Source organism: Symphodus melops, assembly GCF_947650265.1.
Source record: "Symphodus melops genome assembly, chromosome: 23".
Taxonomy (NCBI): Eukaryota; Metazoa; Chordata; class Actinopteri; order Labriformes; family Labridae; genus Symphodus; species Symphodus melops.
The window spans coordinates 3,244,711-3,316,799 of NC_136713.1; the positions used below are offsets into that span (position 1 = coordinate 3,244,711).

Here is a 72,089-nt window from a genome sequence, read left to right on the forward strand (position 1 = left end):
TCCTTCTTCCCCTCTTCCTCTCCCTCTTCCATCCTTGTCTTTCCCTACTGCAATGACTTCCTGTACCACCCCCCCCCCCCCCCCCCCCCCCCCCCTCCCCCCCCCCCCCCCCCCCCTTTGACCAAAATATACACAGGGAAAGGGACCGACATCATTTTTGGAAACAAATCCCCCCATTTCTCCTCAGAAATGAGCGACGGAGCGCAGCGGTGGGATTTGGAAGGATTATTTTATGCATTCGGACATGAAATGGGATCTACCTGAAGCTGGAGGACAAGGCGGCCAATACGGAGGACCAGGAAGAGCGTGAGGTCAAAGGGGAATGAATGGGAATGGGAGCGCTTAAATGGTCCACCAGACCAGAGCGACAGGTAAAAGCACACCCAGCACACGTCTCCAAAGCCCGTCTTACCACAAAAGTAATATAGACATTAGGTAAGGACATGCTCCGTGATCGATTCAATCTCTTTTAAAAGGAGGGAACCAAGTACTCTACATTAGGAAAAAAATAAGAATTCATTTTATTGATTGATCAATGAAAGACAGAGATCTAATAGGCTACTTATATTACGTGGTTGAAGTTGTTGCGTTTTAATTGTACAGTCACTTTGTCCAAGTAAACAATTATTTTTAACACGAAAATTAAACAAACACATTTTTTTAAATCAGTAACAATCAATTAAAACGAAGTACTTTCAACAGAAATTACAAACATTGATCAATAAGAAAAAAAAATACATTCTTCCCCATACACCTCTTCTTCCTCCAGCTGCCCCTCTTCATCCTCCCCCTCTTCCATCCTTGTCTTTCTCCAATGGAATCACTTCCTGTACCACCCCCCCCCCCCCCTTTGAGCGAAATAAAAACAGGGAAAGGGACCGACGTAATTTTTGGAAACAATAGCCCCCATTTCTCCTCAGAAATTAGAGGCATTTCCCCACTCTCCAAAAGCAGGTGAAGCCACCCCGGCTGCCCTGGCACGGTGTCCGCCCCCAGGCATTTGGCCTCCTGGCTGGTGCTGGCCTCCTGATGGCAAGAAATAAACATTAGTTAAACAGCTAATTATACTTAATTGGCTGAGACTTAATAAAAACCTACCAGAATTTCCGTAAATTGAGTAGAGTGAGATTTAGTCCCAAACCCTGACTCTCGGGACTTAAGGTGGGTGACCTCCACCCAGGCTCCAGCCACCACAGGGCATAGGGCGACCTCCCTCCACAGAGTGACGCCAACCCTGTGATTGTCCTTAAATAAATAGAAAAATAGTATTGTGTTTTATGGGGCTTTGATCCAGTATGCATACATTTTAAATAACAACCCATTTTAGATGTAAATCCTTCCACAATGATAGGATAAATGAGTTACCTAAACAGGCTACACATTCCCATTGCAAAATAATTAAAGCATTTTTATCAAAAGTGCTGCTATGTATAGTTGTCTGCTGCATTCCCCTCCCTAATTTCCCTTTTATTCAAATCTTTGCACATGTTCTCTCAACCTCTGAAATGATGACTCTGACTTCCATCAGTACATTACAGGTGCTTTTATTCTCTCTATTTCACTCCAAGGCTGAAGCTGTCCTGCTGCTAACAATAAATAAGAGGCTGAGAGTGACAGAGAGACACAGGGTCAATGAGAGACAGATTCAGAGCAGTTACTTCATATAATATATCTAACTTACTTGTTCCAGGACAATATCTCTGACGGGGACCTTGTCCCTACCCATGCTGACTGCTCGTATGGTGAACACCTGTATGGAAGAAATATTTTGTTGGTATTAAACATTTAACACGCAAGTATTAAAAAAATCGTGTGTGTGTGTGTCCTCCACCACCATCCCCTTCAGGGTGAACAGCCCCGGCATCCCCCTGGCCTCTGCCCAAGTCTTCTCTGGACTCAGAGGGTTGAGTAGGAGCTGCCCCTGCTCCCTGAGGTCAGCGCTCACCTCAAAAGTAAGGCTCCTAAAAAGCCTTGCCTGTGCTGTGATATTTAAACTGTATGGTGGGGCTGTCCCATGAAGGGAATATCCCCGGAGGGCATAACCCACACCAAGTTGTAATTTCAATTTTGAGGACTCAAAAAGAGTCACCTTTTTGATGGTCTCACCATCACTCAAGATGAGCACCCTATTTTCTCTCTTTACCAAGGGGAAACCCGCCCCCCCCTCAAACACCCATGAAAGTGTTTTCAATTTTTTTTTCAAAAAGAAAAATGATATGCAGGGGTGGGGGAGTGAAATCGGGGCCATGGTGTTGGCCGCAGACGGCGTTTATCTTCATCTGTATGAGAGTAAAGAAAAAAGACATTTTGTTAAAAAAAACAACTTGAGAAAACGTTCACTTTCAACATAAAAGTGATCAGGATCGTTATCAGACTTCTGCAGAGCTTGATGACGAGATAGTCATTTGAATCAGGTGTGTTGAAGAGGGAGACATCTAAAACATGCAGGATTGTGGCTCTTGAGGACAAGGGTTGGCCACCCCTGTAAAAATGCATAATACAATCCTCTCCGTTACATAAAATGTGGCAATTAAGATAAATAGTTAATATATTGAGCCGTTTGGAAGATTACATTGGACTATTGTAAAATCAAACCAGTGTTTGAGAAGAGTGGCAACTTGCTTAATTTCAACTTTAAATTCTAGCTTTCTCAACATATAAATTTTACATGTCCTAATCTGTATTATATTCTTCGCAATGAATACACAATAATATATACACATAAGACAATAAGCTAACATTTCTAGCATAAAGGCTATAATTAGAAAATGTTGTCCTTACCATTGTTCCTGCTTTGAAGGATGCCCAAAGACTGACCGAAGCACTTTTAAGAGCTCAGTTAAGAGCAGGAACGTGTGTGTAGGTGCAATCAAGAGTAACCGCAGTCAGCTGGCAGTAGTAAAATTAGTACAACAAGTAAAAGTGTCCCACCACATACACACACATTGAAAAACGTGGAAGACAGCAAAAAACATCAGCAAACATTTGGAGGTATAGTTTAAAAAATATACAAGATAGCAAAACAATGTAAACGTAGTAAAAGTAGCAGGTGAGAGTAGCACAAACGGTTGAAGAGTAGTGTTGATCGCAGGAGCTGGGGATCGAACACTCAACCTTCTGAGTGAAACGTTTCCCATTCATTTCAATGGGGCAGAATTTGGTGGAAAAAGTGAAATAACTTAAAGTAAAAGTAGTACAAACGTGAAAAGTCATAGCCATAATTAGCAGAAAAAGCTGAACAGTATGATAGTTGAACAGTGAAAGTAGCACAAACGGTTGAAAAGTAGTGTTGATCGCAGGAGCTGGGGATCAAACACTCAACCTTCTGAGTGAAACATTTCCCATTCATTTCAATGGGGCAGAATTTTGTGGAATAACTTAAAAAGTAAAAGTAGTACAAACGTGAAAAGTCATAGCACACTTGAGCAGAAAAAGCTGAACAGAACTAGAAAATTTGCATTTCCCAGCGGAAAATGCGTGTGAATGCTTCACATGCATTCATACGCAAAGACAGTAGCAAAACTAAAACAAGAAGAAGTAAAAGTATCTGAAGAAGAAGATGTAGCAAAAGCAGAAATACAAGAAGCAGAAGAAGAGGAAACAGCAGAAAAAACAGTAGTAAAATTAGTAAAAAGTCATAGCCATAATGAGCAGAAAAAGCTGAACAGAATGATAGTTGAACGGTGAAAGTAGCACAAACGGTTGAAAGAGTAGTGTTGCTCGGAGGAACAGGGGATCGAACCCTCATCCTTCTGAGTGAAAGGCGAAGAGTCACAAACTGAGCCACAGCCGAAGCAGAGGAAATAGCAGGAAAAATACCATAAGCATAAGAAGAGGTGGAAAAGTTGAAACGTTTCCCATTCATTTGAATGGGGCAGAATTTGGTGGAAAAAGTGAAATAACTTAAAAAGTAAAATTAGTACAAACGTGAAAAGTCATAGCACACTTGAGCAGAAAAAGCTGAACAGTATGATAGTTTTCAAACCAAAGTGTCAGGTTTGGAGACACGAATGCGCAGAGCGCAAGCACCCAAACGACGGAGGTAAAGGGCAAAGCAGCAGAGGCAACGTGCCAGTGCCACTGCAGACCACTGACGACACCTAAAGAAACATACATTTGGATTACTAACTAAACTAAACCTGAGGAGCTACAAAAAAATGGGGAAAACATACCGCTGAAAGTGCTTCAAAGCTGCACGGTCCAGGGCTTGGATGGCCGATGGAGGGGGTGCGTTGAGCAACAGGTTACTCGCTAATGTGAGCCAGGAGTGCACAATGCAAAGCAATCTGCCTGGCCTGCAGCGTGGCTGCAACCCAAACGCTGGTTAGACAGTCACTTTTAGAAATGTATCAGGCACAGCGCTTAAATGGTCCACCAGACCAGAGCGACAGGTAAAAGTACACCCAACACAGGCCTCCAAAGCCCGTCTTACCACAAAAGTAATATAGACATTAGGTAAGGACATGCTCCGTGATTGAGTCAATCTCTTTTAAAAGGAGGGAACCAAGTACTCTACATTAGGAAAGAAAATAAGACAATTCATTTTATTGATTGATCAATGAAAGAGAGATCTAATAGGCTACTTATATTACGTGGTTGAAGTTGTTGTGTTTTAATTGTACAGTCACTTTGTCCAAGAAACAATATTTATTTTGAACATGAAAATTAAAACACATTTTTTTAAATCAAGAACAATAATTAAAACAAATGAACTGCTTTCAAAATAAAAATTACAAACATCAATAAAAAAAAAAATCCCTTTTTCCACATCCTCCCCCCTACAACTCTTCTTCCTCCACCTGCCCCCCCTCTTCATATTCCTCCCCTCTTCCTCCTCTCCCTCCTTCCCCTCTTCCTCTCCTTCTTTCCCTCCAACAAGAACTTGTTGCACCACCCCCCCTTTAACCAAAATAGACACCGGGAAAGGCACAATGTTCATTTGGGGTAGTAAATTGCTCCATCTCCTCTGAGATAAGGGGCATTTCCCCACTCTCCAAGAGAAGATTCAGCCACCCCGGCTTCCCTGGCACATCGTCGGCCCCCAGGCATTTCACCTCCCGGCTGGTGCTGGCCTCCTGGTGGCAAGAAATAAACACAAGTTAAAACTGAAGGTGAAGAAAATGTGCAATTTTTATCAAAAGGTGAAATGAGACATGAGCAAAAATCAGAGGAGTGGAGTCTGTTAGCTCCATTTCCTCCTCGTAAAATCAAGAACAACTACATAAGAAACTTAATAAAAACCTACCACTATGGTCGTGTAGTGGGTGGAATGTGATTTCACCCCAAATGCACTGTCCCGACATTTCAGGTGGGTGACATTCACCCAGGCACCCACCACCACAGTAAAAAGGGCTGCCTCCCGCCACAGATTGATTTCAACTGTGTTTGTCCTTAATAAATAAATGGAACAACAGGATTGTGATTTATGGGTTTTTTTTCCAGTATGCGTACATTTTAAATGAGAAACATTTTTGGATGTTAATCATTCCACAATGGTAGGATAAATGAGTTATGTAAACAGGCCAAACATTCATTTCACCAAATAATACAATTTTTATCAAAAGTGATGCTAAGTATCTGTCTACTGCATTCTCCTTCCTAATGTCCCTTTTCCTTGAAGACATCTTTGCACATTTTCTCTCCATCTCTGAAATGATGACTCTGACTTCCATCAGTACATTACAGGTGCTTTTATTCTCTCTATTTCACTCCAATGCTGAAGCTGTTCTGCTGCTAACAATAAACAATAAGAGGCTGAGAGTGACAGAGAGACACAGGGTCAATGAGAGACAGATTGAAAGCCCTTTTCTTACTGTACACTATTTATTACTCTAACTTACTTGTTCAAGGACAATCTCCCTCATGGGGACCCTGTCCCGACCAACGGTGACTGGTCTGAGGCTGGACACCTGAATGGAAGAAATGTTTTGTTGGTATTAAACAATTACCACACAAATATCAACAAAATCCTATCTATCAGTGTGTGCAAGTGTGTGTGTCTGTTTCTGTGTGTTTGTTAAACTGACCTCCACCACCGTCCCCTTCAGGGAGAAGAGCCCTTGCAGCCCCCTGATCTCGGCCCACGTCTTCTAAGGGCTCAGTGGGCTCATTATTTGCCGACCCTCCTCCATCAGTTGTCTTCCAACAGGTATAGGGCACGTTTTAAATAGTCTCGTGTTCGCGGTCACGTTGATCCCATACGGAGGGACGGTCCCATAAAGGCAATACCCCCGCATTACATATCCCACCCCAAGAATATATTTTAGACTAGAGGTCTGAAAAAGTGATTTTCTTGATGACCTCCCCGTCGCTTATAATGGCCACCCTGTTTGTTTTAATGACAGAGGGGACAACGACCCCTCCGTCAAAAACCCATGACAAGGTTTTATGTACCTTGGTGTCCAATAAAAAAACGATGTGCAGGGGTGGGGGTTTAAAATTTGGAGGCTGTCTTTGATCGCAAACGGCACTTATCTTCATCTACATGAGAAAAGAGAAAATTTTTGTTTAAAAAGAAAACTTTCGTTTTCAACATACATACTGTAATAATAACAATAGAAGTTGTAATCATTTATGTCATTTTAATCTATTCAATTCAAAAAAACTTTATTTGTCCTAGGGGGGCAATGTAAAGGCACACAGAGCAGTAAAAGAAGACAGTGCAGCTATACTAAAATTAGACAGAAAAAAAAATACAATTCAGAAATAATTAATACAATTAATTATAATTAATAATATCTTAATTTAATGTTAACAAAGTCCAAAGAAAAAAATCTTCACACCTCCACCATTTTGTGAATTCTTCACGACTAATTCACAGCAGCCAGCCTGGCTGTTTTTGTTTTTTTTTTGGGTGGGGGGGGGGGGGGGGGGGGGGTGATTGGCCAAAGCTACTGTTACTATGCAACATCATTATTTGCCAGAACCCAGAGCCTTGTCCTACTGTACTTTGTGAGACAGTCTTTTGCTGAGACCGTGTAATTAGCCAATGGCTGTGAAGATGACCTTCACATAAATGGATATGACCTTGAATCAACTCTTTGTTAATATGCTAGCTTGTCTATGTATTTCCACACTTACTCATTCATAATACAATCCTCTCTGTTACATAAAATGTGGCAATTAATATAAATAGTTAATATATTGAGCTGTTAGGAAGATTACATTGGACTATTGTAAAATCAAACCAGTGTTTGAGTGAAGTCAAAAGAGTGACAACTTGCTTCATTTCAACTTTAAGTTCTAACTTTGTTTTCTTGGATTTCTCGACATAAATATTACATGTCTTAATCTGTATTATATTCCTCACAATGAATATACAATAATATATACACAAGACAATAAACTAACATTTCTAGCATAAAGGCTATAATTAGAAAATCTTCTCCTTACCATTGTTTCTCTCTCGATGGATGATCAAAGACTGACAGGTGCCTTTCAGCAGTTGAGAGCAGGACAGACCGTTTGTACACGATTGGTCAAAGTTTATGTTGCTATGTGAAAATTGTTTGTCCAGACAATGAAAGTAGCCAATCAAAACACTATCTGAAAACCCATTATACATCAAAGCACATTTTAGTGTTTGATGTTACCCACTCTACCAAAACATTCCACCGGACACACACCCATTCAAAAAGAGTTCAAACTGTTAAAGAGTTATGGCCCTGTTTGAAAACTAAAAAAGTTAAGGTTCAAGGAAATTGGTGAATTGGTATAAATAGTGGAAACATTGATTAATGTTTTAAAGCAAAATGAAGTCTCTAAGTAGAACACAGCCAAAGTTATGAGGTTTTGAAGGAGGTTGAAAGGTTTAATATTTCTCATTTCATTTGAATTGGGACTTAATCCCCTCTCTGTAAGGTGAGTGTGTATGACCGTGTGAGTACGTGTGTGTGTGTGAGTGAGACATTAACATTTGAAGCAATATTATATTTTAAGTCGAGACACGGCAGGCAAAAACAGCCATTTTTTATGCACTGATCATTTTTGAGATTGTGGGCTTATTCAGTCCCTGAACATGTAATCTTTTAAACTACCATAAAGAAATTATCCAAATAATACATTTGTGTATATTTTAATACATTTTGTCTGGTCGCGGCGTTAAGTTTCGTGTAAATTTGTCCCAAAGTTAGCATTCTAACGGGACGTGCTGTGTGACGGCTGCTCTCTGATGCCCGTCATGACTGATATCTCTGTAAAGCTCTCTCTCTCCTGCACAACACTATGTAATCCAAATAAGGACACTTCCTTTCTACCAGCAACCAGTCGTGAAAGTTTAACGGGAGGTTTAATGCTAAGAACGTAATCTCATTGGTCTGTGTTGTGTTTCTGATAACGTGATTCGTTCAGACGCATCACATGGTATACTTTGACTCTTCCTTGTTTAGCCTCCGCGGGACCTTTTGAGAATGAGTCAAAATATCTTCCTGTAAATTAGTGAAAAGAAAACAAAAGTTGTCACTTGCAAGGGGATGTAAGAGGACAAGTTGTGATGCATGACCCCGTGAAATGCCCCCCCCCGGGAATCGCTTCTGAACGTAAGCTGTCGGTGGGAAACCGGGGGCGGTGGGGGTGTTTAGATGTAAAAGTGACGCGCACGCCACACTCGTTGATGTTTGCACAATTGAATGAGCTGCTTTGTTTATTTGATTATTTGTCTGAATTGTGTGAGATCAGGGTCAAAACATGCTCCAGAGTTTATATTTAATACTCTCAGGGGACTGTGTCACACACAGCCTGATAGTCTCTCTTTCCCCCTCTCTCTTCGTTTCACACAAACACACACCCTAACTCACTCTGCATTGTGCGCATTAGAGCATCATTTTAAACGACTTACAAACATATATTCAACATTTTCATAAAACAAATGAAATAAAGTCAAAAATATGGTAAGAATGACTTTGATTGCAATAAATGCACTGTCCAGCTGCGAGCTGCGCTCGTCCACCCCAAGCGCGTCCTCCACACGTCATTCTGTTGGAAACTCTGTGTAACATATTATAGCATTGTAATAACAGTAGCCTGTTTTTTTAAATTATTTTTTATGGATAGAATAGAAATAGAATAAAGTGCCATCTCAATTATTGTTGGTCAGTTTTACTTTTACAGGTTTTCTATTTGGTAGCAAAAACCAAGGACATGAACCTGATCATGAGTCTGTTTCCAGGACATTGAAGTGAGGATACATACAGCCTACATGGAGTAGGAATGTACAACTATAGCCTGTAAACACTCATAGGTGAACTTTGAGTTCTGTGTGGACATTTAGTCTTCTGATGGACATAAAGCTGATGCTCATTAGTGTGTCTGTATTTGGGGTTTTCTGTGGTTGTATACAGTTGAAGGTCTTACATGGCAGTGCTGTTTTAGCCATTTGTTATTGTCCATGTGCTAGACATGGTCTACATTGCTATAACCAATGTACTGACTAGTTGTTTTCCTTTAGAAATGTGTGAAATTTTACAATGTAAATCTTTAAACGCTGTTTTCTCAAAATGGGTTTTCTCTCATACTCCGTCACATAAATCTCCACTTCAGTAGCACTTACATGCACCAAACTTTCCAGTTTTATTCCTAGGTATACTCTGCAGGGATTTACAGAGGGGTTTGTTGATATATCATTCATAGCCTGATTTATGTAACAGTTTATTCCTAAAAACAGGGCGATAATCGATTTTTTTGGTCTGTTGATAGTATTTTCTGATTTATGAAGTGATAAAAAGACATATCTTAAATCCCTTTGTATGTAATATGTTAACTAAATGAAAAAATAATTTTGAACCTGGCCATTTCCAATGTTCAGATTTATATCCCCCCAATGTATGCAAATTAGCGCTTTTTTCATTAAATAATGCCTTATTTGCATATTTCAACATAACATTTCAGAAAACTTGTAATATTAAAAATATTTTTCTTAACATAAGTAATGAACTGTAGAAGTTTCATGTTGATATCTGTGAGTTAATTTTTTACCCTATTCACCTGTAGTGTCTCGCCTTAATGTTTGTGCATGTTATTGACTTCATCTGTTTTTTAATCTGCACCCCTAATGTCTGCATTGACTGTTTAATGTCTGTTGTCACACCTCTGGCACTACCCCCACCTCAAACACAACTGTACATGCATAAACAACATGTACTAATAGAAGCTCAGCACCTTCCTCGGGATCAATAATGTCTGTCTGTCTGTCTGAACTTAATTTCAGACATGCTTTTGACATGCTGTTGTGCAAATGGATTAGACAACAGATGGAAATTAGTAACAGATTGTTGACAGAAAACAGCAACCAGGCTAGCTGTCCGTTTCCATAGAAACGTAAAACGACTTGTTTTCAATTAATTTACATCTGTTCACAGTTTAAAGTCATTTTCATTTGCTAACGCGGTTTTGTGGCAGCTTGGATTTCAGCTTTTTCTTTTTCTTTCATCGTTTTGCAAAGACGATGTCGGACTCCGTAGTTTTCTCTGGTCCTCTCCCTAATTTGACCAGTGATGACATGTATAGCCGCATGTCTTCATTCAACCGCTGGCTATCGAGGTGGTGTCCAGCAAACGATGTGGGCTTCATAGATAACTGGCAGTCCTTTTGGGTCTGCTAGCTAGAGATGGCATCCATCCTACTCTGGTTGGTGCAGCTCTATTATCTAGAAACATAGCAGAGTTTATTAGTCCCAAACCCTGACAACTCATCAGAGTTCAGACCAGGAGGCAGAGCTGCAGTCTTACACACTTCTCTGCGCTTCCTTTAGATCTGTTTACCTGCCACTATAGCTGTCCTTGTGACTGTAAATCTAACTGTAACTCAGTTAGATCTTCTTATAGCTGTAGCCCTACTTATACTATAGATACTGTGTCTGTTCTCCGCCCCAGACCTGTCTTAGGCAATTCCAGCCTCAATAAAAGAGGCGTAAATCATAACAATTTAGTCAAAATCAAAACTACAAATACGATTTGGCAAAAAAAATCTAACAATTAAATGCAGCTTGCTAAACATTAGATCCCTAGCATCTAAATCTCTCCTGGTAAATGCTCTAATATCAGAGAATCATATTGATCTACTTTGCTGAACTGAAACCTGGCTTTCTCAGGATGAATATGTTAGTTTAAATGAATCCACCCCTCCCAGTCATTTGAATGCTCATATAGCTCGAGACACTGGTCGAGGTGGTGGAGTAGCAGCTATTTTTAATTCTGGTCTTATAATCAATCCTCGACCAAAGCTGAATTATACCTCTTTTGAAAGTCTTGCACTCAGTCTTTCACATCCAGTCTCTAGAACTTTTCAGCCAATTCTAATTGTTATAGTTTACCGCCCTCCTGGCCCATGTTCAGAATTTCTATCTGAATTTGCAGAATTTCTATCACACATAGTTCTTAGCAGTGATAGAATAATTGTTGTAGGTGATTTCAATATCCATGTGGATGTTGTTAATGACAGTCTTAGCACGGCTTTCATGTCTCTATTGGACTCTATTGGCTTCACCCAGGGTGTAAACAAACCTACTCATCGATTTAACCACACCCTGGATCTTGTTTTAGCTTATGGTATTGAAATTAATAGTCTGTCGGTTTTTCTGGAAAATTCTCTGATATCAGACCATTTCCTAGTAACTTTTGATCTCTTTTTACCAACCTTAACTCCTCTTAATAAAAAAGTGCTCTCTAGAAGTTTAAATGATAACGCTGTAGCTAAATTTAAGGAAGCTATTTCAGCTGCCTTTGTTTCAGTTCCATCCCCTAACCTAGTTGAAAACTCCTATAATCACTTTAGTCCCTCTCAGTTAGATCAGTTTGTAGATAGTGTGGTGGATTCACTTAGAGTTACTCTGGATTCAATCGCCCCCCTAAAACAGAAGCCAATCAAACGACAGAGATCAGCTCCATGGTACAATTTAGAAACCCGTACTCTAAAACTAACGTCACGTAAATGTGAAAGAATTTGGCGCTCCACCAAAACGATAGAATCTCGTTTAATTTGGCAAGATAGTCATAATAGATATATGAAAGCTCTACGGCAGGCCCGCACTGCCTATTACTCGTCTCTTATTGAAGAAAATAAAAACAACCCTAGATACCTCTTCAGCACTGTAGCCAGGCTGACAGAGAGTCATAGTTCATTTGAGCCATCAATTCCTTTAGCCCTTAGCAGGAATGATTTCATGAGCTTTTTTAATGATAAAATTAATTAAATTAGAGACAAAATTAGCAACTTACTACCTTTACTTAGTGAAGATTCCTCCTATATTTTCGATTCGGCAGAAACGGTTCCAAATTCTGATACTAACCTCGACTGTTTTTTTCCAATTAACCTCGCAGAACTAAATTCGATTATTTCTGCGTCTAAACCATCAATTGCTCCCCCACATTATGGCCAAGCACAGCAGATGTTGAAAAGGGCCTTTTCTGCACACCATTGTGGCTTATGGCCATACCACCTTGAACACACCCGATCTCGGGTCGGGCCTGGTTAGTACTTGGATGGGAGACCGCCTGGGAATACCAGGTGCTGTAAGCTTTTTCTTTTTCTCTTCACCTGGACTATAGAACATTCGTGACTACATGTTTGACAGTCTGCAAAGAGTGATGGACACAATCAATTGCACTGTAGGAGAGCATTGTTTTTATCATGTGGTGACAGTGACATAAATTCAGATGTCCGAAAGTTTAGCCAGATTCAAGAATGTGGGGGAGCATTTGCAATAAAGTATCTATCTATCTATCTATCTATCTATCTATCTATCTATCTATCTATCTATCTATCTATCTATCTATCTATCTATCTATCTATCTATCTATCTATCTATCTATCTATCTATCTATCTATCTATCTATCTATCTATCTATCTATCTATCTATCTATCTATCTATCTATCTATCTATCTATCTATCTATCTATCTATCTATCTATCTATCTATCTATCTATCTATCTATCTATCTCTTTCCAAGCCATGCCACTGAAGGAAGAACAAGACCTAACCTACGGAGTGCTGAGAGGACGCCGTGGGACGATTATGGCTGTGATCCACATCGCTGCTTTGCTCACCACAATGACTGTTGCCAATCCTAGTTTACAGCAGAGAAAAAATGGACTCCAAACGTCCTCATATATTCATAATTTCATCACCAACTGATTCACTTGCACTCAAACTGATGTCAAGTATACTGATACTTAGACACCCCATCTCTTACAGAAGGGTAAACATGGACTGTCTGCAACAGCAGAAGAAGACACGAGAACCAACACAGGATCAAAACATCCAACAAGGGCATGAACTAAAACTTGCCACAGAGAACTGCTTCAACTACATAAGTTTCTCATTTGTTTTTTATATTTATTTGTTTCATTCATTCTCACTGTAACAAACAGTCAGTTGTAATGATCTTGTATGGTAATTTCTACAAATGTTGTGTTGACACTTTGTGTCAAAAGGGAGGAATGTGGGAAATTACAGGAGCCACCAAATGGTCTGAAAGCACAGAGGTGCCAAAGACAAACAGTAAGGTCCTTTTCCTGCTTTTGTAAAGTGTCTCGAGATAACGCCTGTTATGAATTGACGCTATATAAATAAAGATTGATTGAAAGAGCCACAAGGAGCTGAAGAGACTCCGTCCCAGGAAGGCAGCAGGCCCGGACAAGGTGTGTCCCAGGATGCTAAAGGCCTGCTCTGCTGAGCTGGGGGAGCCACTTCAGAACGTCTTCAACATGAGCCTGCGGCTTGGGAAGGTTCCTGTGCTCTGGAAGACCTCGTGCCTCACCCCGGTCCCCAAGAAGAAAAACCCCAGTGGGCCAGGTGACTTCAGACCAATTGCCCTGACATCCCACGTTATGAAGACCTTTGAACGGCTGCTGCTCCAACACCTCAGCCCCCAGGTCCAACACGCACAGGATCCCCAGCAGTTTGCATACCAGGCAAAGGTGGGCGTGGACGATGCCATCCTCTATCTTCTACACAGGGCTTACTCTCATCTGGACAAAGGGAGCAGCGTGATGAGAATCATGTTCTTTGATTTCTCAAGCGCTTTCGACACCATCCATCCCCTCCTACTGAGAGACAAGCTGACCGAGATGAGGGTGGACTCGCACCTGGTGAGGTGGATCACTGACTACCTCACAGAGAGACCACAGTACGTCAGACTGAAGGACTGCACATCTGACACTGTGGTCAGCAGCACCGGAGCACCACAGGGGACTGTGCTCTCCCCTGTCCTGTTCACCTGTCCTGGGTCATTAGCACCTGTATGAGCTTACATTTACATACTGCTACTGACGCAGGCAGAAGAAATGCAGACAACAGATTAATGATTAGACTCTGTGATCGAGGACTTTGTGATGTGGTGCAGTGCCAACCATCTGCAGCTAAACACCTCCAAGACCAAGGAGATGGTGGTGGACTTCCGAAGGAACAAACCACATCTAGAACCTGTTTCCATCGGGGGGGTCGACGTGGAGGTGGTCAGGACCTACGGGTATCTGGGGCTGCAGCTGGATGACAAGCTGGACTGGTCGCCTAACATGGACACTACCTGCAGGAAGGGACAGAGTCGTCTGTACTTCCTGAGAAGGCTGGGGTCCTTCATCATCTGCAAAAAGCTGCTGCAGATGTTCTACCAGTCTGTGGTGTCCAGCGTCCTCTTCTACGCAGTGGTGTGCTGGGGAGGAAGCTGCAAGAAGAGGGACGCAGCACGCCTGTACAGACTGGTAAGGAGGGCCGGCTCTGTGGTGGGTACAGAGCTGGACTCACTGGTGACAGTGGTAGAGAGGAGGTCTCTGGACAAAATGCTCTCCATCATGGACAACACACACCACCCTCTACACAGCACCTTCACCGGGCAGAGGAGCATGTTCAGTGACAGACTGCTGTCACAGTCGTGCTCCACGGACAGACTCAAGAACTCTTTTGTCCCCCTGGCCATAAGACTGTACAACACTTCACTGTCACGGCAGGGAAGAAGCACACGGTGAACCCTGGACTCATTTTTCACTTTTTTTCTCACTCCACATCTGCACTGCTGACCTCAGAGTCAGAGAGGACACTTTAATGCATATTGATAGTCACCTTACTGAGCACTGGTCACTTTAATGATAATCACCCTAATCATGTCTGGTTTCATCCTACTGTTGTGTTATGCTACATCTGTAATGGTTGACATGATCACTCTAACTAGGTCTCTAGTTTCACTCTATTGTCTTTGACACTTTATGCTAATCTGCTCCTCAATAGTTGGGTACTTTAAGAGCAATCACCCTGATCACTCCTGGTTTCACCTTATTGTTTTGAACACTTAATGCTAATCACTGCTCCTTTATGTTGCTGAGCACTTTAATGGCTCAGTCTGCATCCCTGCATTGACTGTTTAATGACTGTACTCGAACCTCTGGCACTACCTCAAACACCTCTGTACATGCACATGTAACTAGTTTCTAGAAGGTCAGCACTTTTTGTTTCTAAGGCTCTTTAACTGTTTACAAGTCTCTTTTAATCAGCACATGTTTTTATCTCCTTCACAGGTTATGTACATTATGCTATATAAGTTTTAAGTCTAAAGCTAATGCTAACTGCACAGACTTAACTTGTAAATATGTTTACTCTTAGTCACACAGGGCCTCCTAAATCTTGTCTGGGGCATTATTGTATTGTATACAGAGGGGAGGGGTGACAGCGGGTGTGTATTGTAACTAATGTCTTGTGTCCTGGCTGTCTGTATACTGCTACTGGATGCCTTGAATTTCCCTTGGGATCAATAAAGTACCTACCTACCTCACTCACTCACTCACTAACTCACTGCCCTGCCGGTGTCACAGCATAAACTTCACACAACGCAGAATTCCACCGGTTACACGTGGGGGCGATTTCTTCTGCTACAATAAAGTTAGCTTTCACTGCCGCCACATTGTTTTTGGCAATGGCGAAAATATTCTGCTGGGACCGCAGATTGCCTTTTAATTCTTGGGTAATTTTTTGTCTTTCTTGAAAGCTAGCTGTGACTTTTAATACAAGATAAATGCTTGTATAATATTATGATCTTGTAATTTCAAAAAGGGGGAAAATGCATAATAAAAGTGAAAGTAACGATGTGTGCATTTTTTTTTTCATTTTATTAAAATGGCCCTCCACAGGAATCATGTATCCATGAGGCTGATATCCAGTTTCCAGTTTCACTTCATCCAAACTCTATTTTACAAGTTGATTGGATGGAAAAAAAGGACACAAAACATGTATGATGAGTACTTTAGAAATTAATAAAAAGAAAACATTTATCTTCCAATAGTGTATATAACAAAAGTAGTGAAAGTGTAATTGAATACATACCCGGCCATTTATCCAGTGGTTTTCCTTCCAGGACAGCTGAGATTATTCCTGGCCCTCCACAGGAATCATGTATCCATGAGACTGATATCCAGTTTCCAGTTTCACTTCATCCAGACTCTATTTTAAAATTTGATTGGAAGAAAAAAAGGACATATTGTTCACATATACAGAACAGGTATGATGAGTACTTTAGAAAAAAACAAAAAAAACAACATATATCCTCCAATAGTGTGTATAACAGAAGCACTGAAAGAATAATTGAATACATACCCGGCCATTTATCCAGTGGTTTTCCTTCCAGGACAGCTGAGATTATTCCTGGCCCTCCACAGGAATCATGTATCCATGAGGCTGATATTGTGTTTCTGCCAGCTGGTATATCTCCATGCCCTCTGCCTGCTGTTGATGCTGGAGGAGTGAAGGTAGATGGAGATCCATCTGGAAACACAAAAACACTTCTGAACGCATCTGTCAAGTAAACATGACCTGTTCATTCACTTCATCCAAACTCCATTTTACTGCTTGATTGGTTGAAAAACAAGGACATATTGATAACATATACAGAACATGTATGATGAGAAATTCAGAAATTAAAAAAACATTTATCTTCCAATAGTGCGTATAACAAAAGTACTGAAAGAATAATTGAATACATACCCGGCCATTTATCCAGTGGTTTTCCTTCCAGGAAAGCTGAAATTATTCCTGGACCTCCACAGGAATCATGTATCCATGAGGCTGATATCCAGTTTCAGTTCATCCAAACTCTATTTTACAGCTTGATTGGATGAAAAAAAGGACATAGAACATGTATGATGACTACTTCAGAAATGAAAAGAACATATATCCTCCAAGAGTGTGTATATAACAAAAGCACTGAAACAATAATTGAATACATACCTGGCCATTTATCCAGTGGTTTTCCTTCCAGGACAGCTGAGATTATTCCTGGCCCTCCACAGGAATCATGTATCCATGAGGCTGATATCCAGTTTCTGCCAGTTGGTATATCTCCATGCCCTCTGCCTGCTGTTGATGCTGGAGGAGTGAAGGTAGATGGAGATCCATCTGGAAACACAAAAACACTTCTGAACGCAACTGTCAAGTAAACATGACCTGTTCATTCACTTCATCCAAACTTCATTTTACAGCTTGATTGGATGAAAAATAGGACATATTGATAACATATACAGAACATATATGATGAGTACTTCAGAAAAGCAAAAAAAACATATATCCTCCAATAGTGTGTATAACAAAAGTACTGAAAGAATAATTGAATACATACCCGGCCATTTATCCAGTGGTTTTCCTTCCAGGACAGCTGAGATTATTCCTGGCCCTCCACAGGAATCATGTATCCATGAGGCTGATATCCAGTTTCTGCCAGCTGGTATATCTCCATGCCCTCTGCCTGCTGTTGATGTTGGAGCAGATAACGTTGAAGGAGATCCATCTGGAAACACAAAAACACTTCTGAACGCATCTGTCAAGTAAACATAACCTTTTGATTCACTTCATCCAGACTCTTTTAACTCTTCATTTGCACATGTACAGGTCAAAATCAGCAGTAAGACACATTTTTCAACAAAAAAACCTAAACAAAGTAGCCTTAATATAGTTCAAAGTTTGCATTAACAATTGGATAAATATTTTTTACCAACCAACAAGAAACTTTAGGTAATTTGCTCTCCATCTTCAGTTACGAAAAACATTCAAATAAATACTTACCACCAAACAATTTGGGTCATAATTAGGATCAATTTACGAAGTTTAGTACTTTTTGTACTGTTGGTTCAAAGTGAATTTGGTTCTCACTATCTCGGTAAGTCTTCTCCTCACTGCCGCTTGTACTGAAATGAGAGCTTCTGATCCCAGCTCGTATATCTTTGAATTTCTTTCCTGTGATGCGATGAGTTCTAAATTCTAAGCTTTCTCTATGATGACATACAGAACCAAAGTTCCATGAAAAATTCCGTAGTCCACATAATGCTGAACTCAATTGTATTACAATTGCATTTTATACAAGATTTGCAAATGATACTATTATTTTATTATTTATAATTATTAATAATAATATATCATAATATTAATTAATCAGTTCAGAAGGGATGGGTGATCTTCATCAGTCAATGTTTAATTAAGGTGCTGATTTTAAAAACTTTGGCCTTTTTACTGTTTCTATTAGTGTTATATGCTAGCTTTATTTTAAGCTATGTTTAATCACTTTCTCAGCTCAATACTGGCTTTAGCTTACTACCATATTCTTAGCATGAATCCTGAATGTAAAACTTAAAATAGTCAATACATAAAAAGGTGTTGACTATGTTTATAGACAATAGTCAGTCCCCAGTAAAGTTTGTCCTCAGTTTGTTTCCGATTACCCAGCCCCTTGTTTTTGATGCCTTAAATGGCCAACAGTTGATTATTAAACTCAGACCCTGCCTCTGCACCTAGCAGGTAACCACTGTGAGCAGTTAGCCTTCCACACAATGCCATCGTCCCATGCACCCATTTTTTATGTCTTCCCTACAATCAGAAATTGCGATTTCGATTTTCATCACAATTTTCTACAAATCAAGCTTGTGATATGTTCTCAATGTATACAGTAACATTTACACAAATGACAAGAAATGACATCATACCAGTTAAAACTTTAAATGCCAGAACTCTAAATTAATAGAATGAAAACTAATTTATAAATTAATTTCAATTTTTTTAATTTAAAATGTATTTATCAAGAAGAAACACACAGATGGTGACATTATTGGTTTTAGTGTCATTTTGACAGAAATCTGGTCATAAGTGTTGCTATATTTTGTGCCTTTCAAGTTGCCATAGTTGACATAGTTCACAGAACTTATGCAACAAGAGAAGCCAACAATGTCTCTATATTTTCTTTTAGCCAGACGGCCGAAACATTTGCCTGTGAGCGTCATTTCATGTTCAGGTCTTGCATTGCATCTCTTGAGTATGTTTAATAAGGTTACAACGTGAGACAACAATTGACACATTCGCGATGCTAACCGCTAGCGTTCCTATTCAAATTCTCATAGACGTTAGCATCAAGCTAACAGACTTTTTGGTTGTTTAGCATTATGAGATGAATAACTTACGTTTTGCTGTCTGTTTAGTTTTCCAGTGCTTCCTTTATGAACGACTGGAAAAAGAAACTTCAGCGTCTTTATTAGAGGAAAACTGTTAGCTAACTGTCGAGCTGTGTATCAGGCTAAAGAAGTCATGCTCAAACAGGGGCAGAATAGACAGCGTGTGTAAATTAGTTGACAACAGCTCCTGGGTCAGTTGGGAGAAGCACTGCACAAAAACGCGGCTTTAGCAATCACGTGATCGCATTTTTTGAAATCGCGATTTCGATCAGAAAACGATAAATCGTTCAGCCTTAATGGAGATCCATCTGGAAACACAAAAACATTTCTTAACACAACTGTCAAGTAAACATTACCTGATCATTTACTTCATCCAAACTCTGGTTTATATGCTTGATTGGATGAAAAAAAGTTTGGGTTACTTAATGTAACCTCGGTTCTTTGATAACAGAGTGAGGTGTTTCACTATGGGAATCGCCTTGGCGTGACCATTCTGGAAGCTCCAATGACAACGTCTGTCAGAGACAGACAGGTCGAACTGTATTCGGGGCACGCCCCCCTCATATATACAGTCGACCCACCCACCTCAAATCATTCATGACAGGTTTCTAACCGTGCCTATGCAAGGAGGGATGTGAAGATGAAACATCTCACTCTGTCATCAAAGAACCGAGGCATGAGTATCCTGAAGCAAACTGATAAGGCTGAACACCAAAATTCACACTGATTCTGGTGCGACAGTCTCCCGTACTGCCTGTGCCACATACGGCCCTGAGACATCCAGCCTGTAAAATCTAACAAAAGTATGCAGCGTCGCCCAACTCGCTGCATCACAGATATCCTGCACTGAAACTCCTCTGAACAAAGCCCAGGAAGTGGCCATGCTCCGAGTGGAATGAGCTCTCAGGCCCTGAGGGGACTGCAAATGTTACGATGCACTGTAGCTTGGACCCAGACGCACGACTCAGAGACAATTAAACAGTGAACAATATTTAATAAACACGAATAAGTGACACGAGTGACAATGAGTGAGAGTCCTTGCTCGTTCGTGAGCAGTGAATAAGAATAAGGTGACGATCTTGTGAAGCAATCCAAATCCCGAATCCCGAACGCGTGAGGTGAAGGCAGGTGAGCAGAACAAACAAGCAGGCAGGACGGCGGGGCAGGAGAGTCTTGGTGGGGAGCACTGAAGCAGGGAAAAAAAACAAGAGGAGGGTCAAAACACGAAGCCACAAAAATACTGAGAATCCACAAGATAGGAGTGAGCCTGATCAGAGTATTCACCACTTGGAGAGAGTAATAATCCGGCGCCGACTGAGATTTGGAGAGCGGCTAAAATACTGACGCTGATGATGATGATGAGCTGCACCTGGGAAAACACACCTGCTGCCAATCTGGGTAGTGGGAGGAGACAGGAGGAGCAGACAGACAGGGGAAAACAGACAACACACACCAGTAGGAGGGAACCATACAGCAACCAACTCATGACAGTACCCTCCCCTTAACGACCGCCTCCTGGCGGTCCTCCAGGCTTACCAGGGTTAGACTGATAAAAATCCCTAATAAGAGATTTGCTCAATATGAGTTTTCTGGAAATCCAACTACGTTCCTCTGGACCGTAACCCACCCAGTCAACTAAAAACTGAAATCCACGCCCCCTGCGGCGAACGTCCATAATCCGATTCACATCAAAGGCAGGATGGCCGTCGATGAGTTGGGGGGGTGGAGGGGCGGCGGCCGGAGGGCTCAGCTCACTGGTGACCACCGGCTTTAGTTGAGACACGTGGAAAGTGGGGTGGATGTTGAGGGCAGGAGGAAGTCTGAGGCGGACCGCAGAGGGGTTAATGATTTCAACAATCTCATAGGGCCCAATAAAACGGGGAGCCAGCTTCTTGGAAGCCACACTGAGGGGAATGTCCTTAGAGTTTAACCAAACCTTCTGTCCGGGAGTGTAAGTGGGAGCAGGGATCCTGCGGCGGTCTGCCAGTCTCCGATTACGCTCCCTAGACCTAAGCAGAGCCGCACGAGCCTCCTTCCAAACTCTGCGGATCCGTTGCAGATACTTCTGCACTGAGGGAACAGCAATGTCTTGTTCCTGGGTGGGGAACAGAGGAGGTAAATAACCCAAAGAACACTGAAAAGGTGCCATACCTGTGGCTGAAGACGTGAGGGAATTATGGGCATACTCCACCCATGCCAGGTGTTGACTCCAGGTGGTAGGTTTCCGCGCACATACGCATCGGAGAGCGGCCTCCAGATCCTGGTTGGCCCTTTCCGTTTGACCATTGGATTGTGGGTGGTAACCTGAAGAGAGGCTGACTGTAGCTCCCAGTGCCTGACAAAAAACTCTCCAAACCTGTGAGGTGAACTGAGGTCCACGGTCTGACACAATGTCCACAGGAATCCCATGCAGTCTGAATACGTTACTAGTCAGCAGGTCAGCAGTCTCTGTGGCAGAGGGTAGTTTGGGCAGAGCAACAAAATGGGCAGACTTAGAAAAGCGATCAACAATGGTGAGAACTACCGTGTTACCTTCAGATGGAGGTAATCCTGTGACGAAGTCGAGAGCGATGTGAGACCAAGGACGGGCAGGCACTGGGAGTGGATGAAGGAGACCTACCGGGGGTCGGTGAGAGGCCTTATTCCGGGAGCACACCGAGCATGCTAACACAAACTCCTTTACATCCGAGCTCATAGTTGGCCACCAGAAGTGTCTTTTAATAAGGTCCAAAGTCCGAGCCACCCCTGGATGACAAGCAATCTTAGACGAGTGCCCCCACTGGATAACCTGGGAACGGACAGAATTAGGTACAAACAAGCAGTTAAGGGGACCCCCACCGGGATCAGGGTGTGACCTCTGAGCTTCCCTCACCACCGACTCAATCTTCCACGTGACCGAAGCCACCAGGCACGAAGAAGGTAATATGGTGTCAGGATGATTCGGGGTCTCATTGTCTTTAGAAAATTGTCTAGACAAAGCGTCAGGTTTTACATTCTTACTCCCTGGTCTGTAGGTAACTGTAAACTGAAACCTGGTGAAAAACAGGGCCCAACGGGCTTGTCGTGAATTGAGTCGTTTGGCAGTCTGGATGTAAGATAGATTCTTGTGGTCGGACCAAACCACAAATGGCATCTCGGCTCCCTCTAGCCAGTGACGCCACTCCTCTAGAGCTAGTTTGACTGCCAGTAGCTCCCTGTTTCCGACGTCGTAGTTCCTCTCGGCGGCAGACAGTTTCCGGGAGAAGAAAGCACAAGGATGTAGTTTCTCGTCACCTGCTGCTCGTTGGGACAAAACTGCACCCACACCAATGTCCGATGCGTCGACCTCCACAATAAATTGTCTCTTAGGGTCAGGTTGGATGAGGATGGGTGCTGATGAGAACCTTTCCTTGAGATTCTGGAAAGCCTCCTCAGCTGCAGAGGACCAAATGAAAGGAACATTGAGAGACGTGAGTCTGGTTAGTGTAGCGACAACCTGACTGTAGTTCCTTATGAACCGACGATAGAAGTTTGCAAAGCCTAAGAATCGTTGCAACTGTTTGCGAGAATTAGGAGTCTCCCAGTCCATCACCGCCTTGATCTTAGCTGGATCAGTCCTCACCCGGCCACTCTCTAAAATGTATCCCAAAAATGACACAGATGGAGAGTGAAATTCACATTTCTCAGCTTTTACAAACAGTCTGTTTTCCAAGAGTCTTTGTAGAACTTTGCGAACGTGAACAATATGTTCCTCCAGTGTCCGTGAAAAAATTAAAATATCGTCCAAATACACAAAGACCGAATGGTTCAACAAGTCTCTGAGAATGTCATTGACAAGTGCCTGGAAAACTGCAGGGGCATTGGTAAGACCGAAAGGCATGACCAAGTACTCAAAGTGGCCTAAAGGAGTGTTGAAAGCTGTCTTCCATTCGTCCCCCTCCTTGATGCGTACGAGGTGATAGGCGTTGCGGAGATCGAGCTTCGTAAAGATGGTGGCCCCGTGAAGGGGTTCAAAAGCAGAGCTAATGAGAGGTAGGGGATACTTATTCTTTATCGTGATGTGATTGAGACCCCTATAATCAATGCAAGGTCGTAGGGATTTATCTTTCTTGTCGACAAAGAAGAACCCTGCCCCTAGCGGAGACGACGAAGGACGAATAATGCCTGAATTAAGAGACTCTGTAATGTATGTCTCCATAGCTTCTCGTTCAGGGGCCGACAAGTTAAAAAGGCGACTAGTGGGCAACGGGGAGCCAGGCAACAAATCAACGGCGCAATCATATGGTCTGTGAGGAGGAAGAGATAGCGCTCTCTCTTTACTGAAGACTTCGCGGAGGTCGTGGTAAACTGAGGGAACCGAAGAAACGTCGGGCGGTTTCGCAGAGAGTGGACACGAGGATGATTTACACGAGGGAGACGCGGAAGTCAGACAGTTAGCGAGACAGAAGTTACTCCAACTAATTATTTTCCCTGCAGCCCAATCAATCAGGGGATTGTGGAGTTGAAGCCATGGAAGGCCTAAAACAATGGGTGCATGGGCAGAAGGCATGACATGAAATGCCAATTGTTCACGGTGATTACCGGCTAGGAGTAATGATAATGCTTCAGTTTCATGTTCGACACAAGCGAGACGTTGACCATTTAAAGCGTCCACTAGCAGAGGCTGAGAAATGGGTCGAACTGGAATTTGAGCTTGATTCACTAATTCAATATCAATAAAATTAGAATCAGCGCCTGAATCCACTAAAGCAAGCAACGTCAGAGGTTTACCATTAATAAAAATGCTAGCTTCTAGGTTGAGGCGTTTACGGGGAGAACAAGGAACTGCGGCTCTACTCACCAGCACCCCGACTGAGACTGATGAGTGAACTAGTTTAAACGTCTAGGACAGTTTATCAGTCGGTGTCCCTCCTCGCCACAATAGATACACAACCTCTGCTGAAAGCGTCGATTCCTCTCGGCGGGCGTTAGCCGACTCCGTCCAATTTGCATAGGAACCTCCGGTTGTTCCTCAGGGTGTGGGGTCTCACTGAGAGTCCTGTTAGCAAAACTAGGAGGATTAGAGCTGAGGTGTTGAAACGGACTCTCTTGTGCCCTTTCGCGTCTTCGCTCACGGATACGGTTATCTATCTTTATAGCTAGCGTGATTAGCTCCTGTAAGCTGTTAGTCTCCGGACGGCCCACCAGGCTATCTTTAACTTCCCCCTTTAACCCTTTCAAAAATATCCCTTGCAATGCCCTATCGTCCCAACCTAGCTCCACGGCTAAGGTACGAAATTCAATAGAGAACTCAGCCACGCTTCTGGAGCCCTGACGAAGACTGAGCAGTTGGTTACCTGTGTCTTTACTAGCAATGGGATGATCAAACACAGCAGTCATTTCGTCAAAAAATTGTTTAAAGCTAACATTAGCTGTGAGTGGGTTGTGCCAAAAGGCAGTACCCCAAGATCTAGCCTGACCCGAAAGCAAACCTAAAACATACGCAATCCTAGCGCGGTCACTGGAATATGTCAGGGGTTGGGTTTCAAAAACGAGGCTACATTGGAACAAAAATGACTTGCAATCCCCCAATTTACCACTGTACCTCTCTGGTGCTGGGATGAATGGTTCACGAGGTTGAGCTGAACTGGAGGAAGGACTGGCTGAGTGAGACGGAGTGGGAGCGCTCGCCTGGAGGGGTTGTAACTGAACCTCAACTCGATTGAGGCTAGCGGAAATAACCTGAAGTGAGTCAATAAGTCCACGGAGGGTTTGCTCATGCTGCCCAAGCATGACTCCCTGCGACGAAATGGCATGACGTAGGGCGTTAACATTACTCTCTGTTTCTGGGTCGGCTGGGTCCATAGTGGCCGGATTATTCTGTTACGATGCACTGTAGCTTGGACCCAGACGCACGACTCAGAGACAATTAAACAGTGAACAATATTTAATAAACACGAATAAGTGACACGAGTGACAATGAGTGAGAGTCCTTGCTCGTTCGTGAGCAGTGAATAAGAATAAGGTGACGATCTTGTGAAGCAATCCAAATCCCGAATCCCGAACGCGTGAGGTGAAGGCAGGTGAGCAGAACAAACAAGCAGGCAGGACGGCGGGGCAGGAGAGTCTTGGTGGGGAGCACTGAAGCAGGGAAAAAAAACAAGAGGAGGGTCAAAACACGAAGCCACAAAAATACTGAGAATCCACAAGATAGGAGTGAGCCTGATCAGAGTATTCACCACTTGGAGAGAGTAATAATCCGGCGCCGACTGAGATTTGGAGAGCGGCTAAAATACTGACGCTGATGATGATGATGAGCTGCACCTGGGAAAACACACCTGCTGCCAATCTGGGTAGTGGGAGGAGACAGGAGGAGCAGACAGACAGGGGAAAACAGACAACACACACCAGTAGGAGGGAACCATACAGCAACCAACTCATGACAGCAAACCCCGTAGGCCAAAGAGATGGCTTCTACAATCCAGTGGGATAAACCCAAGACACAAACAGTTGATCGTCTTTTCTAAATGAAGCTGTTTTATTCACAAACGCATGCAGAGCGTGCACTGGGCACAAAGTGTTGAGCCTCCGCTCCTCTTCTGATGAGAAAGGAGGGGGATGAAAAGCCTTCAACTCCACTGTAGAGCACCTGTATGCCACATCCACCACTTTAGGTACAAAAGCCGGATTAGGCCGCAGGCAGACTTTAGTGAGCCCAGGAGCAAACTGTAAGCATGCCTGTAAATCACTTACACGCTTCGCAGTAATGCAGCCTTCAATGAAACAAACTTCAACTGTACACAGTAAAGAGTCGGGAGGTAATTTCACGGAGTTGTCACTTTTAAACCCAATAAGAGTATTTTCAACACTATGTGGAGTAATAAACATGCAGTGTTGTTGTTAAAATGAAGTGTAAAAATGATGCGCCTCTCAACGTAAATTCTGTTAACTTCGCGGGGTTCTCACTAACAACCTGACGTCACCGGCTCGCAGTACCCACTGGCACTGACACTATCAGTGACTATCCACTGGCACGACGTCACGCTGTCACTGACACGATCTGGTAAGTTATATATCATAATGCAAGTACATGCATCACATTTGCAAGCATGTTGTTCATTTTTTCAGTTTTAAGAATGAAAACAGTGTTCTGATGAAAATGTTCACATCACTACCGTATGTTGAACCGTGAATGCATTGCCAGTTAGTTTGGGCTTGTAACGTGATGTGAGGCTATGGCTTATGAGTTTAGTTTATAAAATGTGACTCGGTTTTTTAACCGTTTAAATTAGTGAACACACCTCGTTGTTCTTGTCCATAGCTAAATTTCAGGGGAAATAAAAAAAGCTAATTTACTTGTTTCTGGTGGTTACGTGGCTAATTAAGCTAGGTTTTACGACGTTCAGATTATCTTCATTTTTATTAATAATAAACGACTACTCTGTTAGGTTTACGTTTGGCGGACCCCAAAATGCAGAGACATAAAGAACCAAAAATAGTTTTAACAAAGAGATATTTAATGTTCCAAGGGGGAAAAACAAAAGAGAGCAGGCAGTGAGGGCAGGGAGCTGGCTGGCTAGAAGATCCGGAAGAACAGGAGGCACACAGCGAAAACTAGGGAATAAGAAAAAAACAAAGTCAGTCCATCAAGTGACCAAAAAACACCAAAAGCATAAAAGCCACGAGAGGTTATGAAAACAATTTGCTTGAAGGCAAACGTGACCACTACCGAGTTATACGGAATTATCTGGCAGAGTAGTTGGGTGAAAGCCAGGCTTACATGGAGGGGTTGATTAGATAGACGTCAGGTGTGCCTCGTCTGCTGCTTGGAGGAGCCAGCCCTGTCACTCACATACCTGCAGAGGAAGAAAAACCAGAAGAGGGAGGGGGAGAAAGGACAACACAAACTATCACAGAAAAACAAAACAGAACTGAAACCTGAACCTTGTCGGTGAGCGTAAATGAATTCACATTGAATTATGAAAGCTTCGTTTTGATAACAGCTTCCAATTTAATCATTGTCAGCATGTACTCCCGTGGTTCCAGCACTAACGAGTTTACTGTTTCTGTGTTTAGACGGGTACCATGTTGGTGCGAGTTCAACTCGGGGGAGAACAAAAGTATGTGAAGTTGCCTGAGCAGACTTTTGACACATTCTTGAAAGAGGGTGAGTATTTTCAATCTTTTTAATGAACGCCGCATCTCGTTGCGTTGGCTCGAGTCGAGTCATTTTCTTTTGTTATTTACCACATAGCACTGGACCGGGTTAATGCTTTCTGTTCGATATGCATGTGTAACGGGAGTATTAAATGCATATATAACTTGTACGCATGCATACGAACGAACTTCCCTCTGAATTCTGTTTGAAGTGAAAAAAATGTCCCGTGAGGAGCAATGTGTTTCCACACGTTTATCGCTGAAAACCAGACTGTTCGTGGGTTGCTCCCTTCTCAACTGCAACTCAGACTGCCCCTGCCTGCCCTATAACCGTGGGAACAGGCCAAAAACATAGCCTAAAATGTAACAATTAACAAGAGTCACTGTGGGAACTCATTGTCACTGTTTGATTGCATGGCATGGTAAAGTAAATTAGTGCACATACAGTTTCTCATTATTCCTTTTGACTAACTCAGTGGTTGTAAAGTTCAACATACCTGAGGAAAGAGTGCAAGATATAAGAGTGCACAAGTTGATGCTGAGGTGTTTGCAGAAATTGCCAAAGAGTCATCTGGAACCTTTCACATCATTCTTGGCAGTGAAGGTTAGACCTCTATTGAATTGAATCTTTGTGCAATTCTGTTTTCTTATTATGATGATATTAGCCTCATCTGAAACCATTCATGTACAGTTTTTTTTTCCTCAACCTGCACCATAATCTAGACCTTTTGATTTGACAGGTTCTTCTCAATCATCATCATCATCAGTGCAGTCTGATGACACCATCATTTTGAATTTATCAGCATGTGACTCCTTTGAAGACACTATGGCTGGAGAAGCAAGCCAACCTAAAAGGCCTTGTCGAATAAATTATGGAGGCAAAGGCTGTAATGGAATTAACTGTGATAGAATATTAGGCCTTTTTCTGCTTATAATCAATGTGTTTACTGCAATAAAGTTTCATCACCCGGTCCAAAGGAAAGGTTTGATATTTACAGTTTGAATGATGTTCGCTTACATTTATATTATACCAGTTATTTTATCATGTTTTATTCCAGGTTTGTGTGTGTTAATAAAATTGTCATACTTTTCAGTAAGGTGTTTATGTGAAGAGGGCTTGCAGAAGTGAGTGCACATTCCAACATGTGTTTTGATGTGGCCCTTTAAACTGAATCACTCACCAATTCAAACATAGGTTTAGTTTTAGGCCCTGAACAGTTAATCACTCACCCACTTTTATATAGGTTGAGTGAGCCTTGATTCTTAATTACCTAATTGTCTTCTCCTTAAAGTCAGGGACACGTAGTGTTGAACCCAGAGACTCTGTAACTTCTATTCTTGATTCATCGGGTTAATAAACTCTGTTAACCTGAAAGAGACGCCTCCAGTCATTCCTCTCATCAAAAGAATGCGCAGAGAGATTTGAGGTAATTATTTAGAGGAGTCAGATTTCTATTAACAACATAGGAAAAGGATCAAATACCAACTTTTATCCTTCAACAGACAGACAGACAGACTGACCAAGACAGACTAACTGACAAAGACAGACAGACAGACTGACAAAGACAGACAGACAGACTGACTGACTGACAAAGACAGACAGACTGACTGACTAACTGACAAAGACAGACAGACAGACAGACAGACAGTCAGAGAGAGAGACAGACAGACAGACTGACTGACAAAGACAGACAGACTGACTGACCAAGACAGACTGACTGACTAACTGACAAAGACAGACAGACAGTCAGAGAGACAGATAGAGAGAGACAGACAGACTGACTGACCAAGACTGACAGACTGACTGACTGACTGACTGACAAAGACAGACAGGCAGTCAGACAGACAGACAGACTGACTGACCAAGACAGACAGACTGACCAAGACAGACAGACTGACCAAGACAGACAGACAGACAGACAGACTGACTGACCAAGACAGACAGACAGACTGACCAAGACAGACAGACAGACAGACAGACTGACTTTATTGACCCCGATGAAGGTGCTGAGCTTCTAGTAGTACGTGTTGTTTATGCATGTACAGTTGTGTTTGAGGTGGGGGTAGTTCCAGAGGTGTGACAACAGACAACAGACAGTCAATGCAGACATTAGGGGTGCAGATTAAAAAACAGATGAAGTCAATAACATGCACAAACATTAAGGCGAGACACTACAGGTGAATAGGGTAAAAAATTAACTCACAGATATCAACATGAAACTTCTACAGTTCATTACTTATGTTAAGAAAAATATTTTTAATATTACAAGTTTTCTGAAATATTATGTTTAAATATGCAAATAAGGCATTATTTAATGAAATAAGCACTAATAATTTGCATACATTGGGGGGATATAAATCTGAACATTGGAAATGGCCAGGTTCCAAATTATTCTTTCATTTAGTTAACATATTACATACAAAGGGATTTAAGATATGTCTTTTTATCACTTCATAAATCAGAAAATACTATCAACAGACCTAAAAAAAACCATTTCGCCCTGTTTTTAGGAATAAACTGTTACATAAATCAGGCTATGAATGATATATCAACAAACCCCTCTGTAAATCCCTGCAGAGTATACCTAGGAATAAAACTGGAAAGTTTGGTGCATGTAAGTGCTACTGAAGTGGAGATTTATGTGACAGAGTTTGAGAAAAAACCCCTTTTGAGAAAACAGCGTTTAAAGATTTACTTTGTAAAATTTCACACATTTCTAAAGGAAAACAACTAGTCAGTACATTGGTTATAGCAATGTAGACCATGTCTAGAACATGGACAATAACAAATGGCTAAAACAGCACTGCCATGTAAGGCTTTCAACTGTATACAACCACAGAAAACCCCAAATACAGACAATAATGAACATCAGCTTTATGTCCATCAGAAGACTAAATGTCCACACAGAACTCAAAGTTCACCTATGAGTGTTTACAGGCTATAGTTGTACATTCCTACTCCATGTAGGCTGTATGTATCCTCACTTCAATGTCCTGGAAACAGACTCATGATCAGGTTCATGTCCTTGGTTTTTGCCACCAAATAGAAAACCTGTAAAAGTAAAACTGACCAACAATAATTGAGATGGCACTTTATTCTATTTCTATTCTATCCATAAGAAATAATTTAAAAAAAACAGGCTACTGTTATTACAGTGCTATAATATGTTACACAGAGTTTCCAACAGAATGACGCGTGGAGGACGCGCTTGGGGTGGACGAGTGCAGCTTGCAGCTGGACAGTGCATTTCTTGCAATCAATGTCATTCTAACCATATTTTTGACTTTATTTCATTTTTATGAAAATGTTGAATATGTTTGTAAGTAGTTTAAAATGATGCTCTAATGCGCACAATGCAGAGTGAGTTAGGGTGTGTGTTTGTGTGAAACGAAGAGAGAGGGGGAAAGAGAGACTATCAGGCTGTGTGTGACACTGTCCCCTGAGAGTATTAAATATAAACTCTGGAGCATGTTTTGACCCTGATCTCACACAATTCAGACAAATAATCAAATAAACAAAGCAGCTCATTCAATTGTGCAAACATCAACGAGTGTGGCGTGCGCGTCACTTTTATATCTAAATCACCCCCCCCCAGCTTACGTTCAGAAGCGATTCCGGGGGGGCATTTCACGGGGTCATGCATCACAACTTGTCCTCTTACATTCCCTTGCAAGTGACAACTTTTGTTTTCTTTTCACTAATTTACAGGAAGATATTTTGACTCATTCTCAAAAGGTCCTGCGGAGGCTAAACAAGGAAGAGTCAAAGTATACCATGTGATGCGTCTGAACGAATCACGTTATCAGAAACACATTACGTTCTTAGCATTAAACCTCCCGTTAAACTTTCACGACTGGTTGCTGGTAGAAAGGAAGTGTCCTTATGTGGATTACATGGTGTTGTGCAGGAGAGAGAGAGCTTTACAGAGATATCAGTCATGACGGGCATCAGAGAGCAGCCGTCACACAGCACGTCCCGTTAGAATGCTAACTTTCGGACAAATTTACACGAAACTTAACGCCGCGACCAGACAAAATGTATTAAAATATACACACAAATGTATTATTTGGATAATTTCTTTATGGTAGTTTAAAAGATTACATGTTCAGGGACTGAATAAGCCCAAAATCTCAAAAATGATCAGTGCATAAAAAATGGCTGTTTTTGCCTGCCGTGTCTCGCCTTAAAACATAATATTGCTTCAAATGTTACACACACACCTTACAGAGAGGGGACTATCAGGCCACCAGCCAAGTGTGGTCTTCTGTTTCTGCTCATTTTAAAAATAACATGTTAATATCTCTCATACAAACACGTACACACACACACACATGTACACACACTGTCATACACACTCACCTTACAGAGAGGGGATTAAGTCCCAATTCAAATGAATTGAGAAATATTAAACCTTTCAACCTCCTTCAAAACCTCATAACTTTGGCTGTGTTCTACTTAGAGACTTCATTTTGCTTTAAAACATTAATCAATGTTTCCACTATTTATACCAATTCACCAATTTCCTTGAACCTTACCTTTTTTAGTTTTCAAACAGGGCCATAACTCTTTAACAGTTTGAACTCTTTTTGAATGGGTGTGTGTCCGGTGGAATGTTTTGGTAGAGTGGGTAACATCAAAAACTAAAATGTGCTTTGATGTATAATGGGTTTTCAGATAGTGTTTTGATTGGCTACTTTCATTGTCTGGACAAACAATTTTCACATAGCAACATAAACTTTGACCAATCGTGTACAAACGGTCTGTCCTGCTCTCAACTGCTGAAAGGCACCTGTCAGTCTTTGATCATCCATCGAGAGAGAGACAATGGTAAGGACAACATTTTCTAATTATAGCCTTTATGCTAGCAATGTTAGCTTATTGTCTTATGTGTATATAATATTGTATATTCATTGTAAGGAATATAATACAGATTAAGATATGTAATATTTATATGTTGAGAAAAATCCAAGAAAACAAAGTTAGAACTTAAAGTTGAAATTAAGCAAGTTGCCACTCTTTTGACTTCACTCAAACACTGGTTTGATTTTACAATAGTCCAATGTAATCTTCCTAACAGCTCAATATATTAACTATTTATATTAATTGCCACATTTTATGTAACAGAGAGGATTGTATTATGAACGAGTAAATGTGGAAATAAACAGACAAGCTAGCATATTAACAAAGAGTTGATTCAAGGTCATATCCATCTATGTGGAGGTTATCTTCACAGCCATTGGCTAATTACATGGTCTCAGCAAAAGACTGTCTCACAAAGTACAGTAGGACAAGGCTCTGGGTTCTGGCAAATAATGATGTCGCATAGTAACAGTAGCTTTGGCCAATCATGTTTCGTTTATTTGAATTGAATAGATCATTAAAATGACATAATAAATGATTAGAACTTCTATTGTTATTATTACAGTATGTATGTTGAAAGCGAAAGTTTTCTTTTTTAACAAAAATTCTTTCTCTTTTTTCTCATGTAGATGAAGATAAGTGCCGTTTGCGATCAAAGACAGCCTCCAAATTTTAAACCCCCACCCCTGCACATCGTTTTTTTATTGGACACCAAGGTACATAAAACCTTGTCATGGGTTTTTGACGGAGGGGTTGTTGTCCCCTCTGTCATTAAAACAAACAGAGTGGCCATTATAAGCGATGGGGAGGTCATCAAGAAAATCACTATTTTTCAGACCTCTAGTCTAAAATATATTCTTGGGGTGGGATATGTAATGCGGGGGTATTCCCTTTATTGGAAAGTCCCTCCATATGGGATCAACGTGACCGCGAAGACGAGACTGTTTAAAAGTTGCCCTATACCTGTTGGAAGACAACTGATGGAGGAGGGTCGGCTCATGATTAACCCACTGAGCCCTGAGAAGACGTGGGCCGAGATCAGGGGGCTGCAGGGGCTCTTCTCCCTGAAGGGGACGGTGGTGGAGGTCAGTTTAACAAACACACAGAAACAGACACACACACTTGCACACACTGATAGATAGGATTTTGTTGATATTTGTTTGGTAATTGTTTAATACCAACAAAACATTTCTTCCATTCAGGTGTCCAGCATCAAACCGATCCCTGTTGGTAGGGACAGGGTCCCCATGAGGGAGATTGTCCTTGAACAAGTAAGTTAGAGTAATAAATAGTGTATAGTAAGAAAAGGGCTTTCAATCTGTCTCTCATTGACCCCTTGTCTCTCTGTCACTCTCAGCCTCTTATTGTTTATCGTTAGCAGCAGAACAGCTTCAGCATTGGAGTGAAATAGAGAGAATCAAAGCACCTGTAATGTACTGATGGAAGTCAGTCATCCATTCAGAGATGGAGAAAATGTGCAAAGATGTCTTCAAGGAAAAGGGAAATTAGGGAGGAGAATACTTAGCAGAACTTTTGATAAAATGTTTTATTATTTTGTAATATGAATGTTTGGCCTGTTTAGGTGACTCATTTATCCTATCATTGTGGAATGATTTACATCCAAAAATGTTTCTCATTATTTAAAATGTATGCATACTGGATCAAAGCCCCATAAAACACAATCCTGTTGTTCTATTTATTTATTAAGGACAAACACAGAGTTGCCATTAATCTGTGGCGGGAGGCAGCTCTTTTTCCTCTGGTGGTGGGTGCCTGGGTGAATGTCAGCTATCTCAAATCTCGGGAGAGTGGGTTTGGGGTGAAATCCCATTCCACCCACTACACAACCATAGTGGTAGGTTTTTATTAAGTCTCTTATTTAGATAGTAGTTGTTCTTTATTTTACGAGGAGGAAACGGAGCTAACAGACACTCCACTCCTCTGATTTTTGCTCATGTCTCATTTCACCTTTGATAAAAATTGCAACCAATTGCACATTTTCTTCACCTTCAGTGTTTATTTCTTGCCACCAGGAGGCCAGCACCAGCCAGGAGGCAAACTGCCTGGGGGCAGACAATGTGCCAGGGCAGCCGGGGTGGCTGCATCTGCTTTTAGAGACTGGGGAAATGCCCCTCATTTCAGAGGAGAAATGGGGGGATTTGTTGCCTGAAATGATATCAGTGTATATTTTAGTTAAAGGGGGGGTGGTGCAGGAAGTCATTCCAGTAGGGAAAGACAAGGATGGAAGAGGGAAAGAAGGAGAGGAAGAGGGGAAGAAGGAGGGAGAGGAAGAAGAGATGAAGGAGGGGGAAGAATGAGAAAAATAAGGGAATAATGTTTATATGTTTTAAATGTTTTTTATTGATCAATGTGTTTAATTTTTATGTTGAAAGGAGTTATTGTTCATTTGTTTTAAATAATTAGTTACTGATTAAAAAATATGTTCATCAGTGTTTGTTTAATTTTTATGTTGTTTTTCAAAATAAATTGTTCTCTCTCTCTCTCTCTCTCTCATTGATCAATCAATAAAATGAATTGTCTTTTTTTTCCTAATGTAGAGTACGTGGTTCCCTCCTTTTAAAAGGGATTGAATCATGTCCTTCACTAATGTCTATATTACTTTTCTGGTAAGACCTGCTTTGGAGGCCTGTGTTGGGTGTACTTTTACCTGTCGCTCTGGTCTGGTGGACTATTTAAGCCAGGGGTGGGCAAACTACGGCCCGCGGGCCACACCCGGCCCGTTGTGCATCCCTGTCTGGCCCACGCGATGCCAATCATAAATCAATCCTGTATATTTAAGCCGTGCATGCAATACAACGCTGACGCTTTTATTTTGAAAGGCGCTACGTTCGTATTACTTCCGTATGGACGGACGCAGTGCGCGTGTGAGTGAAGGTAAACTATGTTGTTAGCTAAGCTGCAAACCCAACAAGGGGTTTTTACAAAAAGCTACACATCCAGAGATGCAGCCGTCAGGACGAGTCGCCGGAAACAGTCAGGCCTTTTCTGACGGAGAGTTTATTAAGGAGTGTTAATTGGACTCTTTTGCACTGACGGAGAAAAAGGAGCACTTGACAACGTGCCACTCTCCTGACGCACTGTGAGGATGCGGGTTGAGGAGCTTCAGCTGAAGGACTATGACTATAACAATTTTCAGAAGATGCTTGTCCTCTTTGTGCACAAACATTCTCAGTGATGAAGTTCAACAAATCCAAACACAGATCGTCTATCAGTGATGAGCACCTCTGTCATTCACAGAGCCAGATTTAAATGTCCTTGTTGAAGCCCAAGATAGAATCAGAATCAGTTTCATTGGCCAGGTATGTTTAACAAAAAGGGAATTTATTTTTGGTAGCCTGTGCTCTCTGTGTACAATTTAACATTAAATAACAATGAACTAAAAATAAACAGGTAATTAATGACTAATGTGTACAAGACTAAAGACTAAGAGACTGGATGAAGATATACTGGATTATTCTCACTGAAGTGAATGAAAGAGATGAAAAACAATCAAAGTTATTGTTTGGACTTGTTATAAAGTTTTTCTTTGCTTGTGAAGATAACAAAGTTAAAAATAAACGTCATGACATTTCACCATTTTTTGTTTATTACATCTATAGTAGCATTTTCTTATTTGACCTGTACACCACAATTTAACAAAGCCTATTTCTACAAATATTTACAGACTGTTTTTATTCTTCCGATTGCCAGCACCAGCTATTCAAAATATATCATTTTGTATTTTACATTAAGAGAACGTTGAGCAGAGTTTAAGTTATCGTTGGTGCGGCCCTCTGACAAAATGTGACTCTCATGTGGCCCCTTGTAAAAAAAGATTGCCCACCCCTGATTTAAGCGCTCCCTTTCCCATTCATTCCCCTTTGACCTCACGCTCTTCCGGGTCCTCCGTATTGGTCGCCTTGTCCTCCAGCTCCAGGTAGATCCCATTTCATGTCCGAATGCATAAAATAATCCTTCCAAATCCCATTTATTAAGCCGTCGTTCTATAATGTTTCTAGTGCCGCTGTTTGGCTGCGAGCCCCGCACCGCTGCGCTCCGTTGCTTCTGCACCTCTTTTGTGCGTGCAGTGTGACTCTTCTCATGCAGGTAACAATCTCCTTGACCCATCTCTTTTCTGTGCCTGATACATTTCTAAAAGTGACTGTCTAACCAGCGTTTAGGTTGCAGCCACGCTGCAGGCCAGGCAGATAGCTTTGCATTGTGCACTCCTGGCTCACATTAGCGAGTAACCTGTTGCTGTCAGGTTTAGTTTAGTTGGTAATCCAAATTTATTTTTCTTTAGGTGTCATCAGTGGTCTGCAGTGGCACTGGCACGTTGCCTCTGCTGCTTTGCCCTTTACCTCCTTCGTTCTGCTCTGCCTTGCTCCTCACGCGCCGTTGGGGTGCTTGCGCTCTGCGCATTCGTGTCTCCAAACCTGACACTTTGAACCGCGGGCTCTGGGCCCGAGCATCTGGCGCTTTTTAAATGTATTTTGTCCCACAGCAATTGTGACCGCATTGAAATGAATTGAAATTAAATGTTTTTCTACCAATGCAAAATAAAGTTTTGGAAATTAAATGGAACCGATTGCCTACTCTTAATATACTTACTTACGTGCCTTCAGGCTGTAATATTTCCTCAGGAAGTCTGGGGTGGCGTTGTTGGAAAATCTATCATAATTAAGGATTATAATTATAATTTACATTCCGTTAACCCCTCAGCTGCCACACTTTTTATCGCTTTGGTTTTGGGCACCCATCGGCATAATCTGTTTATTTAGTCTTTGCATACTAGTCTTTCATTGCTTGGTTCTCTTTTTAGTTAATTGTTTACATTTTCTAGATGGACTAAAGTCTCCCGAACTTAAATTCCTTGTGTGTTCAACATACCTGGCCAATAAAAGTGATTCTGATGTTTGCCCAGTGACAACAAAACTTTTGCACCTTTACGCGTTGTTGTTTCAGCCACTATCTATATGTTGAAAATGTTCCCATTGACATTACATTGAGGTCCGTTGCAGAGCGGCAGTATGTAGCGCTGTCGCTCAGCAGGACAGGGTTCACGACCCTCATTCAGCACTTTTTTTTTAGTAGACACTACATTAAATAAAGTTGTTATATTACAAACAACAACAATTCATTAAATTCTAAAATCAACACCACTTCATTACATACACGAGCACTCAACAAATCTCTGTCAATGTGGGAAAGATGTTCTTTTAAAGGAACAATCCCTCATGATCACTAAAATAAGTAGACCACACTACTTACTGTACCTGGTACTGTGTTGTTTTCACATACGTGGTCAATAAGTGTGCCTACCAGTGTCTCTCAGTAGTGGGTTGTGTCACCAGCTGCACATACCCCCTTTCTGCAACGAAGTTGAGGATGGAAGTGGACTTTAAAATGTCATCATTAAAATCTTCCATGACAGCAATTGTGTTACTTAAGGGGTCAAGCCTATCAAGCAACTTGCCGAGATTCTCCTTAAACAAGGACATGGGGTTAGACGGTGGTCAATAAATGACTGAAACTACTATGTCCAAACTAACGTACTTGTAAACCAAGCACTCTAAATTCAACAGTGGCAATTTGATTAAGTCGTATGACACATTGTCTGCACTAAACATGCAGACACCACCATGTTGTTGGGCTTGCAATGCTGTGAAAACTGCATTGCACTATACTATTACTATTGTACGATAAACTTTGTGGACAGTTAGAAAAACTGCAACCATCAATCTTTATCGTTTCTGAAGACACATCAGGCATCCATGTTTCTGTAACAGTGATGCAGTTAAGCTGCAAATTCTGTGTACAAGCCACCAAATCCTGTAAGTGCAGAGACAAATTCTGAACATTCATCAAAAACCCATTGAAAGTCTGTGTGTCATCAACAACTAAAAATGGGGGCATACTCTCCATGGCGTCCTTAATGTTCTCTTTACAATATATTTTTAGCTCTTTGAAATCCTGAATGACTAACCCTGACAAACTCCTCACACGGCTGAAGGCCTCGTATGCCTGACCAGCTGTAAATATCTTCTTAAGAGATACAAGAGCATTGTCCACAGTAAGACCTTGAACCTTATGGACTGTACTAACCCAAGCAAGTTGAAGTGGAAATTGCCTTCGCATTCCACCCTTCCTGGTCACATTTTCTTCTTCTGGGTCAATACGTGTTGAATCCATCGAGGTTATGCAGATAAACACTACCTAATATTTTTAAAGAGCATTTTTAGCTTTAAGATTTTTATCTTTTTTGGCTTCTCTTTGTGTCACGCCCTCCACCTCTGCCAGTGGTTAGTGGCAGTTCTCTTCCTCTTTCTCTTGTCTCTCTCTTTGCTCTTAGGAGGGCGTGCACTCGGCTGGTGGTGTGTTGACAATCAGGTGTGGCTAATCACTGATCAGCAGATGAGACGCAGCTGAGCAGAGTTAGTGGCTGCAGCAGTCTGCATTTAAGGAGCCTCCAGCCTGCTGTCCAGTGCCGGACCGTGTTTAGTCACAGTTAGTATTTCGACCTCTGCACATGCCTCGTTTCTACATCCTGTTGTTCTACTGCTAAATAACCTATTCTTGTGCAGTTGGATCCCCTGCAGCCACGGAGCTCGACTTCACTACAGCACGGAGCTACTCTGCTTACACCCCTGATTTGGCACGACGGATCATCGGCAGTTCGGATCACCACCAGCCTTGCTTCCCCCTCCTTGAGTATACCTCAGCTAGTGTTAGTTTTTAGTCCGTCAACTCGACTCGTGTTTTGAGTCCGTGGCTTTGCCTCTGCTTTGTGGGTAGCTTAGTTTAACTCGTGTTAGCACGACGCTTTAATTTTATCTCCGGCTGTTAGTCGCTCTTTTGTTTTTCAGCAGTTAGCCTGTTTTTTCCTCGCCTGTTTGTTTAGGGTTGAGCGTCCTCTGTTGTGGAATTTATTTTGTGTTTATAAATAAATTTATTATTTTGTACTTGGTTCTACGTGTTCTCTGTTCTGCGCTTGAGCCTCAACACCATCCGTAACAGTACGGTCCGGCCAAGATGAGCTCAGCAGACAGAGACTCTGGGTCGGACACAGCCCGTGAGAGTAGCGCTATTCAACACGCATTGTCGAATCAAGGTACGCTTTTAGGTCAGCATGACACCGATATTCGCAGACTAATTGAACATAATGCTACACTTAATAACCAGGTCACACTGTTAACCACGCAGTGCAATCAGTTATCTGCACAGGTAGCACAACTGACCAATGCACTAGCTCAGTTAGCTCCGTCTAGCTCGGGCAGTTTGTTGGGTAATGTTCCGGTTAATGCGTCATCTCGTGAACCTAAAGCGTCGTTACCTGAACGTTATAGTGGAGATTTAGGTACCTGCAAGGCGTTTCTAACCCAGGTGTCGTTAGTCTTTACACTTCAGCCACAGTCCTACTTTTCCGATAGTGCTAAAATCGCCTTTTTAATCGGGTTATTGTCTGGAGAGGCTAGGGAGTGGGGAACCTCGGTCTGGGAGCAACAAGATCCCATCTGCAACTCCTACCCATCCTTCATCACAGAAATGAAGCGAGTGTTTGATCATCCAGTGAAGGGACGGGAGGCTAGCCACAGGTTAGCAGGCCTAAAACAAGGAGGACGGAGTGTTGCTGCCTACGCTGTGGAGTTCCGGACCTTAGCCGCAGGAAGTGGTTGGAATGATAAAGCCCTCCAAAGCATGTTCTACATTGGACTCTCCGACGAATTAAAGGACAAACTGGCCACGTTGGAGGAGAGCTCCAGCTTTAATCAGTTTGTGACCCTGGCGATCGACATCGATAACCGGATACGAGAGAGACGCCGTGAACGAGGGTCACGAGCTGAAACCAATCCAGCAGTCTTCTCCCCTCGTATGTTCCAGGCCTCGTCGCACTCTCTATCGGCCGACTCTGAACCCATGCAGCTGGGACGAGCATCGTTATCGGCACAGGAAAGACAGCACCGCCGGGAGACTAATGCTTGTCTTTACTGCGGGAAGAGCGGTCATGTCCTGGCCACCTGCACCCAGCGGCTGGGAAAAGAACGGGCTCATCCGTAAGCGGGGAGGTACGGTTGAGCCAAGTCGCATATTCTGCTCCTTCCCCACAACGTCTCCAGGTAACCGCATCTATTTGTCAACAATCCTGCACATCTGAGATTCTGGCCTTGATTGATTCCGGGGCTGAGGAGAACCTTATGGACCATCAGACCGCTCTTCGGTTGAAGATTCCTCTGGAACGCCTGGAGAGACCTTTCAAGGTTCGAGCCCTTAATGACCTCCCCTTCTCTGAAAACCAGTCCTGTTTCTCTCCTGCTGGCCGGAAATCACTGTGAAACCATTTCATTTTTTGTGATTGAGCATTCCTGCCCTCCGTTGGTTTTGGGATTTCCTTGGCTCCAGTGTCACAACCCCCACATTGACTGGAAGAGAAGAAGAATCATCTCCTGGGATCCTGCCTGCCACGCTTCCTGTCTCCAGTCAGCTCTAACCCCTGCCACGCCATCTGCAACCGCTGTTTTACCTACCATCAAATTGGATTTGGTTCCCCGTGAGTACCACGACTTGGCACCAGTGTTTAGCAAAGAGGATGCTCTCTCACTCCCCCCTCATCGACCATATGACTGTGCCATCAATCTCATTCCTGGGTCCACAATGCCCACCAGCCGCTTGTATAACCTGTCTAAGCCAGAACACACAGCTATGGAGGAGTACATCCGGACCTCCCTCGCTGCTGGGATCATTCGTCCATCATCTTCTCCAGTGGGGGCAGGTTTCTTTTTCGTGGCCAAGAAGGACAAGACTCTTCGCCCCTGCATTGACTTCCGGGGTCTTAATGACATCACGGTGAAGAATTCTTATCCTCTGCCGCTCATTAACTCCGCCTTCACTCCCCTTCACGGTGCATCCATCTTCACCAAACTGGACCTGCGCAACGCCTACCACCTCATACGCATCCGACAAGGGGACGAATGGAAGACGGCGTTTAACACCCCCCTGGGTCACTTCGAGTATCTGGTGATGCCATTCGGGCTCACCAATGCACCCGCTGTTTTTCAGAACCTCATAAATGACGTTCTCAGAGACATGATTGGGCGGTTCGTCTTTGTCTATCTCGATGACATCCTCATCTACTCACGGAATGCAGTGAAACATACCCGTCATGTGCATCAGGTGCTGGAACGCCTTTTGAAGAATCGCCTCTTCGTTAAAGCGGAGAAATGCGAGTTCCATGCTGCTACTGTGGGATTCCTGGGCTACATCATCTCTGCTGGGGAGGTGAGCATGGATCCCCAGAAGGTATCTGCTGTACAGGACTGGCCAGTGCCTGTGAACCGCAAGCAGCTCCAACGGTTCCTCGGGTTTGCTAACTTCTACAGACGCTTCATCAGGAACTACAGCAAGGTTGCGGCACCCTTGACATCACTCACCTCCATCAAACTAGTTTTCCAGTGGACCCCTGAAGCTGATCGTGCCTTCCAGGACCTCAAGCGGAGGTTTGTGTCTGCTCCTATCCTGGTCCAGCCCGACCCTGCCCTACAGTTCATCGTTGAGGTTGATGCCTCTGATTCTGGCGTAGGAGCTGTCCTCTCCCAGCGTTCCACCTCCGACCAGAAGATACATCCGTGTGCCTTCTTTTCTCGACGTCTGTCACCAGCAGAGAGGAATTATGATGTCGGAAACCGGGAGTTATTGGCAGTTAAACTTGCTTTGGAAGAGTGGCGACATTGGTTGGAGGGCACGGAGAAGCCGTTTATTGTTTGGACCGATCATCGCAACCTGGAATATGTTCGTTCAGCCAGGAGACTCAACGCTCGCCAAGCTCGGTGGACATTATTCTTTGGTCGATTCAACTTCGCCCTCACTTACCGCCCTGGGTCCCGCAATGTCAAGCCTGACGCGCTCTCTCGTCAGTTTTCAGTCCAGGAGGACTCAGGTGAACTGGAGCCCATTCTTCCCAGGGACCGTGTTGTGGCTGCCGTGACTTGGGACATTGAGGCCAAAGTCATCCGGGCCCTGCAGCAACATCCTGCTCCAGGTAACGTGCCCCCAAATCATCTGTTTGTTCATGACTCTGTCCGTCCTCAGGTGTTGTCATGGGGCCATGCCTCCAAGGTTTTCTGTCACCCTGGGGTGGCACGCACGGTGGCGGTTATCCGTCAGAGGTTTTGGTGGCCATCGTTGGAGAAAGACACTAGGGAGTTTGTGGCTGCATGTACCATCTGCGCCAGGAACAAGAACTCTTCTCAGCCCAGTTCCGGACTCCTGCAACCCCTGCCGGTACCTCATCGCCCTTGGTCACACATTGCTGTGGATTTCGTCACCGGACTTCCAAAATCTCAGGGTAAAACCACTATACTCACCATTGTGGACCGGTTTTCCAAGGCTGCACACTTTGTGGCATTAACCAAACTGCCCTCTGCTCATGAAACGTCGGAATTATTAACTAATCATGTGTTTCGTCTCCACGGCATCCCTACGGACATCGTTTCGGACCGTGGACCACAGTTCACTTCGGCAGTCTGGAAGGGGTTTTGCACAGCCTTGGGGGCCACCGTCAGTCTCTCGTCTGGGTTTCATCCGCAATCAAATGGTCAGACTGAACGGACTAACCAGTCGTTAGAAACATTCCTCCGGTGCATGACGGCGGAGAACCAGACCACCTGGAGTAGCCTGCTTCCTTGGGTTGAGTATGCGCACAATTCTCTGCCTAACTCATCTTCGGGATTATCTCCTTTCCAGTGTTCCCTGGGATACCAACCACCCATGTTCCCAGCCCAGGAGCGGGAGATCAACATTCCTTCGCTCAATTCCTTCATGAAGAGGTGTGAACGGATTTGGAGGCGGGCCAGGGCATCTTTATCGAAAGCCTCTCTGAGGATGAAGAGACAGGCAGATCGTCGTCGGATTCCCGCCCCTGCCTACATCCCAGGTCAGAAGGTCTGGCTCAAGGCCAAGGATTTACCCTTAAGGGTGGAGTCAAGGAAATTGGCACCACGGTTTGTCGGACCTTTCGAAGTAGATCGGATCATCAATCCCAGTGCGGTGCGTTTGAAGCTACCAGCGACCATGAGAATTCACCCTACCTTTCACGTCTCGCAGCTAAGACCTGTGAAGGAGAGTAACCTAGCCCCCCCGGTCCGTCCCCCACCTCCACCTAGGATGGTGGATAACGGGCCTGTTTACACCGTCCGTCGCATTCTGGATGCTCGGCGCCGTGGGCGGGGATTCCAGTATCTGGTGGACTGGGAGGGTTATGGCCCAGAGGAGAGGATGTGGGTTCCAAGACGCCACATCGTCGATGCTACACTCATCCGGGATTTCAATCGGGAGAATCCTGGTCGCTGCGCACGTGCTCCAGGAGGTGCACGTAGAGGGGGGGGTACTGTCACGCCCTCCACCTCTGCCAGTGGTTAGTGGCAGTTCTCTTCCTCTTTCTCTTGTCTCTCTCTTTGCTCTTAGGAGGGCGTGCACTCGGCTGGTGGTGTGTTGACAATCAGGTGTGGCTAATCACTGATCAGCAGATGAGACGCAGCTGAGCAGAGTTAGTGGCTGCAGCAGTCTGCATTTAAGGAGCCTCCAGCCTGCTGTCCAGTGCCGGACCGTGTTTAGTCACAGTTAGTATTTCGACCTCTGCACATGCCTCGTTTCTACATCCTGTTGTTCTACTGCTAAATAACCTATTCTTGTGCAGTTGGATCCCCTGCAGCCACGGAGCTCGACTTCACTACAGCACGGAGCTACTCTGCTTACACCCCTGATTTGGCACGACGGATCATCGGCAGTTCGGATCACCACCAGCCTTGCTTCCCCCTCCTTGAGTATACCTCAGCTAGTGTTAGTTTTTAGTCCGTCAACTCGACTCGTGTTTTGAGTCCGTGGCTTTGCCTCTGCTTTGTGGGTAGCTTAGTTTAACTCGTGTTAGCACGACGCTTTAATTTTATCTCCGGCTGTTAGTCGCTCTTTTGTTTTTCAGCAGTTAGCCTGTTTTTTCCTCGCCTGTTTGTTTAGGGTTGAGCGTCCTCTGTTGTGGAATTTATTTTGTGTTTATAAATAAATTTATTATTTTGTACTTGGTTCTACGTGTTCTCTGTTCTGCGCTTGAGCCTCAACACCCTCCGTAACACTTTGAGCATTCCCAACAACAACCCCATCTCCCTTTCCGACTTAGACGTATAAGAAACAACGTAGACAACACACATGGATCCACCACAAACTATATATGTATATCTAAATTAGCTGACCATCACTTTAAGAGTGGCTTACTGTAGGGATTGATCCAAACTTCATTGATGTCTATTTTCCACACCGTGTATTACAAGCTAGTCGTATGTATGCAGCCTCAAAAGTAGATTGACTAATGCCAACACTTTTAAACATTGCCTACAAACTATAAAAACTAAACTTCTCATCTGATTGAGCCTTCTTTAATGCTGTCAAAATTTCTGCTGTTCGCTCTGCCGACATTACATTTGGATCGTTAGGAGTCTGTTTTACGCATGAACAAGGTGCTGAAGAATCAGTCTTAAGACAAGATAATCCTTTATTCATCTCACAAGCGGAGACATTTTGTGTTAAAGCAGCAAAGCAGAAGAAAATCACAGTGCAAAAAAATAGATAAATAAGTGTAGAAAAAAAAAATGCATCAAAAACAGTAATCAAGAGCTAGTACGAAGAAATGTGCATCAATTAAAGAGCTATTAAAAAACATACCTCAGAAAGGAACAGTTGAAATCCCAGTAACTTAAAGATGTGAGTCTGTATAAACAGAATGAACACTATCATGCACACAGTGCATATAAGGAGGGAATGTTATTGCACAAATTGTCCCATAAATAAATATTGCAATGCAATGAAATTTAAGATTAAAAATACAAAGATCAGGTGACATCTTACAATATTATTATTGCACAAGGAGTCCAGTTTGGTGTGTTTTATGATCTACTTATAATAAATTAACTAAACGTGAAATAATAAATTACAATAAAGAATGTGGGCTCCATCTGATCGTTTTGCTATAAGTCTACGCCAGGGGTGCTCAATACGTCGATCGCGAAGGCAGTGTGGGTAGATCGCAAAGCATTATAAAGTAGACGTCAGCCTATCGTCCGTCCTCACTATGAAAAAAAAAAAAAAACGGCTCAGCGCCTCCGTATTTTCCTCGTAAGTTTCGTTTCATTAAAACCGAAAGTAAAGACGGTTGCGATGTGACTGTATTTGCTGAATGAATATTAAAATATGTAAAGTAGTGTTAAAAGACTGCATCAATCAAGTTATCATTTGTTGCAGCAAGAAAGGCAGAGGATCATCAAGCAAAGAGGAGGAAAGGTGAGAAAGGTAATAAGCTAAGAGAATGAGAAACAGTGAAGGAGCCTACAGATGAAACAGATAAAAAATATAGATGTAAATGTAGCCGAGGCTGGAAAACTAAAGGATATGCAATGAATCAGAATATTTCAAGGCCATGTTCAGTCACAGTATGAATTATCCATCAAAAATATTATTTGGGTGGATTAAGTAATAATGCAACTAAACATGGCATTACAGTTAAAGTAATCAGTAATCATGACTCAGTAGTATACTTGGACTTTTAATTTTTTTAAAAATCAACGGAGGATGAGACAGACCAGGACCCAGTTACAAAGGCCAGAGTCTCTCTCTCTCTCTACAACCTATACCAAACACTTAATATACAGGTAGAGCTAAATTCTAAATATATGTTTTGCACGTTTATATTAGGTAGATCATTTTGACTGTCATTTTATAAGTAGCTCCCATGCCGAAAAAGTGTGAGCACCCCTGATCTACGCTAATATAAATTTACTAGAGAAAAATAATCTACATAAAAGACTTTTACAGAATGTATCACGTACATTAATAATAAGCCGTTCCCCCAGGATGCCGCTGAGTAACCATGGTAACACACACTTCCGGTTTCCACCTGAGAGAGTGAAGTTTGTCCCAAAGCCTGCTGCTGTATTTCTACCCTACACCTGGATGGAGGGGACTTCATTCAGCTGAGTGTGACTTCTGACGGAGTGCACTCCGTCACGGAGGGAAAGTGTGGAGGGGTTGGTTTGAAAAAGGCCCATACCAATCACCCCCAATGCTTATGATATAAACGCAAAAAACAACCCACCTATTAGTTATCATTTGTCATTGTGGATGATGATCTTTGGGGTACACAGGGGAAGAGGCCTCGAGATTTGTGTGACAGGCGTGATATCACCAAAAAACAGACACTTTCTAATGCTTTCATAGCAAGTATTGATTCAGTCTCTTCTGATAATCTCATCAATTTCATTGAACACTCTTTGCATACTCCTCAAATCACACCACTGAATTAAAAAAAAAAAAAAAAACATTTTAAACCAAGAGTCACATTTTTGAAGTGTTAAAGGAGAAGGATGTAATCTCCATTGCTTCGCCTCGATCGTCACAAACATTCAGGAAAATAAACCCGTCTGATTATATTGTGTAGCGATCAGCCTCAACTCTGTAAAGCTCAGGCCCCGTCACACTCTTATTCACTGTGAGACATACTCTATCTCAGGGAATCCACACTGCTCAAGGTCCGGGCACAGAACGAAAAACTTTCCAATCTTTCACAGACAGATGCTCAGTTTGGATAACCGCCTGATAAGTCTACACTGATATGGCTCCCAACCCACATTTTTACACAACCATCCCTATATTCAACAGAGTGTGCATACCCATTCAGTCCAACTGTGTCAATTGATGCCAACTCCGATGAAGTAAGGCCACGTGCTCTATGCCTTCTAGCTCTACATGGGGCATCAGTACATGTCTCAAATGGCTCGTCACCGGTAGACATACCTGCAGCATGGTTGTCAGCGAGGACATCCAAACTTGCAGAGGTATTCATGATCAGTGAATGGGTTGAAGACACCGAAAAAATACATTTATATTATCTGTGAATTCAAATACACCCACTAAGGAAACAAACCTTATTGACGAGTATTCTGATTGGTGCATAAATAAGTTTTTTTCTTTTTATGATTGACTCAAATTCTACTCCTCCTTTCCGATTTCCTAACACACACCTTGTGAAACTCTTACCTATGGCAGGCCTCAAGGGAAAACACCATAGAACACCAAAATCAGTTTCACTAAGAGACCTTCATGAGTCCTACTTAGGGCTCAGAGTTCACTAAATATCCATTGTTTGTTCAGGGTCAACAACTTGAACATTTATACGCCTATAGTGGACTCTTGGGTATATCCAAATCCACTCCATGTATCGATGTTCAGCAATTTCATCCACAGATAATCCGATTTCATCGGGTCACGGATCAAGCATTTTCACATACATGACAGGTAGATCTGGAAGTGGCCACATAACCGGTTGAAAATGCTCTGGGTGCACGTACGGGTTCATGATCACATAATGGATCATCAAAACTAAATCTTTATCCAAGAAACACAAAGGCAACCCCCCTATTTTTCTCATGTTTGGTGCAAATCCCCCACATTTCCTGCTGGTCAGCATCAGGGGGGGTCACACAAAAAAAAAAAAAAAGACATTCTTGGAAATAAACCTGGAGAGAAAAAAACATTAGTCACCCCAATAAAACAATTAGGTCAGGTCATGACTCTGTTAACTCCATTAGACCCTTTAAATAAATACACTTTTGATAGTGGCCAGGATATTTAATGAAGTAGTCCCCTTCTGGTTCATGTCGCTGGAACTGGCCAATGGTTGTTTTATTCCCACATGTGCCACCCACAGCACCAAGACACTGGGGGAGGCCATGCATCTGTTCAGATTTCTCCAAAAGTGAATGCACTGAAGTTTCAGTTGTTGGCAGTCGTATGTATCTGGGTCCCAAGTGCACCGTTACAGCTTTACACACCTGCCGAACATTTTTTGATTCAACCTGCCCTGACAATCCAAACGCATTTGCCGTTTCTTTGGTAATCTCCCTTCGTCTGCTAAATAATGAAGCATGCGGGACACTTTTTTTTTTAACACCAACTGTTGATTGCATGACAGTAGACCGCACTTCAATGTGAGGACGAAGTAACTCCAACAACGGCAGGAGTGAGGACCAGAACATACGGAAATGTTCACAAAAAAGTGCCTGAACAAAAAAACGTTGTGAGGGGACATCTACTTTTGTCACAGGCAGTGACGTTTCAAAACGCAAAACCCCGTTTATTGACGTCCACATGCAAACACAAACGGAGAATTCGCAAATCTTCACTTTGGTCGGAGAATTTTAAAAGCTTCGTTTTTGATGCTGTCAATCTGCATTTTCGTGTGGCTGAGAGGCAGAAACATCTTCGTTTAGTGAGATACCCGGCTACGTGTGGACGGGGCATCAGTTATTCTAACAATTCCACTGGAAAAAAAACAAAAACAAGTGCAAACAATTCTTTGGTATGATAGGTTAATGGGACTTGCCAATGTTTCGCAAGTACATTTTTTTAATTATTTCCCTGACAAGCCCTCAATTGTTATGAAGGACAGAAGTCACAGAGAGGGAAACTAACAAATAGGATATTGCACTTTCATAAAATAACAAAAATAAGGCCTTTGGGTTTCTAAAAGGAGAGGTGGAGTTATAAGTCTCCACAGTCATCTACTAATTCTACTGAAAGAAAGCAGACGAACTAAAGAATCTGGCCTCAAACAAAAGTTGGAACCTTTTGCAACTTTTTTTGAAAGCCTCTTCCCCATTCCCAACCTTACAACACTCTTTCCACAAACAGAGAAGTCAACTGAAGGTGTTGACTCTCTGGTGTCACACGCCTAACTGAGGGAAAGAACCTCCTTTTATAGAGCAGCCAGGCTGATGAGCAAAGGCTGGGTGCAATGAGGACAGGTGTTCTCAATGATCAGCTCGTTAGAAGCGCTGGAGGTCACAGGCTACCTCCATCTGTAACAGTGACATATTAATCTGGGACACTGTGGTTAAACTCAAACCATAAACACAAATAGCTAGTATCAAAAAATACCAATTCCCCATTAGAAAAGCAAATAGTTGTTAATGTTCAGAACAACACAAATTGCCCCACTGTACTGAGTAGAGTAAACTTCAGCCAAAGAGCAAAATGACCAATCATTCAAATATGAATCGTGACAGACAATGAGTAACTAGAATGTTTTTTCCTGTACATGTTGGATTTTGCATCTCTTGCAATGCTAAACTTCAACAGAGCAACCTACGGTTAGTGGAGTCAGACCGCTGCAGAAACAACAAAGGGTTTTACATTGATGTAGCTGGCATCTATGTAGAGGAGAAAAGGGTGACTAATATCAGGAGCTATTAGTACAGGTGCTGTGGCTAAGAGTGCTTTTATTTTTTTGAAAGCAATCCAGTACTCTGGGGTCCGATGGTAAAAGACCTTCGAGCTGGTGAAGTGTGTAAGGGGGGGCTGTTACTTACGCAACATTTCTGCAAAATTCCATGTCATAGCCAGCCATCCCTAAAAACCATTTGAGCTCCCTGCGGGAGGTAGGCATGGGAATGTTTATAATGGCCTTTACCTTTAATAATAATACATTTTATTCAAGGACGGCTTTCATGACACTCAAGGTCCCCTTACAGAAAAAACTAAAAACACAACAAAACATTAACACTATAAACTACATAACCTTTGAAGCCATATTTAGCACCTCCCCTGTCCAACCACTTTTCCCAGGTATTCAACAGTGGCTTTAGCAATCTCAGAACTTTCTAAGTTGGCAGCTAGGTTAGCTGTTTTTACCTTTCAAACACCGCTCTGACAGGCTTGAGATGTTCGGACAAGGAGTTGCTGGATACTACATAATCAATGTAAGCCTCTGTATTGTCGAGACCCTGCAATACCATGAAAGTGGCACGAGCGTCCCTTAAACCGATTGGCATCCTATAGTCAAACAATCCATCTGGAATCACAAATGCAGATATTTCTTTGGCATGCTGGGTTAATGCAGCCTGGGGGAACATGTGAGTGATGTTTGCTATAGTTGTTTTTATTTAAATGACCATGTGAACCATACTATTTAAGCTGAGAAAACAATGGCTGTACTTTTGGACAGCTGAATATGTCACTGTTACAGATGGAGGTAGCCTCTGACCGCCAGCGCTTCTAACGAGCCGATCATTGAGAGCACCTGTCCTCATTGCAATCAGCCTGTGCTCATCAGCCTGGCTGCTCTATAAAAGGAGGTTCTTTCCTTCAGTTAGGAGTGTGACACCAGCGAGTCAACACCTTCAGTTGACTTCTCTGTTTGTGGGGAGAGTGTGTGTGTATGGGGAAAAGGGTGGAGAGAAAGTTTTTAAATCAGTTTAGTTCTTCTGGGATTTTCACTCAGGAGTGGCAAAAACATTGGGAAGCATTTTTATCATATAAAGAATGAGGCGGCAGAAAGAAGGGAGGAAGTTATTACTAAGCTCAGACTTGGGCATAGTACTTCAAACAAGATACTGCAAGAGAGTATATAATGCACTTCTTGTCAAAGGGACAGGTCAATTGTTGTCATTTTTCAGTTTGAACCAATGAGACTGCAACATTAGGATTAAGGCCCTCCTCTTTCATCCAATGGGATGTTTCCACATCACAAGTGTCTCTCCCCCTTTCATCCAATGAGACTGCAACATTAGGATTAAGGCCCTCCTCTTTCATCCAATGGGATGTTTCCACATCACAAGTGTCTCTCCCCCTTAGAGTGTTATATAAAACACTTTGTCAAAAGTGACAGGTCTATTGTTCCTATTGTTATGTGTGAGCCAATGAGATTGCAGGATGATGTCCCTCCCCTTTTCTTGATGAGCCAATGAGATAGCAGGAGGATGTCCCTCCCCTTTTCTTTTACGATCCAATGAGATTGCCATATTTTTGTTGGTTATCCCACCCCTTTTCTTGATCTAATGAGATTGTCAGGAGGTGTGGCAGAGTTTCGTGTGAGAAATGTGTGTGTGTCTGTGAGGGAGGAGGAGGATTTTTCATGATTTGAGTGAAAATAATAATTTTTGTGTGTAAACATGTTAAAAAGTAAGGAAGATGAACAAGAAGATTGTTTTGCAACACGGTGGAAGCTGTGTTCAACAAAAAAAGATGACAGAATATTGTTTACCATTTTCATAAACAAAACCAAAGAAACTTGTAAAGCCTCTTCACCGCAGCCGAAGAAAATGTGTATTGAATAGAACAGATCTGGGAGAAATCCGGAGACAATAGACATTATACGGTTCGATCGTAGGGGGAAAACCCTGTATAATGACCTTAAAAACACAATCACCGTAAGCGTTTAAAAAAGTCCATTCAAAATGGAAGTTTATACGAGAGTGTGGATATAACGGACGAATAAGACATCCAACTTGTAGACCTACGCGACAGCGACTTGAAAACCTCTCATCGACACCATGAATACCTGTAAGTTATACTAATTTATATATATTTACGGCTAATCACGTAAAGGTTACGCATTAATGATATATTACTTTTTCTTTTTTAGCGGAACTGAATTCTGACGAGGAGCTGACAAATCTCCTCATAGATTGTAAGTGATTCAGGTTATTTTTAAAAAACGTCTTTTTTAACATTATTATGATGATACATTTCATTCGTTGCAGTGAGAGAAGTTCCACTTTTGGTTGCATCGTCTCAGCTTGCTGAAACCAGCGTTATTACGGCGCTGGACGACTTGGACCTCAGCGAGATTACAGACATCTACACCCGGGGAGGATCCGTTAGACGAAAGACAGCAAAGACTACGCCGACAACGAGAACAGCAGCGGAGATGGCGAGAGAGCATATCAGGGCCATCTGAGGAGACGTTCGGAGCACCGATCGAGACATCAACCAGCATCCATGTCCCGAGTAGTGATCCGGGGAGAGAGCCGTCAAGAGCCGTTCTAGCGGATATTTCGCAGAACACACCGGCCATGCAGCCCGCCAGTCAAAGTATTGGGAAACGGGGGAGATATCACGGGAAGAGGGGATTCTTTCCCTCCTCTTCCTCCTCCGGGCCACGCGAAAGCTCCCGTCCTCGGAGGTCTGCGGAGAATCGTTCAAACGGAAACCGTAAGTTTTTTATTTTATTCACGGGTTCTAATATAGCGTGTTATATTTTAAAACAATATATTTGTATTTTTATGCATTTTTTCTTTTTTATTACTGACAGCTTTCTGTACAACCCTGAGGAGAGACGGAGGACTGCATCAAGGGTCAGAGAAAGATCAGGAGCCCCGCGTGTATGTACCTGCTGTCAGAATTTTCAAAGATTCATCGGGTTCATGTGCGTTCATAATGATGTAAGAGAGGATAACATGTATTAGTTTTTTTTGTTTTGTTTTTTGTGATGTTGGTTCTGTAGGTTTTTTTTTTTTTTTTTTATAAAACCATGGATCCTGGGGAGTGTCAGGATCCCTTTTTAGGGTTAAACATTGCTTTAGAAGAATTAAATCATGTTCAATCGGTTGTCAATAGTTTAGAGCATTTGCAATCGTTGTTAGAGACCGTTAGCTTAGAGAATGAACCCCCGGGGGAATCATACCTCGCAGATCCTCGCTCCCCCGATATTCATCGTTTAAACCATGTACAATTTGAACATTTCAGCGAATTAGATGATGCTCTAAGACAGGTGACGGCGTAGACTACCCCTCTTCTCCTCCTCTTCTCCTCCCTCTCTCAGGCCGACACCCCCCAAGGCATCACCGCAACGGGACACTGAGCCACAATCAGATGTAATTGTAGAGGATCAGCCTCAACCCTTTGTAGTAAATCGCGATAGATTTAACAACGTTGAGATAAGGCAGATATTAAGGATTCCCACTCCTTCAGGCGCTGCTAATTACGGGGATTTTTACGGTACCGTGATGGGTACAGCTCAGGAACTGTGTGAGAGAATTTTTTCACAAGCGCAAACGCAAGATGTTATCCAAATGGAACTGAGGGGTCAGCATTTTAGTAAAAGCGTATCCCGTTTAACGAGAACAAATGAGGACGAGACGGGTCTCTTTATGTTTCAGAATCTGCTGGATGAGCTCGTTCAGTCAAACATGGCGCTCATGACAGATCAGGATCTAGAATTAACGGTACAGTTGATTCGTAATCCTCGCGGTTCAGGTAGAAGAAAACTGGATTCAATGCTCGACAGCGAAGTGGTTAGTAAAAGGAGACGATTTCTGTACGTCGTAGAAAATCGAAACAGCCTGTGTTTTGCAATTAATCTCAACGACACATGACACAGACTGTCAACGCACATGCCGCTCAGATTACTGTTACATGCCTTTCTTTGTTGACGGGTACGCCGAGCGAGACGGTATCAAACGCGCCTTTGAATTTATGGGATGCTTTTACCACGGGTGTCAAACATGTTTTCAGCCTCAGGACGTGGGTCCTTTGACTAAGATGACTTTTGAAGAGCTGTATTCGGGCACCATGAGAAGGCTGGATACGCTACAGTGTGTGTACGGTGTAAAAATGACTGTAATGTGGGAGCATGAATGGAACAAGTTGAAAAAAACTGACGCGAGTGTCATAAACTTTCTTCAGAGATACAATGCCCCCCAGCCGCTGATCCCCCGCGACGCTCTGTATGGGGGAAGGACCTGCGCAGTGAGACTGAGACACACGGCTGAGACAAATGAGGCTGTGAGCTATGTGGACGTTACTTCACTGTACCCTTATGTTAACTGCAGCTTCCCTTATCCTCTAGGTCACCCTGAAATCATTTACAAAGATTTTAAAGAGCCGAGTGCCTACTTTGGTTTAATCAGAGCCAAGGTGTATCCGCCGAGGGGATTGTATTTTCCCGTTTTGCCTTACAGGACAAGCGCCGGTAAACTCATGTTTACATTGTGCCGCACATGCGCAGAGCTGAATGCCCAGACAGCGTCGTGTAGTCATGACGACGAGGCCAGAGCATTGAGCGGAGTCTGGGTCACCCCCGAGTTCAACAAGGCTCTAGAAATGGGTTATAGCCTGTCGGAAATAACAGAGGTATGGCATTTTGATCGTAGCGATGATTCAATCTTTTTAAAGTATATGCAGACTTTTTTAAAAGGAAAACAAGAAGCGAGTGGGTATCCGCCTGAGGCCGTAGACAACGAGAGCCGAGAGCGGTACGTCAGAGATTACAAAGAACACCAGGGCATCCTGCTGGACGCTGACAAAATCAAACCGAATCCTGCTAAAAGACAAGTGTCTAAATTGTGTCTCAACAGTTTCTGGGGTAAATTTGCTCAGAGAAACAACCTGTGCCACACCGAGATCGTTTCAGAGCCTGAAGAGTTTCTCTTTGATGTTTTCGGAGAAACACAGTATCAAGTTTTTTTCCTTCCTTAACGATAACATGGCGCTCGTACAGTGGGTATACGGTAAGAATTATATTCCTCCACCGAATAAAGTTGACAACGTGTTTATAGCCGCTTTCACTACGGCTTACGGGCGTTTAAAATTGTACGAGTATTTACATCAGCTGCAGGATAGAGTGCTTTATTTCGATACAGACAGTCTCATTTACAGCACAAAAGAAGGAGAGACGGAGCTGGAGTTGGGTAACTATCTCGGTGATCTGACCGATGAATTAGACGGTGACACCATTCGGGAATTTGCAGCGGCGGGTCCAAAGAGTTACGCTTATCAGACGAGAAAAAACAAAGTGGTTTTAAAGGTAAAAGGTATCACGCAAACGCACGCAACTTTGACAGCGTCGCAAAATTGGTTGATGTCTTTGTGAAACAATCACACGGGGTAAGCGCTGCAGGGGCTCCTGCACATGCTGAGGAGGAGGAGAAGGAGACGGGAGGAGGGGGGGAAATGTTTTTTTTAGAGACCCCTCAGTGGAACATTCGACGTAATAAAGTGTTTCCAACTCAGCAACACCTCATTTCAGAAAAGGTTTTGTGTAGTATTTGACAAGAGACTGTTGTTACATACAGGTCATACACTGCCTTTTGGGTTTTGAGAAAAAAACATGTTGCATCAGGCTGAAGAAACTGAGTTTGATTTTTAAATTATTTTCGTGTCAGATAGTGGGTCCTAGCGGATGTGGAAAGACATATTTTGTTAAAAATGTTTTAGACAATTGCAAAGATGTTATGCAACGAGTTCCTGACAATATTGTATGGATTTATACTTCTTGTCAACCGATGTATGACGAACTGCAAGAAAATAAAAATATTAAATTCATCAAAGGACTGCCTGATTCATTCGACGACGAGGATTTGTTTCCCCCTCACCAAACTCATCTTGTTATACTGGATGATGTTTTATTGCAGGCGGCTGAACATCCGGAGGTGGCCAGAATCTTCACGCAGTATAGACACCATAAAAACATGAGCGTAATGCTGCTCACTCAAAATCTTTTTTACAAAGGGAAATACAGTCGCACCATCAGCTTGAATACAAACTATTTGGTGCTCTTCAATAACCCTCGAGATAAATTGCAGATCAACGTGCTGGCTCAGCAGGTATTTCCCGGGAGAAAACAGTTTTTTCTTCAGAGTTTTGATGATGCTACGCAAACGCCATTTACATATTTAATTGTAGACATGACTCCGATATGCCCAGAACGTTACAGACTAAGAGCCGGTATACTGCCTCATCAACAGCCTGTGGTTTATCTGGCCAGGAACAATGTCTGAGCGCATAAAAAGAAATGCCCCGCTGTTGAGCGCTTTATCTCGGTGCACACCTCGAAAGAGAAAAGATATTATTCGTAACTGCTCTCCCGACTTTCTTCAGTGTATCGGAGAAATTTGCTTTAATTTGTTAAGGGGAAATATTCCTCTCAAACAGCGTTAGTATAATAAACTAAAGAAGCAGAAAAAAAACCAGAACCAAAATCAGATTGCTGGCTAACAGGAAAATATCTCCGAAAAGAAAACGTCTTGCTTTGGTGAATCAGTCGGGAGGATTTTTACTCCCGCTGCTGTCAACGGTGGTTCCTATACTAGGAGAGCTTGTAGGGGGTCTGGTGAATAGACGAAGATAATTTTTTTATTTTTAAAAAAATCCTCCGAGATGAATAATCAACCAAAAGCAACGCATAAAATGTATTTGGTGGACGCGCAACAAATGAAGCGCCTGACTCCTCCATATCCCTCTGTGTCCCCGGTGGGGGGTGAGACCCTGTCTCAAACGATGAGACGCACCGCGGAAAGTGATTTAGACGGACAAATGAGGGCTGTGTTGAACGATCCTGGACTTAATCCTTACGAAAAAATTAAAAAATACAATGCGTTGTTACAGAGGTATCTAACGTTTATCAAACAGGACGTTAAAGACGAGAAAAACCAGACAAGAGAGTCTAGACTCTCTGAAGAAGACCCTCTTGACCCTTTAACCTCTCCTACACAAACTCAGCAGCAACAACAACAAAGGGGCGATGAAACAATCGACGAGGTCCTCGAAGCCCTCCCCCAACGTGATCAAAAGAAGGCCTCTTATATCTTGAATAAAATGAGCAAAAGCGGCGAGACGCTGTGGACGGATAGAGGCGAATTCGTTCACAAAGGCAAAGTGATTAAAGGTTCACATATTCTCGACCTGATTAAACACTTGTCATCCTACAAAAGACCCCAGAGATCCACGCCTGACGGTTGGAGAGAGTTTCTCGATACACTCGCTGCTTTAAACGTACCGATTTCATCGGTAAACAATCCTGAAGCGCGCGCACAATACCACAGCTTGATATCTGAGGGGGAGTCAGGAGTAAAGCGATCTATTGTTTTATCTCCAAACTGGAGCACTCCCATGACTAAACCCCCCTCTGTCAGAGAGGGGGTTGCGACGCCCCGTTTGATATCTGAGAGGGAGCCAGGAGCGAAGCGAACCATTGTTTTATCTCCCCGCTGGACCACGCCACGAGAGACTAAGGCGACACGTCTTAGACAATCAAATGTAAAACTTGGGAGAAAAAAAAATTCTCCTTGGATTAGTTTTACGAGCTAATTGTAACTTTTGTTTTAAGTATTAGATAATAATAAAAACAAGATTCAAAAAAGGTAGCGTTTTTCAGTTTTTTTATTTATGACATAAACCGTAACAGTTTTTAAATATTTGTAGAGAGCACACGTTGTGGTTAAACGACTGGGATCTATAACACCTCACACATTTTTGATACTTTTTCACAAAATCAGTTACAACGTCATCATTTTTTATTGGATCTTCTTGATACAAAGCTAAAACATCCTGAAAACTATAATCACAGGCTCTTTTTTTTTTTTAAAGATTTGTTTTTGGCCTTTTTGCCTTTATTGTAGAGAGAGGACAGTGGATGGAGTCGGAAAGGGGGAGGGAGAGTGGGGAGAGGCATGCGGGAGATGGGCCACAGGCCGGACGCGAGCCCGGGCCGCCCGCGCGCGAGGACTGAGCCTCAATGCGTGGGGTCGCGCGCACTGCCGCATTACTGTATTTTTTAAATTCTAATTTGATCATATTGTTCCTCTAGTTATTAATGCAGAATCACTTTCATCGGACAAAACTAACTTCAAAAGTCATAAACAAACTTACAATAAGCTCACGCTGCATCTTTGTGCAGTTTAAAACAGAATAAACAACTATTTATACTCGCCAGCTTAAACAATGGAAGAGAGCATCTCACACGTCTCACCAGTACAGAAGCCGTCCCTCTTATGGCGGGAACGCGCAGCTTCGACGCACGTGTGTTCTTGTGTCCCAGAGAATAATTCCCCCCCCAGGCAGGCATCAGGATCAACACGTTTATTTTCTGTAACATAGCAAGAGGGCACGTGCCTGCAATTAAAGTATGACGAGAGGCTGGCATGGTTCTCAAACGTTTCCATAGTTTGATTTAACACTTTTTCATTCTTACCTGGCCTAAGAGTAACACTCCAATAAGTCCAACTCTTTTCATTGTCTCTGATAGGTTGGGTGACTATCTCACACGGACAGCAGAAAGGTCTCTCTCCCAGTACAAAAGCCGTCCCTCTTATCTTTCAAAGTGCAATATAGAACATTAAATCAACAAAAATACATTATAACACACCTGTAACGTAGCAAGAGGGCACGTGTCACACGTTCACACGGACAGCAGTAAGGTCTCTCTCCCTGCAGCGAGTGAAAATATGCAAATGAGGCAAAATGTCCGACGTTTTTTTATCATAGTTTAGCGTCACTTCCATCGGACAAAACTAACTTCAAAAGTCATAAACAAACTTACAATAACCCCCCCCCCCCCCCCCCCCCCCCCCCCCCCCCCCCCCGCGCGCTACAACAGGTAATGCGGAACCAATTAACCTGTTTACAACAGTACTCTCCATGTAAATAAAAAGCGCACAGGAAAAGTGATTGTCCAGTTCTAAACAACATGTTTTGAGAATGTTCACAAACATTAAATAGGAAAATATTTTAAAACAAAAATATTTACTCGGCTACAAATGCATGATCAACACATACTGTTCTATTTCGTATAGGCTTCGCCCTCTAAGGCTATCGCTATTGGGTTTATCCCTCGCGCGCATGCGCAGCACTGAAGAGTTGTAGTCCACGCCCACCCACGATGTGGGCCCCTCCCACGGTCAACCTGCCGGTATATAACCGGAAGGGACCATGTGTTCTGTTCCCTCTTTTCTTCAGCGAGTAAGTATGCAACAAGCACCTGTAAGAGAAACATAAATTAACCATGTCTACCTCTTCCATCCGTGTGTGTCCAGAGTGTCAGACCGGGTACATCATGCCGGCTGATTCCCACCGTCTCTGTGAGGCCTGCCTTGGGCCAGAGCATGCCAGCCTGGCTTTAACTTCACGGGCAATGGGTAGCAGCTGCCTACGCCTTCCCCGTGATGACCTGCAGCGGAGAGCGGAAGCCTTCGCTGTAGCTGCAGAGCCGGTGTGGCAGGTGGGGGAATGCACAACGGAACGGGAGATGGACATGTTGGACCATGGAGAGGAGTCTGCGGATTCACCGTACTCCATCCGTGGGTCAGTGTCAGGGTTCCCATCCCTCCCCTCTCCCTGTCGCTAGGGCTGGAGGATGCACCTGACACCGTCGCCGAGTCAGATTGCCCAGGCTTCCCTGGGAATCAGGCTGCGGGCGGCTCTCGGCCCCCGCCGGTGGTGGGGGCTGGGAGCCGCTCTCGGCCCCCGCCGGTGGTGGGGGGTCTGCTTCAGGAGCTGCCGGGAATCATTAGAACGGCTGCAGCTCGACGGGGCCTCACTGTGCCGGTGGCACGTGAGGTGGAGCCGATCGATGAGATGGCGGGGGATTTTCCGCTTCTCCGGCCGGTCCGGCGAGACCCGGTGTGGCCGCGGTTCCCGGCTTTGATCCCCTATCAGGAGGGGGCAGCGGCGGATCCGAGGCTCTTGAGGGCTCCGGTCTCCACCTACACTTCCATCACAAAAGTGTGGGGGGGGGGTGGGGGGGTGGCGGACCGTGGGTTCCCTCCGGTGCCGCCTTTGGAGGCTAACCTGACGGCCGTTTCGGGGTCGGCCGGGGGTTCGGGACGGCGTCCTGTCCCTCCTTCGAGCCGGGATCTGTTAACAGAGCGCCTGACGGACAGGTCGCACCAGTGTGCCTACCAGGCCTCTGCTGCGGCTAATAAAATTTGTCCCTGTTGGCTCATTCCATGTCGAGACTGGCGGTCCAGTCCCACAATGAGCGTACAGCCAGCTCGTTTTTTTGTCCTAAGGAAACCCAGCGGGGCTGTATGAGCCAACTGCGACGTCGGCCGCGAGACACCTGCTATCTCCTCAGTCCTCTTTTCACCGGAGTGTTCCTCACTCAGTGAGTTCTCCGGCGGACAGGTGGGGGGGGCCATCATGAGCCCACGAGCGCTGGCTCGGCGCATCGTGTGGACTTTTCTCTCCCGTCTCCATCCTGCGTGTGAGCCTCTGCGGGCTCCCCAACAGCCCTGTCGAGTCGGCCCCCTCTTGGGCTGCACGGGAGCTCGCTCCTCATGCAGTGGTCGGGGCGCTGACGTGGCTGATGGACAGGGGGCTCTACATGTACGCCCGCTCTCCGAGCATTACTCCGTGTGGCGGCACGTATGTTCCCTGGACAGCTGGCTGGACAGACTGCTTCAACGGGGTTACACCCTGCAGTTTGCGTCTCCCCCTCCACGATTCAATGGGGTAGTGGAGACGATCATGCCATCCGGGGAGGGACGCCTGGCTCTTCGGTCAGAGCTGCAGGAGCTCTTGACGAAGGGTGCCATCTCCAGAGGGGAGCGAGAGGAGGAGAGCCGGGGTTATTACCCCGCTACTTCTCTCGTGCGGAAGAAGACAGGCGGGATAAGGCCCATCCTCGACCTGTCTTTTTCTAATAAATCGATTGTGGTCAGATCATTTTCATATGTTGACAATCAACATATGGAGTGTGTTCACCAGGACGACTGGTTCACGTCCATCGACCTAAAGGACGCCTACTTCCATGTCCCCATCCTCCCGAAACACAGGCAGCTCCTGCGCTTCGCGTCCGGTTATTTCCTGGCCCCACGCACTTTCTCCAAGTGCATAGAAGCAGCTCTGGCTCCGCTTCACCGGGCAGGGATGAGAGTGTTATCTTGTCTGGACGACCTGTTGTTACAGGCTCGCTCCAGAGAAGAAGTAGCTCTCCAGACGAGGGCGCTCGTGTCTCATCTGTCGAGCTTGGGGTTCATCGTGAACTGGGCGAAAAGCTCCTCCATCCCATCCCGGTCCATAATGTACCTGGGGGTGATGTTGGACTCGGCCGACATGTCAGCGCGGCTCTCCCAGCAGAGGATGGAGGCGCTGAGAGGATTATTAAGCCGAGTGAAGCCATGCAGCACGGTGACAGATCTCACTGTCATGCGGCTGCTGGGCATGATGGCGGCGGCCCATGTCGTTATTCCTCTGGGCCTGCCCCACATGAGACGTCTGCAGCGGTGTTTCTTTGTTAACGCATCGATCCCCGGCTGCAGCGGAAAAACGTCTGCTCCGCGTTCCTTTATCCGCTGGATTGGATTGGCCCACTGGGGGAGTCCCTGCGTGACGTCAGCGGGGATTCCCTTGGGAAGGGCTACGACATAGAAATCGACCTAAAGGACGCATACTTCCATGTCTTCATCCTCCCGAAACACAGGCAGTACCTGTGCTTCGCGTTCGAGGGGACATCGTACCAATACAACCGTCTGCCGTTCGGTTATTCCCTGGCTCCGCGCACTTTCTCCAAGTGCGTAGAAGCAGCTCTGAGAGTGTTATTTTATCTGGACGACCTGTTGTTACTGGCTCGCTCCAGAGAGGAAGCAGCCCTCCAGATGAGGGCGCTCGTGTCTCATCTATCGAGCTTAGGGTTCATAGTGAACTGGGCGAAAAGCTCCCCCATCCCATCCCGGTCCATAATGTACCTGGGGGTGATGTTGGACTCGGCCGACATGTCAGCGCGGCTCCCTCAGCAGAGGGTAGAGGCGCTGAGAGGACTATTAAGCCGAGTGAAGCCACACAGCACGGTGACAGATCTCACTGTCATGCGGCTGCTGGGCATGATAGCGGCGGCCCATGTCGTTATTCCTCTGGGCCTGCCCCACATGAGACGTCAGCAGCGGTGTTTCTTTGTTAACGCATCGATCCCCGGCTGCAGCGGAGACGTCTGCTCCGCGTTCCTTTATCCATTGTATTGGACTTGGCCCTGGGAAGGGCTACGTCACGCATCACAAAAGAAAAGAAAAATACAGAGAAAAAGTTTTTTCACAGACGCATCCCTCTGCTAAAAAAATCATCATGTGCTGATCAGCACAGACAACAGGGCGTCAGCCCAGCTTCTCGGCATAGCCAGAAAGCTGCTGGTCTGGGCGAGCACACGGTTACTTTCTCTCCGTGCTCTGTATGTCCCCGGCGAACTAAACCGGGGAGCGGACATCATGTCAAGGAAGGGTCCTCGTCCGGGATCTTGGACCCTTCATGCAGACCTGGTTTCCCAGTTATGGGAAAGGTTCGGCAGAGCAGAGGTGGACATGTTCGCAGCACGCGAAAATGCACAGTGCCCCCTTTGGTTCTCCCTGAGCGCAAAGGACGACCCTCCTCTCGGGATGGACGCCTTTTCGCACCGGCTATGGCCGAGGACGTTCATTTATGCATTTCCCCCTGTCCCGTTGATTTCGAGCTTCCTGGACAGAGTGAGGAAGGAGAAGCTGTGCGCCATCCTGATCGCCCCGCTGCGCGAGCATGCGATGTGGTTCCCGTGTTACGTCAGATGACGTCAGACGAGCCCTGGGAAATCCCTTGGAGGGGGGATGCTCTCTCGCAGGCAGGGGGCGTGCTCACGAGCCACCCGATCATCGGCCAGCGTCTCTGGGCTTGGCCGCCTAACGGACACATCTGGTAAGTATGGGGCTGGCTCAGGATGTGGTGCGCACTATTCAAGGCGCTCGGGCTGCCTCCACAACGGCATCTTACGCCGCAAAGTGGGCTGCGTTTCAACGCTGGTGCGGAGAGAGAGAACTCTCCGCTACTGCGTGTCCTCTGCCTCAAGTGCTTTCTTTCCTCCAGTTCTTAGTGGACCGAAATCTGGCATTTAGCACTATCAAAACATACACGGCTGCAGTTTCATCATGCCACGAAGGTTTTGGTGACCGTTCGGTGTTGGCCACCCGCTGGTGAAGCGGTGTTTAAAGGGGTACAGAGGCTTCGGCCGGTGGTGCGCAGCCTGGCCCCGCAATGGGATTTGGCACTGGTGCTGCGCGCACTGATTGTGGCGCCGTTTGAGCCTTTGGATTAGATTCCCCTACGTTTTCTGTCGGCTAAAACGGTTTTGCTCTTAGCTCTGACGTCAGCAAAACGTGTCAGTGAGCTGTCAGCTCTCTCTGTGGCTCCGTCCTGCCTCAGGATCCAGGAGGACGGTAGTTCGGCTGTATTACGGCCAAACCCGGCGTTCATGCCAAAAGTCATCACTAGCGAGTTCAAGTCGTGAGTGATCACGCTGGAGGGGTTTTTTCCTCCTCCCCACACATCTGGGGAGCAGGCGACCTCTCACCTACTGTGCCCAGTGCGCGCTCTGGCATGCTATGTTGCGCGCACAGCTGCCATACGCTGTTCCAGCAGCTGTTTGTACACTACAGGGCACATTCTGTGGGACAGCCCCTGTCAACACAGCGGCTGTCACACTGGCTGTGTGACGCCATCACACAGGCTTATATCGCCTCAGGAGCTGAGCCTCCGGCGGGCATTCAGGCGCACTCCACCAGGGGAGTTGCTTCCTCGGCTGCCCTGCACGGGGGCGTGACGGTGGACGACAACTGCACTGCAGCTTCGTGGTCCTCTCCGTGCTCTTTTGTGTGTTTTTATCTACGGGATGCTTCCCGTTTTCTCAATGTCTCACTCAGTGCTCAGCACTCTGTCTGCGTAAGAGTGGGATGTTCCATTTTTTCCTCTGATGCTGTCAGGCGAAAAATGGTTATTCGGGGTGTTGTTGTGCTTGTGGTACCTTCCGGACCCAGTGTGGCATTGACTACATCCTGCTTCGCCTCTAACCCAATAGCGATAGCCTTAGAGGGCGAAGCCTATATGAAATAGAACGTTAGTTACATGCTGTAACTTCAGATTCTATGAGTATAGGCGCAGCCCTCTAAGCGGTGGGCCCCACTGACTCCGTAACGGCTGAAGAAAAGCTCTTTATTGGGGAACAGAACACATGGTCCCTTCCGGTTATATACCGGCAGGTTGACTGTGGGAGGGGCCCACATCGTGGGTGGGCGTGGACTACAACTCTTCAGTGCTGCGCATGCGCGCGAGGGATAAACCCAATAGCGATAGCCTTAGAGGGCTGCGCCTATACTCATAGAATCTGAAGTTACAGCATGTAACTAACGTTATCAGGTCAACAGATGTTGCAGCGATGGAAGCGTAACATGGGGAAGGTTTCGTCTGTAACCGGGGGATAAAAATCTAACTACAAAAGAATTGAAGTTATTAGTTCTTTTAGAAAGAGACGTTTCCTTTCTAATCTCAGTAATGACGTGGATTAATAGTGGATCCGTGGTGGTCTAGACTGGACTTGATTTAAAATCCGGAGTCCATCCAGCCTGAGGCAGAGACCGTCAAAAAGCTCTTTGTTCTGCTCTTTGTGTTTCAGGATCCCTGTTACTCTCAGTAACACGACAAACACTCAGTGTGTTTACATGGACTTGAATTTCCTGGTTTTGTATTTGTGCATGTAAATCAGATCCTGATTTCAGAAACTTGGATACGCCCTCATCCTGGTTTTGAGAAACCTGATTTTGCTACCTGGAGAACTCTGAAAGAAAAGGTGATCCTGTGGCATGTATACTGTTTACCCTGGTTTCTGACAGCTGCCAACACCTGCACAGGTGCAGACTCAGTCAAGTGACGTCCACGCAAAACAAACATGGCAGCAGCAACGACAGCATCTTATTCTGGAGAGACGAACACGTTTTGTGTTTTGATAAAAAATAACATTTTAGATACATACACACCCATTTAAAACAGTCTTTATATATTTTTGAGTCTTTAAAGTGATTACAGTGTGATAGAATCATGATCAGATGATTTTTAGACGTTCAGATATGTTGAGGTTTTTTCCTCTTAAAGTTCTGAATGTTGATGGTTGTTCCTGATGTGCTCTGTGTTGCAGCGGTTCAGGGTCAGGAGGTCTTTGGAGTGAGGTGCTCTCCTTATAAGATCTGTGCTGTTAAAGGATCGACTGTGGAGATGAGCTGCACCATCATAATCCAAGAGGGAATAAACCAGGAAGTTAACACTCAGGACACATTTTGGTCTTCTAAATATCCTGAATTTGATGAAGATGTTAGAGAAGACCCCCAGTATTCAGGCCGTGTGCAGAGTACCTGTGTGAGGAACAAATGTACTCTGACCATCACAGACGTGACACATACAGGCTGGGGTAGATACGGGTTCGGGATGAAGAGAAACATGAACAGATATTCAGAGAGAGCTATGGTCTTCCTGACACTCACAGGTAATATTTCAGACTTTATTCTCTGAGCTCAGTTTCTAACATGCTGTATATACATGTATTTATTTCTGCATGTTTGTGTGCTGATATTTCTCCTCATGTTCAGATCTCGAGGTGAAGGTGAGAAGAGAAGATGTGACTGGACTCATCTTTACGTGTGAGAACAGATGTTATAGTGATCCCGCCTTCATCTGGTTCAAGAATGGAGAAGAAATCAAACATGAAACATCAGCTGATTATTCATCCAATCAGATTCTTTATACAGACAGTTATTCCTGTGCTCTACGAGGACAAGAGAAGTTCCCGTCTCCTCCAGTGTGTGAGTTTATTTACAGTCTTCACTGATTCACACCATCACACAGAGCCTTTAATCAGAGAGCTGCTCTCTTCCTCTATGATCAATCAGCCAATCAGAGAGCTGCTCTCTTCCTCTATGATCAATCAGCCAATCAGAGAGCTGTGTAGAGAGTGAGATGATAAAGTGAGCTTCCTCTCTGATCAGACTGTTGAGATAATACACAGCCAACAATTATCTTTGGTTTCATAGAGGAACATTTGGTTCTCAAATGAACATTAATAGTTTTTTTTGTTTCATTATTTCTATAAATCAACAATTATTATTAAACTGAGTTTAATGAACCTTTAGGGGCGGGCGGGCGTGTGTGTGTGTGTGTGTGAGCATTGGGACATTTCTGCATTTTTCTTAAAAGACTCTTACTCCCAGCATGCATTGCAGATACTCCCAGCATGCATTGCAGATACTGAACACGTAGGTGTGAAGTTGATGGTGAATAACAGCAGTCGTCTCTCTCTTCAAATGCTTCCAGCATCCGGAGACACAAGTCTCCTCCTGCTTCACTGAACGCTTCTCGTGTCGCCGACTTGCATCAAAGCGCTTCTGCTCCAAATGCAGCCAAAATGGCGTCCGTATTCCTCCACTGCCAGTTGATGCACTTTCAATACATACCTCGGAAACTTTTGTGAGGTTTGTCATAGGACCAGACAGAACAACGTCTGTTTGCTCTGCTATTTTTATGTAACATCGACTTGAACACGTGTAAACATTTTTTTTAAAACCTGGAAACAAATTCAGGCGACAAGGGGTTAAAAGTTTTGGCGTGCAGGCTTCAAGAAAGGACAGAGTTCTGAATCCTGAGCTCAGATCATCCATTGAACGCCTCTCAACACAGTTTCTGTCTTATTCATAGACCAAATTAAAAACAGTATTTAGAGACTGTGAAGATGACCACACACACACACACACACAGACACACACACACAGACACACACACTCACACACACACACACTCACACACACACACACACACACTCACACTCACACACACACTCTCACACACGCACACTCTCACACACACACTCCTGAACACACTCACACACACACTCTCACACACACACTCCTGAACACACTCACACACACATACTCACACTCACACACACACACACACACACACACGGCCGTTTTGGACGCCCCTCGGTTTGCAGCAGAGCCGGCCCAAGCCTCCATGGGGCCCTAAGCAGAAGTTGATTTTGGGGCCCTCTATTTCTGCCAATAATATTGATTGTTGATCATTCACACAGCTGTTATAAACTCCTGGTGGCTCTGGCAGGTTGTTTACACGATCCTATTGTCAGCCTGGCATGTCTTCACATATGTCCTTTATAAAGACATGGTGGGGCCCAGTTGAGAACATAAATGAGACTGGTCCAGGGCGGCGGTCCCCAACCCCCGGGCCGCGGACCGGTACCGGTCTGTGAGTCATTTGCTACCGGGCCGCACAGAAAAAAAAAATAATTTACATTATTTCCGTTTTATTTGTAATCCGAGTCTGAACACTGTTTTGTTTTGAAAAACCACCGGATTCTCTCGGTTACATCTGAGCTTCATTAAGCCGCTCGTCTCGTCACGTGATACATTACCGCTAATTTTAAACCCACAAGCTAGCAAAATAAAAAACAAACAGACGTCTTTGAAAAAATTCTTTGGGAAGGGGAAAAGGCCCAGTGAGGAGACAGAAGAAGAACCTAGGACCACAAAGAAAAAGAAACCTTCATTTAACAGGCAATATCAGGAGTCCTACATGAAATATGGATTTATCGCGACAGGTGATTCCCATGCACCAAGCCCGCTCTGCATGATATGCAGCGACCGGCTCTCCAATGAGGCAATGAAGCCTTCAAAACTCAGGGCTCTCATTGATTCAGGGTTATGGTGAGTTATGTATTTTCATGGACTTTATTCTATTTTTGATTTGTTTGTGGAGAATCTTATTGTGAAGGCATGTTTAAGCGTTACCATAGTGACCCGAGAGTGTGGGGACAGAGAGGATGTTATTTCGGCACATTTCATGAAACGCTGTCAATAAAGTTCCATGTGATTACACAGTGGATTCACGTTTATTATTATATTTTACAAAATACCACTTTTTTTGCGTTGATCGTATCATTTTATTGTGTTGTATTTTTCCGCCACACCTTAGAGGCCGGTCCGTGAAAATATTGTCTGACATTGAACTGGTCCGTGGCGCAAAAAAGGTTGGGGACCGCTGGTCCAGGGTGTCCATATTGTTCCTGATATAAAACAGCTGTAAGAGAGGCCTGGGGTTGACTTTACTGTAAAGTCATCTGGTCTCATCAGTCTTGTACACATTGGTCTTAAATTACCTGTTTTTATTTTTAGCTAATTGATATTTAATGTTCACTTTGTACAGAGAAAGCTCAGTCTACTAGTCAGTCTACAGTCTACTAGTCTACTATAGGAGGTCCTGCTGGTCTTTGTCTCCCTCATCCCACTCACGTCCATCATGAGGCTATCCATGCTCTACTTTCATATCTCTCTTTCATGTCTCTTTGTCATTGTGCTGTTTTTATGAATGTTTTACCTGCATACAGTAGACCTGACTGCAAACCAAAAACACACTTCACTGTCAGAGCTACAGTTACAACTTTAGTTTGATGTGATTTTATAGATGCAGCTGAAGAGGAGACGAGACGAGAGGAGAGGAGAGGAGGCAAGGAGAGGAGAGGAGAGGAGGCGAGGTGAGGAGAGGAGAGGAGGCAAGGAGAGGAGAGGAGAGGAGGCGAGGTGAGGAGAGGAGAGGAGAGGAGGCGAGGTGAGGAGAGGAGAGGAGGCGAGGTGAGGAGAGGAGAGGAGGCGAGGTGAGGAGAGGAGAGGAGAGGAGAGGAGGCGAGGTGAGGAGAGGAGAGGAGGCGAGGTGAGGAGAGGAGAGGAGAGGAGGCGAGGCGAGGTGAGGAGAGGAGAGGAGAGGAGGAAGCAAGGAGAGGAGGCGAGGAGAGGAGAGGAGAGGAGAGGAGGAAGCAAGGAGACGAGGCGAGAGTCCATTGTGACTGAATCACCTGATTGTGCTGTTAATTCGACCTTCAATACTTGAGTTCAGTCAGAGCTGTCTGAAGGAATTTACACCGAATATTTTGAAGGTGGAGAGCTACTGCCATCTAGTGTTTGTAATCTTTAATCCTGTATATATTTAGACCATGTGATGAGCAGATTATCTGTTCCTACTCAATGAGGAAATATTCTTTCTATACGTCATAGTTTGTTTTCTTGTCTTAAGACCCGACACACCAAGGAGAGCGCCACCTGTGGGCGGTGAGGGGAGCGCTGGGGGATTGACAGTGTTTCTGCTGTCTGTCTGAGCCAGCAGAGAGCAGGTGGTGTTAAAGGTGCTTTAAGGACAGAAGGGTGGAGATGAGGATGTTGAGGGTTTCTATCGTCGGAGGAGAGGAGAAGCTCATGAGTGATTTTCTTTGTGCTGTGGTGGGGACTTCCTCTCAGGCATGCTCAGAGCGTACGTGGTGATTGGCTGTCGGCTGAAGTCTTTGCAGGGTGTTCGAGACATTACACATTTGTTATTATTGAAAATGTGTTTTTATTGTTTGTACATTAAATCAATAATCACAGTATTACAGTATGAACTGGAGAATAAATAGACACTCTGGCGATGTTTATGGTAACGGTACCTCTGTGTAAATGAATAAAATATAAATATTCCAAAATAAAGCATTTTATTACAATAAATGTTTTTGTTTTGTCGTCTTTGAGAATTCATTTTTTGTCAAATGATTGTTTTAATCCTGATTAATCCTTCATGCCAATAGTTCATCACATGTTTGAAGTTCTATTTTTTCAAAGTGAAAAATAAAAATAGTGATGCTTTTATTTTACACGTTGGTCCTGTCTGAAGCTGAGAGTACTATCCTTGCTGTGTGCTTTTATTTTGAAATACAGCAAGGCCCTTCCTGTAGAGCAGGGGTGTCAAACTCATTTTAGCTCAGGGGCCACATGGAGGAAAATCTTTTCCCAAGTGGGCCGGACCGGCATAATAACCGACATGGTATAACAACTAGTGCTGTCAGGAGAAAAAAAAAAAAAAAAAAAATCTATTTAATTACAGGATTTGTAATTAATTAATCTCATTTTAATCTCATATCTATTTAAGGTCCCAGAATAAAGAACTCAAATTTCAGGACATTACAAAATTATAGTGCACAACTAATAAAATGAGTACACTAAGAAGAGAAGATTTGAAATCCACATTATTATTGTAGGTGATTTCAATATCCATGTGGATGTTGTTAATGACAGTCTTAGCACGGCTTTCATGTCTCTATTGGACTCTATTGGCTTCACCCAGGGTGTAAACAAACCTACTCATCGATTTAACCACACCCTGGATCTTGTTTTAGCCTATGGTATTGAAATTAACAGTTTGTCGGTTTTTCTGGAAAATTCTCTGATATCAGACCATTTCCTAGTAACTTTTGATTTCTTCTTACCAACCTTAACTCCTCTTAATAAAAAAGTGCTCTCTAGAAGTTTAAATGATAATGCTGTAGCTAAATTTAAGGAAGCTATTTCAACTGCCTTTGTTTCAGTACCATCCTCTAACCTAGTTGAAAACTCCTATAATCACTTTAGTCCCTCTCAGCTAGATCAGTTTGTAGATAGTGTGGTTGATTCACTTAGAGTTACTCTGGATTCAATCGCCCCCCTAAAACAGAAGCCAATCAAACGACAGAGATCAGCTCCATGGTACAATTTAGAAACCCGTACTCTAAAACTAACGTCACGTAAAGTTGAAAGAATTTGGCGCTCCACCAAAACGATAGAATCTCGTTTAATTTGGCAAGATAGTCATAATAGATATATGAAAGCTCTACGGCAGGCCCGCACTGCCTATTACTCGTCTCTTATTGAAGAAAATAAAAACAATCCTAGATACCTCTTCAGCACTGTAGCCAGGCTGACAGAGAGTCATAGTTCATTTGAGCCATCTATTCCTTTAGCCCTTAGCAGTAATGATTTCATGAGCTTTTTTAATGATAAAATTCTAAACACTAGAGACAAAATTAGCAACTTACTACCTTTACTTAATGCAGATTCCTCCTATATTTTCGATTCGGCAGAAACGGTTCCAAATTCTGATACTAACCTCGACTGTTTTTTTCCAATTAACCTCGCAGAACTAAATTCGATTATTTCTGCGTCTAAACCATCAACTTGTCTTTTAGATCCAATCCCAACCAAGTTGTTTAAGGAAGTCTTTCCTCTAGTTAGCAGCTCCATACTAGATATGATCAATATATCTTTAGCGTTAGTAGCTGTAATTAAACCGCTCCTTAAAAAGCCTACTCTTGATTCAGGAACTCTAGCTAACTATAGACCTATATCTAACCTTCCTTTTATCTCCAAGATCTTAGAGAAAGTGGTAGCTAACCAGTTGTGTGACTTTCTCCACAACAACAGCTTGTTTGAGGAGTTCCAGTCGGGATTTAGAGCTTACCATAGCACTGAGACTGCACTAGTTAGAGTAACAAATGATCTTCTGTTAGCCTCAGACAGGGGACTTCTATCTGTGCTTGTCCTGTTAGATCTTAGTGCTGCTTTTGATACAATTGACCATCAGATTCTGTTACAGAGACTAGAACAATTGCTTGGAGTTAAAGGGACTGCTTTAAGTTGGTTTAGATCCTATTTATCAGACAGATCTCAGTTTGTGCATGTTCATGATGAGTCCTCTATGTACACCAAAGTTAGCCATGGAGTGCCTCAAGGATCAGTGCTTGGTCCGATTTTATTTACATTATATATGCTTCCTCTAGGTAGTATTATGAGAAAACACTCCATGAACTTTCATTGCTATGCAGACGATACTCAGCTCTACATAGCAATGAAGCCAGAAGACACCAACCAGCTTTGTAAACTAGAAGCCTGCCTCAAGGACATCAGGACCTGGATGACCAGAAACTTCTTACTGCTCAACTCAGACAAGACTGAAGTTATAGTGATTGGACCTAAGAACCTTAGAGAGACTTTCTCTGCCGATATGACGGCCCTTAGTAGTATTAGCGTAGCCTCTAGTACCACTGTTAGGAACCTAGGAGTTCTGTTTGATCAGGATATGTCCTTCGATTCATACATTAAACAAATTTCAAGGACAGCTTATTTTCACCTTCGTAATATCTCTAAGATCAGACAGATCCTGTCACAAAATGATGCTGAAAAACTAGTTCATGCATTTGTTACCTCCAGGATGGATTACTGTAATTCTATTTTAGCAGGGTGCTATGGTAAATCTCTAAAGACCCTCCAACTCGTCCAAAACGCTGCAGCTCGTGTTCTGACTAGAACTAGGAAAAGGGACCACATTACTCCTGTATTGGCTTCTCTCCATTGGCTCCCTATAAAATCTAGAATAGAATTTAAAATCCTTCTGCTCACCTACAAAGCCATAAACGGTCAGGCACCATCCTATCTTAAAGAGTTAATTGTACCGTACTATCCATCAAGA

The 72,089-nt window shown here is 43.7% G+C and overlaps 1 protein-coding gene and 2 long non-coding RNA genes across 6 annotated transcripts; 2 read left to right on the top strand and 1 right to left on the bottom strand.

Annotated features, from left to right (window-relative positions):
• Positions 1–16,057: 16,057 nt before the first annotated feature.
• LOC306818324 lies at positions 16,058–18,607 on the bottom strand. Of its 3 annotated transcripts, none has more exons than XR_013778165.1 (6): positions 18,042–18,603; positions 17,211–17,766; positions 16,968–17,077; positions 16,581–16,748; positions 16,311–16,427; positions 16,062–16,172 (listed from the first exon to the last, which is right to left on the bottom strand). It is a non-coding gene; the product is annotated as an uncharacterized lncRNA (long non-coding RNA). The 3 variants fall into 3 exon arrangements; XR_013778166.1 differs by lacking the exon at positions 18,042–18,603 and adding an exon at positions 17,975–17,989; XR_013778164.1 differs by lacking the exon at positions 16,968–17,077 and having other exon boundaries at positions 16,058–16,172; positions 18,042–18,607.
• Positions 18,608–32,957: 14,350 nt separating this feature from the next.
• On the top strand, positions 32,958–36,243 carry LOC306818803 (uncharacterized protein; the record flags this gene model as incomplete). The annotated part of the gene is made up of 5 exons (XM_079336522.1): positions 32,958–33,478; positions 33,596–33,664; positions 34,102–34,248; positions 34,427–34,618; positions 36,229–36,243. The coding sequence occupies exons 1-5, from the start codon at positions 33,023–33,025 to the stop codon at positions 36,241–36,243; spliced, it is 879 nt and encodes a 292-aa protein (XP_079192648.1). The 5' UTR covers positions 32,958–33,022.
• Positions 36,244–64,884: 28,641 nt separating this feature from the next.
• LOC306818868 lies at positions 64,885–68,412 on the top strand. 2 transcript variants are annotated; one of them, XR_013778375.1, is made up of 4 exons: positions 64,885–65,262; positions 65,366–65,578; positions 68,247–68,316; positions 68,396–68,412. It is a non-coding gene; the product is annotated as an uncharacterized lncRNA (long non-coding RNA). The 2 variants fall into 2 exon arrangements; XR_013778376.1 differs by lacking the exon at positions 68,396–68,412 and having other exon boundaries at positions 68,247–68,343.
• The last annotated feature ends 3,677 nt before the right edge of the window (positions 68,413–72,089 follow it).